At 51.1% G+C, this 72089-nt stretch overlaps 1 protein-coding gene across 1 annotated transcript; it reads left to right on the top strand.

The window, feature by feature from the left end:
* The first annotated feature begins 22056 nt into the window (after positions 1-22056).
* On the top strand, positions 22057-61673 carry PLOD1 (procollagen-lysine,2-oxoglutarate 5-dioxygenase 1). The gene is made up of 19 exons (XM_063943870.1): positions 22057-22345; positions 29732-29823; positions 30668-30780; positions 31192-31355; positions 32138-32250; positions 40532-40595; positions 40738-40835; positions 45515-45616; positions 47568-47702; positions 47847-47968; positions 48486-48590; positions 48702-48827; positions 49830-49971; positions 51262-51375; positions 51611-51676; positions 52922-53026; positions 53742-53888; positions 54351-54476; positions 55271-61673. The coding sequence occupies exons 1-19, from the start codon at positions 22279-22281 to the stop codon at positions 55424-55426; spliced, it is 2157 nt and encodes a 718-aa protein (XP_063799940.1). The 5' UTR covers positions 22057-22278; the 3' UTR covers positions 55427-61673.
* Positions 61674-72089: the final 10416 nt, after the last annotated feature.

Below are 72089 nucleotides of genomic sequence, written 5' to 3'. Positions count from 1 at the left end.
TAGGGACAACCTTAATAAGTGTGTTCCCTTTATAGCAGCTCAAATATTATAAATATCGCCAATAAGTGCCCCCCCTCTCTGTTTTTACCCTGTTTCTGTAGTGCAGTGCAGGGGAGAGTCCTGGGAGCCTTCCTCGCAGCGGAGCTGGGCAGGAAAATGGCGCTGTGTGCTGAGGAGAATAGGCCCCGCCCCCTTTTCGGCGGGCTTCTTCTCCCTTTTTTTTGGAACCTGGCAGGGGTTAAATACATCCATATAGCCCCAGGGGCTATATGTGATATATTTTAGCCAGAATAGGTATATTACATTGCTGCCCAGGGCGCCCCCCCCAGCGCCCTGCACCCTCAGTGACCGCTGGTGTGAAGTGTGCGGAGAGCAATGGCGCACAGCTGCAGTGCTGTGCGCTACCTCATGAAGACTGAGACGTCTTCTGCCGCCGGTTTCTGGACCTCTTCTCTATTCGGCATCTGCAAGGGGGTCGGCGGCGCGGCTCCGGTGACCCATCCAGGCTGTACCTGTGATCGTCCCTCTGGAGCTAGTGTCCAGTAGCCTAAGAAGCAAATCCATCCTGCACGCAGGTGAGTTCACTTCTTCTCCCCTAAGTCCCTCGTTGCAGTGAGCCTGTTGCCAGCAGGACTCACTGAAAATAAAAAACCTAACAAACTTTTTCTAAGCAGCTCTTTAGGAGAGCCACCTAGATTGCACCCTTCTCGGCCGGGCACAAAGATCTAACTGAGGCTTGGAGGAGGGTCATAGGGGGAGGAGCCAGTACACACCACCTAGTGGTCAAACTTTTAAATTTTGTGCCCTGTCTCCTGCGGAGCCGCTGTTCCCCATGGTCCTGACGGAGTCCCAGCATCCACTAGGACGTCAGAGAAAAGTGTTTAAAGTGTTAAAAATCACCAAAAAAATTTGCGTGGGGTCCCCCCTCCTAAGCATAACTAGCCTCGGGCTCTTTGAGCCGGTCCTGGTTGTAAAAATACTGGGAAAAAATTGACAGGGGTTCCCCCATATTTTAACAACCAGCACCGGGCTCACCGCCGGAGTTGGCAAACCACTTGGGTCAGGAGAATCATTGGGCACCCCCACAGGATCAAACGAGCTGGAACCGACATCCTCTGCGTTGCTAGGGGACGTAGGCATACCAGAGGCAAAAGGCATGCGGGGTCGATGTGCCGATCTAGCCGCTGTAAACTTTTCCTCTGGGCTGGTTGATGCTGTGGTTGGCTGTGCTGGCAGTTGTCTAGTAGCTGTAGTCTTTTCCTCTGGGCTGGGCTGTGCTGGAGTAGCTGATGTCAACGGTGGTTGTGGAACTTGACTCCGGGGAATGGCGCCAACAAACGTAGTGACGATCCCACCACCCAGATCATTTCCTAGGACCACATCAGTTGGGAAACCATCCATGACGGCAACTTCTCGCAACTCTGGTCCAGCTCCCCAGTCCAGGTAGACTCTTGCCATGGGAACCGCTTTCTCCATTCCATCTGCCAGGGTGACCTTGGCAGTGCGACCCTGCAATACTGCAGCAGGATCTATAAGGTGGGGGCTCACCACAGTGATTGAGGCCCCAGAGTCTCTTAGGCCTTCCCCCTGCAGGGGTCCCACGTGGACTGGCTGCAGGTGCCTCCACATGTTGTGTAGGGGCTGTTTGGCCATGCAGGTGACTCTCTCCGCAGAGTGCACCTGTCTCTCGCCACACTCCATCGGACTGACTGGAGGGGGAACAGTCTCGGTAGGCTCATCTCCTCTCGTCAAACAAGCGAGCCGGGCTCCAGCACTCGGATTTGGGGCACGAGTCTGGGGTGCTTGGGATGCAGGACAGTTCATCCTCAGATGTCCGATTTTCCCACAGCCGTAGCACTTCTTCTCCAGTCGTGGCACCGATGATCTCTGATCAGTTGCAGGGACGCTGCGGTGCGGTTGCTGGCCAAGAGCACCCGGGTTGGAAGATGCTTGTCTTTGGGGGTGATGAGCTGAAGAGGGTGGTCCCCTTGGTGGTACAGTCTGTTGGAGCTGGCTGCTGGCGGGGCGCTTCTGCCCCTGTGGCCGAATTGCCACATACTTGTCGGCTAACTGGGCAGCCATCTTTAAGCTGGGTGGCTCCCGATCTAGCACCCACTCCTTCACTTCTTGGGCGCACCTGCGGTAGAACTGCTCCCTGCAGATCAGGTCGATCAGTGCGTCCCATGTAGTGGCTTCCGAATCCTTCATCCACTTCACCACGTACAGCCGCAGCTGGGTGGCGAATTGCTCATGGGTGCTGCTAGGATTCTTGGGCAAGTCTCTGAACTTCTTCCTGTAAGACTCTGGAGTGATGAAGAATCGCTGGAGGAGGGCCTTCGCGACTTCGTCGTAGTTCCCACAGTCCTCCGTGGCCACTCCTCGATAGGCCTTCAAGGCCTCTCCATGCAGAGTGGGCACAAGGTGTCTCACCCACTCTGACTTGGGTAGATCGTGTAGTTTACAAGTCCTTTCAAAAACTTGCAAGTGTCCATCAATGTCCCCATCACTGTCTGCAAACTTGGCAAACTGAATACGTCCTGATCTGTGTACAACAGCTAAAAACGGCTCCCGGGGTACCACGGCTGGTGATGCCCGCTCATCACGCCACATCTGGATGACAAGCATGCGTTCTTGCTCCGTTGCCCTTTCCCCCAATTCCGCTAGCCGATCTGCTAGGGTATCCGGGCCACCCCCCCTGGGAAGTTGGGATCCTGGCCCTGCTAGGGATTGCTGGGAAACATTGCTGCTGTGAGAGAGGGCGGGGCTTGTGGTTCTCACCGGTTCCTTACGAAGGTCCACTGTTGGGCCGTCCTCTGCGATGCTGACGCCGTCAGTGCTTTCCACCTCCGCCCGATGGGACTCCTCCCAGCTCCTGAGCACCGCCTGCATGACGCTTCTGGAAGCGTTGAAAGGGATATCCACACCCTTCTCCTGGCACACGATCTCCAGATCATCCTTGGACATTCCGCTGAATTCCGCCATCTTGTGCGTTCTCCTGCGCTGCAGTTACTCCTCTCCTGAGTAACTCGGCTTCTCTAATCGGGTGATGAAAAGCCGCCTGGGAATATCCCACCGCTATGCCACCAATTTCTGTGACAGGACGGTCCCGTACGAAAGCACTCGCCGCTTTCGCGTCCCGTTGGCTGCGCACAGAATGGAAGGTCAAGTCACACGAGGCCTGACCACATAGGGGATTCCCGCTTACCGTCAGTAACCGCCTGTTACTGACTCCACCCACTGCGTTGTGGGCGGGTTTATGCTGCCACCACCAAACTTTTTGGATACATATAAGAAACTACTTGACGGCCGATCTGGTGAACTATTGAAGGTGGTCTCCGGAGTGGGCACTTTTCGGTATTTTACCACCGAATCAGCGCCTCTCTTTGGGCAGTAAAAAGCTGCTGCTGGCAGTTAGTATAGCGGCTAGGAAGGCCATTCTGCAGGTGTGGATAGCTAGGGATCCACCTACTCTATCATTATTACAAGCCAAACTATTCTATCTCTTTAGGGTGGAGTGGATAAGCGTCTTGCTGGAAAAAGATCTGGGGGTGCTCTGCGTCCCGGAGGTGAACCCCTATAGTGTTAGGGACCTGTCCGATGAGGTCACCGTGAAGCAGGTGGGCAGGCTCATATACTGGCCAATGTATGCCAAGAACCTCAAATATTATATTATGGTTATAATAATTTTAATGGTGTATGGTGCACCTGCACCCTTTGTTCCTATGTTGTAGTATTACAGTACTTAGTCCCAGCAAGGTAGCACATCCCATTATAATAAGCTAGGGTGTGCAGTCCAGGCCCCGTTTCCATAAGGTACAAAAATTGTCTGAAGTTTGGGAGAGCTATATAATGACCTTGTCGATAACGGTTAGGAAACAGCTCCACGACTCTTTGTCCAATACAGAATGGTTTCTAACTAGAATGGCTGCGGGAGATCCGCCGATTGTGCTTTCAAACTGATTGTGACTCGGGGTTTTGGAAGCGGATGTGTGGGGAACAGGGCCGGTTCAAGGGCGCTCTGCGCCCCGGACAGGAAAGGGGCGTGGCCTAATACAGGGGGCGTGGTCAGTTACGCCCCCTGTACATTGCTAGCGCCGCTTGAATGCTGAGCGGTGCGCGATGACGTCATCGCGCACCGCACAGCAAAGTTACTCTCCACGAAGGGAAACTAGCGTCTAGTTCCCTTCACAGGAGGCGCCGAGGACGGGGACGGCAGCGGGCAGCGGAGGCGGACGGGGGACACAGCGGGCAGCAGTGGCGGATCTTGCCACGGTGCGGCGCCCTCCGGATGGCGCCAGTGCCCTCCGGAAGGCGGCGCCCCGGGCAAAAGTCCTGCTTGCCCGTGGCAAGATCCGCTACTGGTGGGGAAATAAAGTACGGACACAGGTTTTTTTCTTTTCCTATTATGTATAAATCTGGGTCAATCGACTGAGCTGGATTTTGGATCAGTGGAGCCTGAGGTCTCCGGGGACATGCTTCATGCAGATGTGATATTGTTGCTTTCTTATAATGGATATGTCTCTTGATTAAGGACTCAACTGCATTCTCCTTTGTTTCATTTTCACATGTTACCCTGCTACCGAAGGTTTGAATTACAGTGAATGTTTATGTATGTATTGTATATATTGCTTCAATAAAAACTTATGTAAAAAAAAGAAAAGAAAAAACACCAAATCGATCAAAATCGGGAGCTTAGTAAATATACCCCTGGCTGTACACGCTGTATGGTATCGCTGTACTCTGTCTGTACACGCTGTATGGTATCGCTATACTCTGGCTGTACACGCTGTATGGTATCGCTACACTCTGGCTGTACACGCTGTATGGTATCGCTATACTCTGGCTGTACACGCTGTATGGTATCGCTATACTCTGGCTGTACACGCTGTATGGTATCGCTATACTCTGGCTGTACACGCTGTATGGTATCGCTATACTCTGGCTGTACACGCTGTATGGTATCGCTATACTCTGGCTGTACACGCTGTATGGTATCGCTATACTCTGGCTGTACACGCTGTATGGTATCGCTATACTATGGCTGTACACGCTGTATGGTATCGCTACACTCTGGCTGTACACGCTGTATGGTATCGCTATACTCTGGCTGTACACGCTGTATGGTATCGCTATACTCTGGCTGTACACGCTGTATGGTATCGCTATACTCTGGCTGTACACGCTGTATGGCATCGCTATACTCTGGCTGTACACGCTGTATGGTATCGCTATACTCTGGCTGTACACACTGTATGGTATCGCTATACTATGGCTGTACACGCTGTGTGGTATCGCTATACTCTGGCTGTACACGCTGCATGGTATCGCTATACTCTGGCTGTACACGCTGCATGGTATCGCTATACTCTGGCTGTACACGCTGTATGGTAATGCTATACTCTGGCTGTACACACTGTATGGTATCGCTATACTCTGGCTGTACACGCTGTATGGTAATGCTATACTCTGGCTGTACACACTGTATGGTAATGCTATACTCTGGCTGTACACACTGTATGGTATCGCTATACTCTGGCTGTACACGCTGTGTGGTATAGCTATACTCTTGCTTTACACTCTGTATGGTAATGCTATACTCTGGCTGTACACACTGTATGGTATCGCTATACTCTGGCTGTACACGCTGTATGGTATCGCTATACTCTGGCTGTACACGCTGTATGGTATCACTATACTCTGGCTGTACACGCTGTATGGTAATGCTATACTCTGGCTGTACACGCTGTATGGTATCGCTATACTCTGGCTGTACACACTGTATGGTATCACTATACTCTGGCCGTACACACTGTATGGTATCGCTATACTCTGGCTGTACACGCTGTATGGTATCGCTATACTCTGGCTGTACACACTGTATGGTATCACTATACTCTGGCTGTACACTCTGTATGGTAATGCTATACTCTGGCTGTACACGCTGTATGGTATCGCTATACTCTGGCTGTACACACTGTATGGTATCGCTATACACTGGCTGTACACGCTGTATGGTATCACTATACTCTGGCTGTACACGCTGCATGGTATCGCTACACTCTGGCTGTACACACTGTATGGTAATGCTATACTCTGGCTGTACACGCTGTATGGTATCGCTATACTCTGGCTGTACACGCTGTATGGTATCGCTATACTATGGCTGTACACGCTGTATGGTATCGCTATACTCTGGCTGTACACACTGTATGGTAATGCTATACTCTGGCTGTACACGCTGTATGGTATCGCTATACTCTGGCTGTACACGCTGTATGGTATTGCTATACTCTGGCTGTACACTCTGTATGGTATCGCTATACTCTGGCTGTACACGCTGTATGGTATCGCTATGCTCTGGCTGTACACTCTGTATGGTATCGCTATGCTCTGGCTGTACACTCTGTATGGTATCGCTATACTCTGGCCGTACACGCTGTATGGTATCGATATACTCTGGCTGTACACGCTGTATGGTATCGCTATGCTCTGGCTGTAACACTCTGTATGGTATCGCTATACTCTGGCCGTACACGCTGTATGGTAATGCTATACTCTGGCTGTACACGCTGTATGGTATCGCTATACTCTGGCTGTACACGCTGTATGGTATTGCTATACTCTGGCTGTACACGCTGTATGGTATCGCTATACTCTGGCTGTACACGCTGTATGGTATCACTATACTCTGGCTGTACACACTGTATGGTATCGCTATACTCTGGCCGTACACGCTGTATGGTATCGATATACTCTGTCTGTACACGCTGTGTGGTATCGCTATACTCTGGCCGTATACTCTGTATGGTATCGCTATACTCTGGCCGTACACGCTGTATGGTATCGCTGTACTCTGTCTGTACACGCTGTATGGTATCGCTATACTCTGGCTGTACACGCTGTATGGTAATGCTGTACTCTGGCTGTACACTCTGTATGGTATCGCTATACTCTGGCTGTACACGCTGTATGGTATCGCTATACTCTGGCTGTACACGCTGTATGGTATCGCTATACTCTGTCTGTACACGCTGTATGGTAATGCTGTACTCTGGCTGTACACTCTGTATGGTATCGCTATACTCTGGCTGTACACGCTGTATGGTATCGCTATACTCTGGCTGTACACGCTGTATGGTATCGCTATACTCTGTCTGTACACGCTGTACGGCAATGCTATACTCTGGCTGTACACTCTGTATAATATCGCTATACTCTGGCTGTACACGCTGTGTGGTATAGCTATACTCTGGCTGTACACGCTGTATGGTAATGCTATACTCTGGCTGTACACGCTGTGTGGTATCGCTATACTCTGGCTGTACACTCTGTATGGTATCGCTGTACTCTGGCTGTACACGCTGTATGGTATCGCTATACACTGGCTGTACACGCTGTATGGTATCGCTATACACTGGCTGTACACGCTGTATGGTATCGCTATACTCTAGCTGTACACGCTGTATGGTATCGCTATACACTGGCTGTACACGCTGTATGGTATCACTATACTCTGGCTGTACACGCTGTATGGTATCGCTATACACTGGCTGTACACGCTGTATGGTATCGCTATACTCTAGCTGTACACGCTGTATGGTATCGCTATACTCTGGCTGTACACTCTGTATGGTATCGCTGTACTCTGGCTGTACACGCTGTATGGTATCGCTATACACTGGCTGTACACGCTGTATGGTATCGCTGTACTCTGGCTGTACACGCTGTATGGTAATGCTATACTCTGGCTGTACACGCTGTATGGTATCGCTATACTCTGGCTGTACACACTGTATGGTATCGCTATACTCTGGCTGTACACGCTGTATGGTATCGCTATACTCTGGCTGTACACGCTGTGTGGTATCGCTATACTCTGGCTGTACACGCTGTATGCTATCGCTATACTCTGGCTGTACACGCTGTATACTATCGCTATACTCTGGCTGTACACACTGTATGGTATTGTGTACAATTGCCTCTAGCTGTGGTGGAACCACAAATCCCAGCAGTCCCTAGGTTCAGCTACAGCTGGAGAACACAAGTTACCTGAAAGTAACAATGTAACCAAACAAAACCGCATCTACAGAATATCCCATGTGTAATGTGCGGGGTCTACCGTCTCATTTACTTTCCCTGCATATTGTCATTGCTGTCAGTATATCTCAGCTGTACCCACCTCTGTACCCCCAGCCCCTGCCCCTGTACTGCCATTTGTCAGTATACACGTGCTGTGTATTATCTGTCTGCTCAGCTCTGTGATACATAGTAACTCCCTGGAGCAGGGGACAGAGCCGGAGTGTGAGGGGGGAGGCTCTGCACGGGTCTCACGTACTGCACGTACTGTCTGCACATCTGGCCGGGACACAGACACTCGGGGCGGGTGCAGGGAGTCAGGGGGTGGCAGTGCAGGTGGGTGCAGTGTGGCAGGAGATGACAGGGTGCAGTGAGACAGGGGGTGGGTGCAGTGTGGCAGGGGGCGGTTGCAGTGTGGGAGGGGCAGTGGTGCAAGTAGAAATACTGAGTGGCGAAAAATCAGGATTTTGGTACTTACCGATAAATCCCTTTCTCCGATTCCACAGGGGCCACTGGAGCGTAGTTACAATGGGGAAATAGTAGACAGTAACTGGGAGCTGGCACTTTTAAAATTCTCACACTGTGGCTAGCTCCTCCCCTACTATCTCCCCTCCAAGCCAGTCTACGTAAAACTGTGCCCGAGGAGAGCTGGAATAAACAAACCTTAAGGTAGAGGAGGTTAATGACACCCTGTAACCCAGGATAACACAAACCTAACCTGGAACAGAACCTGACAAACAACCGGCTAGCCCGAACTCAACAAGCAGTCATATGGTGATCTGCAAGCCATTAAGCAAAAAACAATGAGGAACAGCGCTGGGCGGCCGTCCAGTGTCCCCTGTGGAATCGGAGAAAGGGATTTATCGGTAAGTACCAAAATCCTGATTTCTCCTTCATCCACTAGGGGCCACTGGAGCGTAGTTACAATGGGGACGTCCCAGAGCTCCCAAAACGGGTGGGAGAGCGCTGAGAGTCCTGTAAAACCGCTCGGCCAAACTGTGATGCAGAGGCCGCAAAAGTGTCAAACTTATAGAATTTGACAAAACGAATGTCGGTCCGACCAAGTAGCCGCCCGACATAAAGTATTCATGGAGACCCCACGGGCAGCCGCCCACGAAGGTCCCACAACGCTCGTAAAGTGCGCTGAAATGGAAAACGGAGGCTCCCGAGCAACCGCCAAGAAGACTGTCTGATGGTCAGATTTATCCAACGGCCCAGCCTCTGCTGGGACCCCGGCTATTTAATACGGGAGCATCGTACAGAAGAAGGAAGAAAACACTTCGTCGAATAGCCTAAGATCTCTGTAGAGAGAGTCGGCGAGCCCTGACAACCTTCCAAGAGGGCCGAAAACACTAGTGTCAGATATATAGGAAAAACGGACATCCCCTCTGGAAGAAACGACCACTGAGTCTGAAGTTCAGCCGGGGGAGTTGCCAATAGAGTACTCCCTGAACGAGAGCCCAAACTTACGGCCGGCAGGCTAATCTCTTTTGGAAGAAAACCGAAAGGGCAGAGACCTAAATTTCAGGTCAATGTATGTTGAAGCGCAGCCGAGCAAAACTTCCCAGAGAAACCAAAGATGACGGCTGAATGGTAACTGAAAGGAGAAAACCCCTGTTATCCTCCTATGCCCCATAAAGTTTTCAAAGGTGGCAAAAGCGAGAAGAGGTAACAGACTTCTGAAATCGGGGCCCAGTAGGCATTACCGAACTAGGGAACTCCTCCCTTCTAAGGTCTCGTGAATAGCCACGAGGTTAAACGAAACCAGTTTAAAATTGAACAAAGAAAAGGACCCTGTTGAAGTAGACAGACCAGTCGAGGTAGGAGCCAAGGTTCCTCTACTGACAACAGGTGCAGGCTGGAAATGTAAGTCATGCGTGGCCCAACCGGAGCCACCGAGAGGACTAGCGCGCACTCTCCCCTCCTGTGTTACCGAAAGTGAGGTAGAAATAGAAAAGGAGGCAGGATAGACTAACCCGAAACTCCAAGGAGCCCTGAGGGCATCCTCGGCTACTGCCGCCAGAGCTCACGTCTTAAAGAGTCAGTCAGAACACCCTGAGGACGATCCGAAATCTCCGCCAACAGCGGACCAGCTGACAAAACTCAGGGGAATGACCCCTCATCCGGGAGTCTGACCTGGCGGCTTGACCTGGAAAGAAAATTGTTGTCCTCCGCTCAGAGGGGAATGCAGGCGACCACTCATGGCGTCGCAACTTAACTGAAGAAAGAGAGTACCAGGTGCCGAGGAAGGAAAAATCCTCTGACGGACCGTGTTGAGAAACGTTTACGAGGAGCATAATTGGATCCGTGTCGAACCAGAAGCTCCTGGATCCTCAGGATATTCAGAAGCCACCTAATCTGCAGAGTGGGATACTAGTAGTAGATTGTCCAATTAGGGAACAAACGTCACTTCCTGTCCCTGAAAAAGAGTTATTCTGTGATCTTCCTGAACCCTGTGGGAGCGGAAGAGAGACCGAATGAAAAGTATTGGCAGTGAAAATGAGTATCCTGTAATGCGAATCTGAGAAAAGTCCGATGAGGAAACCCAACGGAAATCAGTAAACAGGCATCGCTGAAGACAAGGGACACGTAAAAACCTCCTTTCTTGTTCAAAACTAGCAATCACAGACTGAAAGGATTGTAAGGCCAGAATAGGCCTGGCCGAGCCATCTAGCTTCGGCCCCTGAAAAGAAAACAAAGGCCTGAGAACTGTCCCGATTCAACTGATATGTGAAAACAGGGATCAACACCCTTTGCGGTTAGAAGCATATGGAGCGCCGCCTGCAGTATGACTGCTCTTGTCATTGTCGACTGGCCGACCCACGCCGAGGGACCCCGGAGATGGTTTTATTCCAAAATCTAGTCTGTAACCGCCCAAGCCTTCTCAGTCCTTCCAGTAGGACCACCTGCATACGCCTACCCTGGGACCCTCCAGGTGGTAGGAAGGTGTGACCTGTAGTGGGTGTGTTGGATGATCTAAAATCAGACTGGACCGAGGATGCTGAACCTCTGCTTCAGCCTGTTACCATGAGATCCCTTGGTGCCCATGTGGAGTCGAAAACCTGAAACGGCACAGAAAGATCTAAAAGGAAAGACCAGTAAAGGTCCGTCTTGGAGCTGGGGCAGCAGTAGGAGAAAGAAAAGTGGACTTACCTCCAATGGTTCAAGAAATCATGCAGAAAGTTCCTTCCCCTGAACCCTCCGCCCCGTAGGATTTCATGTTCACCAGTCACTGTCGCAGCCTCAGAGGTCGTCGGGTTGAGACAGCCCCAAGCGAAAATGCAGGTTCCGAGTCTGCAGACGTGGAGACCTCAAAAGAGCATAAAGCAGAATCGTGATTCTGATCTGTCCCAAAGTATCAGTTGATCCTGATGCAAATTATCCTGTAGACTAGAGGACAATTGTTCCACAACCTACCTGCTCAGGACAAGGTAGAACCCTGCTGCCGTATATATGTCTTCGATGGATCCCTGAGCAAGGTTGCCTCAGGGAAACGGCAGCTTGTTGGACCGGCGATACATCGAGGGGTATACCCTGGAGAGGTTCTGATACCCTTTCCTGCCGTCTGTGGGGAAAGGATAGGAAAACAAACATTGTTTGATACCTGAAATTGTGTATCCGTGCGTCTGCAGGCCGCCTACCGGAGCCTGCCGAGCTCAACCGAAACTGGACCAGTCGCTGTCATTTCGTCATCAGCGTCGAACCCTGATGGACCTGACGTGTCCGCCTTAAAAAAAATTATGGTCAACACATCGGCCACAACCTTAACATTGTCCCTGGCAGATCCTTTACCTGCAGTATCAGATGAACTGCTGTATGATATACCTGGATATTCTGAGACACTGGTTATAGACTCCACAGAAAACAGACATCATTAGTATGGTAACATGGAAGGTTAGCAAGGTTCTTTTAGAAACCTGGAGAGGTGAAATGACGTACAAGGTCTCTGTTACCAGTGACATTACCTGCATAATCTGAGCTGTTCAAACAGGAGCGTCCTGCAGGTGCGTGGAGGGCTAAGCAGATGGCTTCACCTCGTACTTCACTTAAGAGGGAATTCTTTGACTATCCCAGGTGAGACAAACGAAAGGAGAAAAGGTGGGTTAAATAGACACCGCCCTATGTAAGGTCTGCACTATAATGTGTAGTGACCGACACGATTCAAATAAACTTTCTGGAGCAGCGGAGACCTGAACCAGTAGCGCCGCGCTGTGGGACAGGAGTCTTAGCCCTAGGCTATAGGAGCTCCCCTTAAAGTTTCCTTTTTTTTTTTTTTTTTTGAGATTGAAACCCTGGTGTTCAGATACCCGCTACTAGCGTACTGAGCGGCAGCGCTATTTGTCTGATGCCACACACATTTCCCAAATTACAAATAGCATTAGTAACTAGTGACACCAAGGAATAATAAAGGGAAGGCAACACCCCGCCCTGTATGTAGTGTACCGCTAATTAAGGTGCACCAGATGTTTCTCGGAGGTTCCGCTGGCTTTTCAAAATGGTGGCCAGCCTGCGAGAAAAGATGGGGGAAAATGTTATGTGGCAAGGTGGGATCTTTTATTATTATAAAACATTGCGGAAGTGGTTTGTTTTATTCCCTATATATGGTAATGTATGTATATATATACATACATACACACATACACAGTTTACCCAACAGAGTAGATAAATACTGTCTATGTGAACTTCTAACAGGGTAGATAAAGACCAGGGTAGATAAATACCAGGGTAGATAAATACTTGCACCCTAGATTTTAATCATTAATGAGCTGAGCACCAGCTCCTGCAATAGAGCAGGTTCCTAATCTACAGCCTCTCTGAAATTACTCCCCTGCAGGGAGGAATGGCAGCCAGCATCTGCATGCACAGAAAAAGATACCTTTTTAAAATAAGATTTTACTTACCGATAAATCTATTTCTCATAGTCCGTAGTGGATGCTGGGGACTCCGTCAGGACCATGGGGAATAGCGGCTCCGCAGGAGACAGGGCACAAAAGCAAGCTTTTAGGATCACATGGTGTGTACTGGCTCCTCCCCCTATGACCCTCCTCCAAGCCTCAGTTAGGTACTGTGCCCGGACGAGCGTACACAATAAGGAAGGATCTTGAATCCCGGGTAAGACTCATACCAGCCACACCAATCACACCGTACAACTTGTGATTTGAACCCAGTTAACAGTATGATAACAATGAAGTAGCCTCTAAAAAAGATGGCTCACAACAATAATAACCCGATTTTTTGTAACAATAACTACGTACAAGTAATGCAGACAATCCGCACTTGGGATGGGCGCCCAGCATCCACTACGGACTATGAGAAATAGATTTATCGGTAAGTAAAATCTTATTTTCTCTAACGTCCTAGTGGATGCTGGGGACTCCGTCAGGACCATGGGGATTATACCAAAGCTCCCAAACGGGCGGGAGAGTGCGGATGACTCTGCAGCACCGAATGAGAGAACTTCAGGTCCTCCTCAGACAGGGTATCAAATTTGTAGAATTTAGCAAACGTGTTTGCCCCTGACCAAGTAGCTGCTCGGCAAAGTTGTAAAGCCGAGACCCCTCGGGCAGCCGCCCAAGATGAGCCCACCTTCCTTGTGGAATGGGCATTTACAGATTTTGGCTGTGGCAGGCCTGCCACAGAATGTGCAAGCTGAATTGTACTACAAATCCAACGAGCAATAGTCTGCTTAGAAGCAGGAGCACCCAGCTTTTTGGGTGCCTACAATATAAACAGCAAGTCAGACTTTCTGACTCCAGCCGTCCTGGAATTATATATATATATATATTTTCAGGGCCCTGACAACGTCTAGCAACTTGGAGTCCTCCAAGTCCCTAGTAGCCGCAGGCACCACAATAGGTTGTTTCAGGTGAAACGCTGACACCACCTTAGGAAGAAACTGGGGACGAGTCCGCAGTTCTGCCCTGTCCGAATGGAAAATTAAATATGGGCTTTTGTAAGACAAAGCCGCCAATTTTGACAATCGCCTGGCCGAGGCCAGGGCCAACAGCATGGTCACTTTCCATGTGAGATATTTCAAATCCACAGATTTGAGTGGTTCAAACCAATATGATTTGAGGAATCCCAACACTACGTTGAGATCCCACGGTGCCACTGGAGGCACACAAGGGCTGTATATGCAATACTCCCTTGACAACGTCTGGACTTCAGGAACTGAAGCCAATTCTTTCTGGAAGAAAATCTATAGGGCCGAAACTTGAACCTTAATGGACCCCAATTTGAGGCTCATAGACACTCCTGTTTGCAGGAAGTGCAGAAATCGACCTAGTTGAAATTTTTTCGTGGGGCCTTCCTGGCCTCACCCACGCAACATATTTTTACCACATGTGGTGATAACGTTGTGCGGTCACCTCCTTCCTGGCTTTGACCAGGGTAGGTATGACCTCTTCCGGAATGCCTTTTCCCTTAGGATCCGGCGTTCAAAACGCCATGCCGTCAAACGCAGTCGCGGTAAGTCTTGGAACAGACAAGGTCCCTGCTGGAGCAGGTCCTTTCTTAAAGGCCGATGCCACGGTTCCTCTTGGAACAGACATGGTACTTGCTGAAAGCAAATCCCTTCTTAGCTCCCGAGGCCCTTAGTCCTCTGTGAGCATCTCTTGAAGTTCCGGTTACCAAGTCCCTCTTGGCCAATCCGGAGCCACGAGTATAGTTCTTACTCCTCTATGTCTTATAATTCTCAATACCTTGGTTATGAGAAGCAGAGGAGGGAACACATACACCGACTGTTACACCCACGGTGTTACCAGGACGTCCACAGCTATCGCCTGAAGGTCTCGTGACCTGGCGCAATACCTGTCCCATTTTTTGTTCGGGCGGGACGCCATCATGTCCACCTTTGGTCTTTCCCAACGGTTCACAATCATGCGGAAAACTTCCCGATGAAGTTCCCACTCTCCCGGGTGGAGGTCGTGCCTGCTGAGGAAGTCTGCTTCCCAGTCGTCCACTCCCGGAATGAACACTGCTGACAGTGCTATCACATGATTTTCCGCCTAGCGAAAAATCCTTGCAGTTTTGCCACTGCCCTCCTGCTTCTTGTGCCGCCCTTTCTGTTTACGTGGGCGACTGCCGTGATGTTATCCCACTGGATCAATACCGGCTGACCTTGAAGCAGAGGTCTTGCTAAGCTTAGAGCATTATAAATTTGCTCTTAGCTCCAGTATATTTATGTGGAGAGAATTCTCCAGACTTGATCACACTCCTTGTGTGACTGCTCCCCAGCCTCTCAGGCTGGCCTCCGTGGTCACCAGCATCCAATCCTGAATGCCGAATCTGCGGCCCTCTAGAAGATGAGCACTCTGTAATCACCACAGGAGAGACACCCTTGTCCTTGGATATAGGGTTATCCGCTGATGCATCTGAAGATGCGATCCGGACCATTTTTCCAGCAGATCCCACTGAAGAGTTCTTGCGTGAAATCTGCCGAATGGAAGCGCTTCGTAATAAGCCCCCATTTTTACCAGGACTCTTGTGCAATGATGCACTGACACTTTTCCTGGTTTTAGGAGGATCCCGATTAGCTCGGATAACTCCCTGGCTTTCTCCTCTGGGAGAAACACCTTTTCCTGGACTGTGTCCAGAATCATCCCTAGGACCAGCAGACGTGTCGTCGGAACAACTGCGGTTTTGGAATATTTAGAATCCACCCGTGCTGTCGTAGAACTACTTGAGATAGTGCTACTCCGACCTCCAACTGTTCTCTGGACCTTGTTCTTATCAGGAGGTCGTCCATTTTCTTTGAAGACGAATCCTCCTTTCGGTCATTACCTTGGTAAGGACCCGGGATGCCTTGGACAATCCAACGGCATCGTCTTGAAACTGATAGTGACAGTTCTGTACCACGAACCTGAGGTACCCTTAGTGAGAAAAGGCAAATTTTGGGACATGGAGGTAAGCATCCCTGATGTCCCGGGACACCATATAGTCCCCTTCTTCCCGGTTCGCTATCACTGCTCTGAGTGACTCCATCTGGATTTGAACCCTTGTAAGTGTTCAAATTTTTCAGATTTAGAATAGGTCTCACCTAGCCTTCAGTACCACCATATAGTGTGGAGTAATACCCCTTTCCCTGTTGTAGGAGGGGTAATTTTATTATCACCTGCTGGGAATACAGCTTGTGAATTGTTTTCAATACTGCCTCCCTGTCGGAGGGAGACATTGGTACAGCAGACTACAGGAACCTGCGAGGGGGGAAACCTCTCGACATTCCAATCTGTACCCCTTGGATACTACTTGTAGGATCCAGGGGTCCTGTACGGTCCCAGCGTCATGCTGAGAACTTGGTAGAAGCGGTGGAGGGCTTCTGTTCCTGGGAATGGGCTGCCTGCTGCAGTCTTCTTCCCTTTCCTCTATCCCTGGGCAGATATGACTCTTATAGGGACGAAAGGACTGAGGCTGAAAAGACGGTGTCTTTTTCTGCAGAGATGTGACTTAGGGTAAAAAACGGTGGATTTTCCAGCAGTTGCCCTGGCCACCAGGTCCCATGGACCGACCCCAAATAACTCCTCCCCTTTATACGGCAATACACCTTTGTGCCGTTTGGAATCTGCATCACCTGACCACTGTCGTGTCCATAACATCTTCTTGCAGATATGGACATCGCATTTACTCTTGATGCCAGAGTGCAAATATCCCTCTGTGCATCTCGTATATATAGAAATGCATCCTTTAAATGCTCTATAGTCAATAAAATACTGTCCCTGTCAAAGGTATCAATATTTTTAGTCAGGGAATCCGACCAAGCCACCTCAGCTCTGCACATCCAGGCTGAGGCGATCGCTGGTCGCAGTATAACACCAGCATGTGTGTGTATACTTTTTAGGATATTTTTCAGCCTCCTATCAGCTGGCTCCTTAAGTACGGCCCTATCTGTAGATGGTACCGCCACTTGTTCTGATAAGCGTGTGAGCGCCTTATCCACCCTGAGGGGTGTTTCCCACCGCGCCTTAACTTCTGGCGGGAAAGGGTATACCGCCAATAATTTTCTATCGGGGGAAACCCACGCATCATCACACACTTCATTTAATTTATCTGATTCAGGAAAAACTACAGGTAGTTTTTTCACCTCACACATAATACCCTTTTTTGTGGTACTTGGAGTATCAGAAATATGTAACACCTCCTTCATTGCCCTTAACGTGTGGCCCTAAAAGAAAATACGTTTGTTTCTTCACCGTCGACACTGAAATCAGTGTCCGTGTCTGGGTCTGTGTCGACCGACTGAGGTAAATGGGCATTTTACAGCCCCTGACGGTGTTTGAGACGCCTGGACAGATACTAATTTGTTCGCCAGCCCTCTCATGTCGTCAACCGGCTTGCAGCGTGTTGACATTGTCACGTAATTTCCATAAATAAGCCATCCATTCCGGTGTCGACTCCCTAGAGAGTGACATCACCATTACAGGCAATTTGCTCCGCCTCCTCACCAATATTTTCCTCATACATGTCGACACACACGTACCGACATACAGCACACACATAGGGAATGCTCTGATAGAGGACAGGACCCACTAGCCCTTTGGGGAGACAGAGGGAGAGTTTGCCAGCACACACCAAAACGCTATAATTATCCAGGGACAACCTTTATATAAGTGTTCCTCCCTTATAGCATTTTAATATATATACATATCGCCAAATCAGTGCCCCCCCTCTCTGTTTTAACCCTGTTTCTGTAGTGCAGTGCAGGGGAGAGCATGGGAGCCTTCCCACCAGCCTTTCTGTGAGGGAAAATGGCGCTGTGTGCTGAGGAGAATAGGCCCCGCCCCCTTTTCGGCGGGCTTCTTCTCCGGAGTTTTAGATATCTGGCAGGGGTTAAATACATCCATATAGCCTCAAGGGCTATATGTGATGTATTTTTCGCCATACAGGTATTATACATTGCTGCCCAGGGCGCCCCCCCCCCCCAGCGCCCTGCACCCTCCGTGACCGCTGTGTGAAGTGTGCTGACAACAATGGCGCACAGCTGCAGTGCTGTGCGCTACCTGATGAAGACTGAGAGTCTTCTGCCGCCTGGTTCCGGACCTCTTCATCTTCAGCATCTGCAAGGGGGGTCGGCGGCGCGGCTCCGGGACGAACCCCAGGGCGAGCCCTGTGTTCCGACTCCCTCTGGAGCTATGTCCAGTAGCCTAAGAATCCAATCCATCCTGCACGCAGGTGAGTTGAAAATCTCTCCCCTAAGTCCCTCGATGCAGTGAGCCTGTTGCCAGCAGGACTCACTGAAAATAAAGAACCTAAAAACTTTTTCTAAGCAACTCTTTAAGAGAGCCACCTAGATTGCACCCTTCTCGGCCGGGCACAAAAACCTAACTGAGGCTTGGAGGAGGGTCATAGGGGGAGGAGCCAGTACACACCATGTGATCCTAAAAGCTTGCTTTTGTGCCCTGTCTCCTGCGGAGCCGCTATTCCCCATGGTCCTGACGGAGTCCCCAGCATCCACTAGGACGTTAGAGAAAAGTAAATATGCTCCTTGAACAGTCAGGCAGAGGAAAGGAACTTGCCGCGGTCCGGGGAGCAGAGGGCTTGTGCTGCAGCGGTCCGGGGAGCGGAGGACTTGTGCTGCGGCGGCTGGAGAGCGGAGGACTTGTGCTGCGGCGCAGTGTGGCAGGGGGTGGGTGCAGTGTGGCAGGGTAGGTACAGTGTGGCAGGGGGTAGGTGCAGTGTGGCAGGGGGTGGGTGGTGGCAGGGGGTAGGTGCAGTGTGGCAGGGGGTGGGTGGTGGCAGGGGGTAGGTGCAGTGTGGCAGGGGGTGGGTACAGTGTGGCAGGGGGTGGGTGCAGTGTGGCAGGGGGTGGGTGGGTGCAGTGTGGCAGGGGGTAGGTGCAGTGTGGCAGGGGGTGGGTGCAGTGTGACAGGGGTTGGGTGCAGTGTGACAGGGGATGGCAGGGGGTAGGTGCAGTGTGGCAGGGGGTGGGTACAGTGTGGCAGGGGGTAGGTACAGTGTAGCAGGGGGTGGGTGCAGTGTGGCAGGGGGTAGGTGCAGTGTGGCAGGGTAGGTGCAGTGTGGCAGGGGGTGGGTGCAGGGTGGCAGGGGGTGGGTGCAGTGTGGCAGGGGGTGGGTGCAGTGTGGCAGGTACAGTGTGGCAGGGGGTAGGTGCAGTGTGGCAGGGGGTGGGTGCAGTGTGGCAGGTACAGTGTGGCAGGGGGTAGGTGCAGTGTGGCAGGGGGTGGGTGCAGTGTGGCAGGGTAGGTACAGTGTGGCAGGGGGTGTGTACAGTGTGGCAGGGGGTAGGTGCAGTGTGGCAGGGGGTGGGTGGTGGCAGGGGGTAGGTGCAGTGTGGCAGGGGGTGGGTGGTGGCAGGGGGTAGGTGCAGTGTGGCAGGGGGTGGGTGCAGTGTGGCAGGGGGTGGGTACAGTGTGGCAGGGGGTAGGTGCAGTGTGGCAGGGGGTGGGTACAGTGTGGCAGGGGGTAGGTGCAGTGTGGCAGGGGGTGGGTACAGTGTGGCAGGGGGTAGGTACAGTGTGGCAGGGGGTAGGTGCAGTGTGGCAGGGGGTAGGTACAGTGTGGCAGGGTAGGTGCAGTGTGGCAGGTACAGTGTGGCAGGGGGTAGGTGCAGTGTGGCAGGGGGTGGGTGCAGTGTGGCAGGTACAGTGTGGCAGGGGGTAGATGCAGTGTGGCAGGGGGTGGGTGCAGTGTGGCAGGTACAATGTGGCAGGGGGTAGGTGCAGTGTGGCAGGGGGTAGGTACAGTGTGGCAGGGTAGGTGCAGTGTGGCAGGGGGTGGGTGCAGTGTGGCAGGTACAGTGTGGCAGGGGGTAGATGCAGTGTGGCAGGGGGTGGGTGCAGTGTGGCAGGTACAGTGTGGCAGGGGGTAGGTACAGTGTGGCAGGGTAGGTGCAGTGTGGCAGGGGGTAGGTGCAGTGTGGCAGGGGGTGGGTGCAGTGTGGCAGGTACAGTGACGGCAGGGGGTAGATGCAGGGTGGCAGGGGGTGGGTGCAGTGTGGCAGGTACAGTGTGGCAGGGGGTAGGTGCAGTGTGGCAGGGGGTAGGTACAGTGTGGCAGGGTAGGTGCAGTGTGGCAGGGGGTAGGTGCAGTGTGGCAGGGGGTGGGTGCAGTGTGGCAGGTACAGTGTGGCAGGGGGTAGATGCAGTGTGGCAGGGGGTGGGTGCAGTGTGGCAGGGGGTAGATGCAGTGTGGCAGGGGGTGGGTACAGTGTGGCAGGGGGTAGGTGCAGTGTGGCAGGGGGTAGGTACAGTGTGGCAGGGTAGGTGCAGTGTGGCAGGGGGTGGGTGCAGTGTGGCAGGTACAGTGTGGCAGGGGGTAGGTGCAGTGTGGCAAGGGGTAGGTACAGTGTGGCAGGGGGTAGGTGCAGTGTGGCAGGGGGTGGGTGCAGTGTGGCAGGGGGTGGGTGCAGTGTGGCAGGGGGTAGATGCAGTGTGGCAGGGGGTGGGTACAGTGTGGCATGGGGTAGGTGCAGTGTGGCAGGGTAGGTGCAGTGTGGCAGGGGGTGGGTGCAGTGTGGCAGGTACAGTGTGGCAGGGGGTAGGTGCAGTGTGGCAGGGGGTAGGTACAGTGTGGCAGGGGGTAGGTGCAGTGTGGCAGGGGGTAGATGCAGTGTGGCAGGGGGTGGGTACAGTGTGGCAGGGGGTAGGTGCAGTGTGGCAGGGGGTAGGTACAGTGTGGCAGGGTAGGTGCAGTGTGGCAGGGGGTGGGTGCAGTGTGGCAGGTACAGTGTGGCAGGGGGTAGGTGCAGTGTGGCAGGGGGTAGGTGCAGTGTGGCAGGGGGTGGGTACAGTGTGGCAGGGGGTAGGTGCAGTGTGGCAGGGGGTAGGTACAGTGTGGCAGGGTAGGTGCAGTGTGGCAGGGGGTGGGTGCAGTGTGGCAGGTACAGTGTGGCAGGGGGTAGGTGCAGTGTGGCAGGGGGTAGGTGCAGTGTGGCAGGGGGTGGGTACAGTGTGGAAGGGGGTGGGTGCAGTGTGGCAGGGTAGGTGCAGTGTGGCAGGGGGTGGGTGCAGTGTGGCAGGTACAGTGTGGCAGGGGGTAGGTGCAGTGTGGCAGGGGGTAGGTGCAGTGTGGCAGGGGGTGGGTACAGTGTGGCAGGGGGTAGGTGCAGTGTGGCAGGGGGTAGGTACAGTGTGGCAGGGTAGGTGCAGTGTGGCAGGGGGTGGGTGCAGTGTGGCAGGTACAGTGTGGCAGGGGGTAGGTGCAGTGTGGCAGGGGGTAGGTGCAGTGTGGCAGGGGGTGGGTACAGTGTGGAAGGGGGTGGGTGCAGTGTGGCAGGGTAGGTGCAGTGTGGCAGGGGGTGGGTGCAGTGTGGCAGGTACAGTGTGGCAGGGGGTAGGTGCAGTGTGGCAGGGGGTGGGTACAGTGTGGAAGGGGGTGGGTGCAGTGTGGCAGGGGGTGGGTACAGTGTGGCAGGGGGTAAGTGCAGTGTGGCAGGGGGTGGGTACAGTGTGGCAGGGGGTGGGTACAGTGTGGCAGGGGGTGGGTGCAGTGTGGCAGGGGGTAGGTGCAGTGTGGCAGGGGGTGGGTACAGTGTGGCAGGGGGTAGGTGCAGTGTGGCAGGGGGTAGGTACAGTGTGGCAGGGTAGGTGCAGTGTGGCAGGGGGTGGGTGCAGTGTGGCAGGTACAGTGTGGCAGGGGGTAGGTGCAGTGTGGCAGGGGGTAGGTGCAGTGTGGCAGGGGGTGGGTACAGTGTGGAAGGGGGTGGGTGCAGTGTGGCAGGGTAGGTGCAGTGTGGCAGGGGGTGGGTGCAGTGTGGCAGGTACAGTGTGGCAGGGGGTAGGTGCAGTGTGGCAGGGGGTGGGTACAGTGTGGAAGGGGGTGGGTGCAGTGTGGCAGGGGGTGGGTACAGTGTGGCAGGGGGTAAGTGCAGTGTGGCAGGGGGTGGGTACAGTGTGGCAGGGGGTGGGTACAGTGTGGCAGGGGGTGGGTGCAGTGTGGCAGGGGGTAGGTGCAGTGTGGCAGGGGGTGGGTACAGTGTGGTGTGGCAGGGTAGGTGCACCCTCTGGCCCGGTCTCCGGGAGTTGGTGTATGAGGGTGCCGCTATGAGAGTGATCATGTGACAGTGTTGCAGCATGGCCGGCACCGCGGCAGGGAAAGGGTGGTTGTGAGGTGGGCGGTTCCCTGCTCACTGCTCTGGCCACTGAGGGCCCGGTGTGGCGGTGGGGGCGTGGTCACTGCGTGGCAGAGTCCCGGGTGTTTGGGGCGGCGGGAGAGAGGCGGCTGCTGCTGACCCGGAGTGACGGCGACATGCTCCCGCTACTGCTGCTGCTGCTGCTCCTGCCCCGGGGGGCCCCGGGCCCCAGCACTGACACAGGTGACCATAGTGCCCCCGGCCGTGGCTGCTGTGTGTATATACTGTGTGTGTGTGTATACTGTGTGTGTGTATATACTGTGTGTGTGTGTATATACTGTGTGTGTGTATACTGTGTGTGTATATACTGTGTGTGTGTATACTGTGTGTGTATATACTGTGTGTGTATATACTGTGTGTGTGTATACTGTGTGTATATACTGTGTGTGTGTATATATACTGTGTGTGTGTGTATACTGTGTGTGTATACTGTGTGTGTGTGTGTGTATATATATACTGTGTGTGTGTATATACTGTGTGTGTATACTGTGCGTGTGTATACTGTGTGTGTGTATATACTGTGTGTGTGTGTATATATACTGTGTGTGTATATACTGTGTGTGTGTATATATACTGTGTGTGTGTATACTGTGTGTGTGTATACTGTGTGTGTATATACTGTGTGTGTGTATACTGTGTGTGTGTATACTGTGCGTGTGTATACTGTGTGTGTGTATATACTGTGTGTGTATATACTGTGTGTGTGTATACTGTGTGTGTGTGTGTGTGTGTGTATATACTGTGTGTGTGTGTATATATATACTGTGTGTGTGTATACTGTGTGTATATACTGTGTGTGTGTGTATATACTGTGTGTGTGTATACTGTGTGTGTGTATATATACTGTGTGTGTGTGTGTGTGTGTATATACTGTGTGTATATATAGTGTGTGTGTGTGTATATACTGTGTGTGTGTGTGTGTATATACTGTGTGTGTATATACTGTGTGTGTGTGTGTGTATATACTGTGTGTGTGTGTATATACTGTGTGTGTGTGTGTGTGTGTGTGTGTGTGTGTATATACTGTGTGTGTATATACTGTGTGTGTGTGTGTGTGTGTGTGTGTGTATATACTGTGTGTGTGTGTGTGTGTGTGTGTGTATATACTGTGTGTGTGTGTGTATATACTGTGTGTGTATATAGTGTGTGTGTGTATATACTGTGTATGTACTGTGTGTGTATATACTGTGTGTGTGTGTGTATATACTGTGTGTATATACTGTGTGTGTGCCTGTGTGTATATATACTGTGTGCGTGCATACACTCTATATGTGTGTGTGTATGTATATGTGTATATATCTATCTATATATAGACTGAGTGTGTGACATAACTGTGCAGTGGTCGCTGATGTGTATATAGTTATACTTTATATTTATGTGAGGTGCAGTGTGTGTGTGTGTGTGTGTGTGTGTGTGTATATATATATATATATATATATATATATATATATATATATATATATATATATATATATATATATATATATATATAACCAGTGTATGAGGTGTAGCGGCCAGTCTCCCCGGTATCTCTCACTACAGTATGACCAGTATATGTGACAGCCTCCCCCAGTCTCTGGACCTGGCTGCCGCTGCTGCTGCGGAACCTCATACACACACACACACACACACACACACACACGGTATCTCTGACTACAGTATGACCAGTATATGTGACAGCCTCCCCCAGTCTCTGGACCTGGCTGCCGCTGCTGCTGCGGAACCTCATACACACACACACACACACACACACACACACACACACACACGGTATCTCTGACTACAGTATGACCAGTATATGTGACAGCCTCCCCCAGTCTCTGGACCTGGCTGCTGCTGCTGCTGCGGAACCTCTGAGATGTGACTGACAGCTCTCACTTTCAGACGGTTCCACTGACCTTTTATACTGGTCAGTTGATCCTGGGAGACACTTACAGAACTCGCAGTACAGGTAGGTATATAATATTATACAGGTATAAAGTACAGGTATGGCCGCAGGGACGGGGCTGATTACTGCGTCCACTCAGTGTGATGGCATATTGCACTGCGATCCTGTGCGTTAATATCACACCCAGACACCGGTGTGTCTGTGTACCGGTATCCCAGCGGCAGCCCCCCTCCCCCCGGCCACCATGTCAGGGGGGAAATTATTATTACATTCTATTTCTAGGCTTCCACAAGTCACAGCGCCGTACACACTACAACAATACAGGGTACACACAACGTCACATTGCGGTAACCAACACTAAACGGAGCACAAGTAACAATTAGCAGCACAATTCTCATTGCACAGTACAGCTGGGTTATTAGATACTCAGTACTAGTATACACGCCAGCCACATCTGTCGTTTCCGCTATTCTCTGCAGTAATATTAGGGATGTCGCTCAGTCAGTGACACAAGGGTTAATCCTGCTTCATAATACGGTAATTTGCAGACACTATAATGAGCTGCCAGTGACTGGAGAAGGAATCCGCTATTAGTGCGCCGCATTGCCATATGCACATGATGTAAACTCCTGCATGCGCTGTCTGTGCGGTTGCATTATATATGTTGCAGGACTGCACCCGGTAAGTGCTGCAGCTGGACGCGTGGCTAGTATACGGCCGGTCTCCAGGAGGGCTCAGATAATGCGTGCAGTGTGTGCAGAATGTGGCGGATATGCTCTAGGAATGTATACACAGACAGGCGGCAGGAGAGAATAAATACCTCTATTCTTTCCCCGTGGCTGCAGGGAGCTCTGAGACTAGCGGCACACAGGTTACCCCGTACAGCCCCGTACAGTCTCCGCTCCTAGCTGTAATATTACACTAGTACAGACCATGCAGCACCTTACAGAGAGTCTCTCCTCATTCCCCAGTCCCAGCACCCCACAGTCTACAGTCCCCATCACACACACACGCTAGGGCCCACCCGCTCCCAGATTTCACGTATTTCTGGGCTTATTGACTAAATTGCTGCTATTTGAGTCTATTTATTACCGGACTCCCGACCCTGTGCTACTGTTTATCACATTTTAATATTGTAAATAATTTCAACATTTAAAGCTATTCATTAAATACTACTTCATTGTAAGGAATAACGCATTTCCTCTACCATTCTGTTACTACCGTCCTGGCGATTATAGCGCAACTATGGCGATGGTACCTCTATGTATGCGCTTTCCCGTGTTATTTCACCTTGCAGCCGGCTGGGTTGTTCCTGACATTTATGGTGATAGGGATTCATGCTCTTTGATGAATCTGCTCATTGACCTTAAATTCATAGCAACCACTATTCTATTCTATATCTAGTGCAGTTTTGAAAATAAAATCAGACAGGTGATTGGTTGCTGTAGAATACATTACCTTTCTGAACTTTGTACTGTTTTATTAAAGGTCCATCAATATATCAGGATCTTCAAATAAGTACTGTGTGCTGCTGGGGACCCTGCTCCCCCCACTATATAACTCTCAGTCTGTGGCTTCCTGCTGCCTCCATTCCCCTCCTCACATCATGTCACTGCCCCTGTCACATGCAGTCCTATCCTCACACATCCCTCATCTCCTGATATACTCTGTGCTGCTGGGGACCCTGCTCCTCCCACTATATAAGTCTCAGTCTGTGGCTTCCTGCTGCCTCCATTCCCCTCCTCACATCATGTCACTACCCCTATCACATGCTGCCCTGTCCTCACTGACACATCACTCATCTCCTGATATACTCTGTGCTGCTGGGGACCCTGCTCTTTCCACTATATAACTCCCAGTCTGTGGCTTCCTGCTGCCTCCATTCCCCTCCTCACATCATGTCACTGCCCCTGTCACATGCAGCCCTGTCCTCACTGACACATCACTCATCTCCTGATATACTCTGTGCTACTGGGGACCCTGCTCCTCCCGCTATATAACTCTCAGTCTGTGGCTTCCTGCTGCCTCCATTCCTCACCTTACATCATGTCACTGCCCCTGTCACATACAGTCCTATCCTCACACATCCCTCATCTCCTGATATACTCTGTGCTGCTGGGGACCCTGCTCCTCCCACTATATAAGTCTCAGTCTGGGGCTTCCTGCTGCCTCCATTCCCCTCCTCACATCATGTCACTACCCCTATCACATGCTGCCCTGTCCTCACTGACACAGCCCTCATCTCCTGATATACTCTGTGCTGCTGGGGACCCTGCTCTTTCCACTATATAACTCCCAGTCTGTGGCTTCCTGCTGCCTCCATTCCCCTCCTCACATCATGTCACTGCCCCTGTCACATGCAGTCCTGTCCTCACACATCACTCATCTCCTGATATACTCTGTGCTGCTGGGGACCCTGCTTCTCCCACTATATAACTCTCAGTCTGTGACTTCCTGCTGCCTCCATTCCCCTCCTCACATCATGTCACTGCCCTGGTCACATGCAGCCCTGTCCTCACTGACACATCACTCATCTCCTGATATACTCTGTGCTGCTGGGGACCCTGCTCCTCCCACTATATAACTCTCAGTCTGTGACTTCCTGCTGCCTCCATTCCCCTCCTCACATCATGTCACTGCCCCTGTCACATGCACCTCTGTCCTCACTGACACATCACTCATCTCCTGATATACTCTTGATATACTCTGTGCTGCTGGAGACCCTGATCCTCTCACTATATAACTCTCAGTCTGTTGCTTCCTGCTGCCTCCATTCCCCTCCTCACATCATGTCACTGCCCCTGTCACATGCAGCCCTGTCCTCACTGACACATCACTCATCTCCTGATATACTCTGTGCTGCTGGGGACCCTGCTCCTCCCACTATATAACTCTCAGTCTGTGGCTTCCTGCTGCCTCCATTCCCCTCCTCACATCATGTCACTGCCCCTGTCACATGCAGCCCTGTCCTCACTGACACATCACTCATCTCCTGATATACTCTGTGCTGCTGGGGACCCTGCTCCTCCCACTATATAACTCTCAGTCTGTGGCTTCCTGCTGCCTCCATTCCCCTCCTCACATCATGTCACTGCCCCTGTCACATGCAGCCCTGTCCTCACTGACACATCACTCATCTCCTGATATACTCTGTGCTGCTGGGGACCCTGCTCCTCCCACTATATAACTCTCAGTCTGTGGCTTCCTGCTGCCTCCATTCCCCTCCTCACATCATGTCACTGCCCCTGTCACATGCAGCCCTGTCCTCACTGACACATCACTCATCTCCTGATATCCTCTGTGCTGCTGGGGACCCTGCTCCTCCCACTATATAACTCTCAGTCTGTGGCTTCCTGCTGCCTCCATTCCCCTCCTCACATCATGTCACTACCCCTATCACATGCTGCCCTGTCCTCACTGACACAGCCCTCATCTCCTGATATACTCTGTGCTGCTGGGGACCCTGCTCCTCCCACTATATAACTCTCAGCCTGTGGCTTCCTGCTGCCTCCATTCCCCTCCTCACATCATGTCACTGCCCCTGTCACATGCAGCCCTGTCCTCACTGTCACATCACTCATCTCCTGATATACTCTGTGCTGCTGGGGACCCTGCTCCTCCCACTATATAACTCTCAGTCTGTGGCTTCCTGCTGCCTCCATTCCCCTCCTCACATCATGTCACTACCCCTATCACATGCAGCCCTGTCCTCACTGACACATCACTCATCTCCTGATATACTCTGTGCTGCTGGGGACCCTGCTCCTCCCACTATATAACTCTCAGTCTGTGGCTTCCTGCTGCCTCCATTCCCCTCCTCACATCATGTCACTGCCCCTGTCACATACAGCCCTGTCCTCACTGACACATCACTCATCTCCTGATATACTCTGTGCTGCTGGAGACCCTGCTCCTCCCACTATATAACTCTCAGTCTGTGGCTTCCTGCGGCCTCCATTCCCCTCCTCACATCATGTCACTGCTCCTGTCACATGCAGCCCTGTCCTCACTGACACATCACTCATCTCCTGATATACTCTGTGCTGCTGGGGACCCTGCTCCTCCCACTATATAACTCTCAGTCTGTGGCTTCCTGCTGCCTCCATTCCCCTCCTCACATCATGTCACTGCCCCTGTCACATGCAGCCCTGTCCTCACTGACACATCACTCATCTCCTGATATACTCTGTGCTGCTGGGCACCCTGCTCCTCCCACTATATAACTCTCAGTCTGTGGCTTCCTGCTGTCTCCATTCCCCTCCTCACATCATGTCACTGCCCCTGTCACATACAGCCCTGTCCTCACTGACACATCACTCATCTCCTGATATACTCTGTGCTGCTGGGGTTCCTGCTCCTCCCACTATATAACTCTCAGTCTGTAGCTTCCTGCTACCTCCATTCCCCTCCTCACATCATGTCACTGCCCCTGTCACATACAGCCCTGTCCTCACTGACACATCCCTCATCTCCTGATATACTCTGTGCTGCTGGGGGACCCTGCTCCTCCCACTATATAACTCTCAGTCTGTGGCTTCCTGCTGCCTCCATTCCCCGCCTCACATCATGTCACTGCCCCTGTCACATGCAGCCCTGTCCTCACTGACACATCCCTCATCTCCTGATATACTCTGTGCTACTGGGGACCCTGCTCCTCCCACTATATAACTCTCAGTCTGTGGCTTCCTGCTGCCTCCATTCCCCTCCTCACATCATGTCACTGCCCCTGTCACATGCAGCCCTGTCCTCACTGACACATCACTCATCTCCTGATATCCTCTGTGCTGCTGGGGACCCTGCTCCTCCCACTATATAACTCTCAGTCTGTGGCTTCCTGCTGCCTCCATTCCCCTCCTCACATCATGTCACTACCCCTATCACATGCTGCCCTGTCCTCACTGACACAGCCCTCATCTCCTGATATACTCTGTGCTGCTGGGGACCCTGCTCCTCCCACTATATAACTCTCAGTCTGTGGCTTCCTGCTGCCTCCATTCCCCTCCTCACATCATGTCACTACCCCTATCACATGCTGCCCTGTCCTCACTGACACAGCCCTCATCTCCTGATATACTCTGTGCTGCTGGGGACCCTGCTCCTCCCACTATATAACTCTCAGTCTGTGGCTTCCTGCTGCCTCCATTCCCCTCCTCACATCATGTCACTACCCCTATCACATGCAGCCCTGTCCTCACTGACACATCACTCATCTCCTGATATACTCTTGATATACTCTGTGCTGCTGGAGACCCTGATCCTCTCACTATATAACTCTCAGTCTGTGGCTTCCTGCTGCCTTCATTCCCCTCCTCACATCATGTCACTGCCTCTGTCACATGCAGCCCTGTCCTCACTGACACATCACTCATCTCCTGATATACTCTGTGCTGCTGGGGACCCTGCTCCTCCCTCTATATAACTCTCAGTCTGTGGCTTCCTGCTGCCTCCATTCCCCTCCTCACATCATGTCACTGCCCCTGTCACATGCAGCCCTGATAGATAGATAGATATATATATATATATCTATCTATGTGTGTGTGTGTGTGTGTGTGTGTGTGTGTGTTGAGCCCGCACCATGGCCGCCTGCAGTGTTTTCGCCCTCTATCGCTGCGTCACTATGACAGTACGTGCTGGATGTGTGTATGGCGCAGTAGTGATGGCGGTCTCTCTCTCTTGCTCAGACAACCTCCTAGTCCTGACTGTGGCCACGGAGGAGACAGACGGCTTCAGACGCTTTCAGAGATCACTGCAATGCTTCAACTACAAAGTGAAGGTATGTGAGACGTCGCTGACCCCGAGGCCCTGCCAGGAATTCCTGATCCCACACAGGAAATACTCCAGGTGTCACAGGCAGAAATATTCCCTAGCCCCAAGTAACCCTGAGCAACGGCAGAGCTAACTGCTCCGACCCGTAACCCTTCCCTCACACTGACCCAATACTCATACACTAACTGCTCCGACCCGTAACCCTTCCCTCACACTGACCCAATACTCATACACTAACTGCTCCGACCCGTAACCCTTCCCTCACACTGACCCAATACTCATACGCTAACTGCTCCGACCCGTAACCCTTCCCTCACACTGACCCAATACTCATACGCTAACTGCTCTGACCCGTAACCCTTCCCTCACACTGACCCAATACTCATACACTAACTGCTCCGACCCGTAACCCTTCCCTCACACTGACCCAATACTCATACACTAACTGCTCCGACCCGTAACCCTTCCCTCACACTGACCCAATACTCATACACTAACTGCTCAGACCCGTAACCCTTCCCTCACACTGACCCAATACTCATACACTAACTGCTCCGACCCGTAACCCTTCCCTCACACTGACCCAATACTCATACACTAACTGCTCCGACCCGTAACCCTTCCCTCACACTGACCCAATACTCATACGCTAACTGCTCCGACCCGTAACCCTTCCCTCACACTGACCCAATACTCATACGCTAACTGCTCTGACCCGTAACCCTTCCCTCACACTGACCCAATACTCATCGTATGTGCACTGACTAAACAGGCACGCTATGCTCCATAGTGAGCGGCACGTTCAGCTCTGCATCACTTCTTAGTGTGCGTCTTCTCTCATATAACGGCAGGTGCTGGGCCTCGGGGAAGAGTGGCGCGGAGACGGGCAGAAAGTCCAGCTCCTAAAGGCCGCCCTGGAGCAATACGCAGATAACGAAGATCTGATCATCCTCTTCACAGAAAGGTAACGCAGGGCGACGTACAGGGGGACGCAGTAATTGCTGTGTACACTGCAGCTCAGAGCGGAGCGCAGCCGGCTCCTCCGTGCTGTGACCAGTCACTGCAGACCATGCAAATGATGCTGGATCCCATAGCACCCAATCAGAGATGAGCTACTGTCTTTCTAGAGGAGTGTAGAAATGAAAGCAAACGTCTGAGTTGGTGGCTGTGAGTAAGGACTAGTGATGTAGCGTTCCATGCCTCGTGCCTCAGTATTGTCACCGGTTTGTAGGCACTGAATAATAGGCGATGGTAAATGTACTTGTCATTGGTTTGGGGGATGGCGGGAGAAGCCGCTGGCCTGGGGCGATATGTTACGTTATATGAATGCTGTTTAATACGTCTCAGTGATTGTTACTGTTTGTTTTGCTGTAAGCTATGACACTGTGATCGCCTCGGGGACGGCGGAGCTGCTCAAGAAATTCAGACAAGCCAAAAGTAAAGTGGTCTTCTCTGCGGAAGCCGTGGCCTATCCGGAGCGACGATTTGAGGCCAAGTACCCGTCCGTGAGAGAGGGCAAGCGCTTTCTGGGGTCCTCAGGTACGGTCGATCATTGTGATAAAGCAGATTATAGGCTGCAGGGGGCCCGCCATCAGGAAGCTTTGCTGTAGCACGCCAATCCTGCATTACTGCGCTGGCGGTACCCGATACGTCTCCCCGCCGTATCCAGCCGTAACCGCGTCACATGTGAATCTGGAGTCGCTGCCTCACAGGGACGCTTGGTGGTGCCAGCTCTCTGATGTGCGTTGTCACATCGCAGTGTAGCCCCCACAGTCCATACCCCGGCCCTGCCGGCAGTGTGCTCTCTGACCACTGAGGGTTATAGATTTATTGGTATAACAGATGACGGTAAGTCCCAGTACAGTCAGTGACAGTGACGCAGCGTATGTCCAGGTCACGCATTGTCCAGATATAAGCTAGCTGAGGTGACGCGCACCCACCCGGCGCACCCCAGCCCTGCCACGTGGGGCTAATGTGCCTTACTGACAGTGTGCTCCCTGCCACGTGGGGCTAATGTGCCTTACAGACAGTGTGCTCCCCGCCACGTGGGGCTAATGTGCCTTACAGACAGTGTGCTCCCCGCCACGGGGGGCTAATGTGCCTTACTGACGGTGTACTTCCAGCCTCAATGCTCACACTACAGGTGATAGTCAAAGCGGTGGTAGTAAGGGGAGAGACGGAGACGCTGCAGCTGGAGCTCATTAGGACGTGGCTGGCTGTACCCTTTGGCAGTCCCCATTTTTATTGCTTTACGACTGTTTTACTCTACAAAATTCTTCTGTGCTAAACGTTTTACAAGTTGTCCTCTTTCCCGTCTGCAGCGTTTATAGGCTACGCTTCACATCTGCACAAGCTGACGGCGGACTGGAGCGGAGCCGACGACGACAGCGACCAGCTGTTCTACACCAAGATCTTCCTGGACCCAGTAAAGAGAGTAAGTGGGGCGTCCCGGCTGATTGTCACACGCGGCGGCTTTGGGTAACAAGTCCGTTACTTTTGCCAGCGCGTGTCACAAAACTTATCTGTTCAAAACAAAACGGTACATTTATGAAGGGGAAACACACAGTATAACATCCGTATCATCTCTTGTACTGAGATACATGATAAAGTGAATATTACCCACGAGCAGCTTCCTGCAGTCACACACAGGGAGAGTAGATGCCGACACCTCTAATCCAGATCCATAGAGCACACAGACGGGAAATAACATGACACACAATACACACTTACACAATAATAACACACAGTGATACCCCAATGCAGTCACACACAGGGAGAGTAGATGCCGACACCTCTAATCCAGATCCATAGAGCACACAGACGGGAAGTAACATGACACACAATACACACTTACACAATAATAACACACAGTGATACCCCAATGCAGTCACACACAGGGAGAGTAGATGCCGACACCTCTAATCCAGATCCATAGAGCACACAGACGGGAAGTAACATGACACACAATACACACTTACACAATAATAACACACCGTGATACCCCAATGCAGTCACACACAGGGAGAGTAGATGCCAACACCTCTAATCCAGATCCATAGAGCACACACACAGGAAGTAACATGACACAATATACACTTACACAATAATAACACACAGTTATACCCCAATGCAGTCACACACAGGGAGAGTAGATGCCAACACCTCTAATCCAGATTCATAGAGCACACACACAGGAAGTAACATGACACAATATACACTTACACAATAATAACACACAGTTATACCCCAATGCAGTCACACACAGGGAGAGTAGATGCCGACACCTCTAATCCAGATCCATAGAGCACACAGACAGGAAGTAACATGACACACAAAACACACTTACACAATAATAACACACAGTGATACCACAATGCAGTCACACACAGGGAGAGTAGATGCCGACACCTCTAATCCAGATCCATAGAGCACACAGACAGGAAGTAACATGACACACAAAACACACTTACACAATAATAACACACAGTGATACCACAATGCAGTCACACACAGGGAGAGTAGATGCCGACACCTCTAATCCAGATCCATAGAGCACACAGACAGGAAGTAACATGACACACAATACACACTTACGCAATAATAACACACAGTGATACCCCAATGCAGTCACATTGAATGGAGAACATATCGGTGTATTTGCTTAGTAATAATGAATGACATGCTCAATAAATAGCAACAGCACTGTACTAGTGAGTAAGGGCGTGATACTGAGTCGGAAGCAGCGGCGTCTGTGTCTTCTGCTGGTCGCACGTCTGCGACTTCATGCAAATGCCTCTACAAGCCGCCCCTGGTGTATATCCGAGCAGCCAAATGCGCAAGGACTGTGATGCCCACGGTCAGCATTTGAAGATGCTGTAAATTGGTCACACCGGCGAAACTTACATCTGCCTTATAGCTGGCGCCCATTCCCCGCCCTGCGGCTGGCGCCCATTCCCCGCCCTGCGGCTGGCGCCCATTCCCCGCCCTGCGGCTGGCGCCCATTCCCCGCCCTGCGGCTGGCGCCCATTCCCCGCCCTGCGGCTGGCGCCCATTCCCCGCCCGGCGGCTGGCGCCCATTTCCTGTCCGGCGGCCGGTGCACATTCCTTCCCTGGTATCCCCCCAGCACACTAATAATGATCTGTAACCATACCTGAACCTATCTGGTAATAGAATTTTAGAGAAATTGGTCGCATGCGTTTGCAAAGACATGTTCAGCAGTCCTAACACTACATAATGGCAGTGCCCACATAGGGTCATGTGATTTGTCTACAGTAAGGCCTCATGATAAAGGCTCATACTAAAATGCATCCAGACAGAGAGCAAGCTTATCTGGGAGCCATCCCCAGGATCTTCCATTAGCACTACAAGGAACAGCATGCCTTCTAAATGCTGCTCCCATTCAATGCCTTCTTTGTTTCCATGTGTGAGAAGGCATTGAATGGGAGAAGCATTTTGAAGGCATTCTGTTCCTTGTAGTGCTAGCACCTGATATTTAATTTTCTCTGACGTCCTAAGTGGATGCTGGGGACTCCGTCAGGACCATGGGGAATAGCGGCTCCGCAGGAGACAGGGCACAAAAGTAAAAGCTTTAGGATCAGGTGGTGTGCACTGGCTCCTCCCCCCATGACCCTCCTCCAAGCCTCAGTTAGGTTTTTGTGCCCGGCCGAGAAGGGTGCAATCTAGGTGGCTCTCCTAAAGAGCTGCTTAGAGTAAAAGTTTTGTTAGGTTTTTTATTTTCAGTGAGTCCTGCTGGCAACAGGATCACTGCAACGAGGGACTTAGGGGAGAAGAAGTGAACTCACCTGCGTGCAGGATGGATTGGCTTCTTAGGCTACTGGACACTAGCTCCAGAGGGACGATCACAGGTACAGCCTGGATGGGTCACCGGAGCCTCGCCGCCGACCCCCTTGCAGATGCTGAAGAGAGAAGAGGTCCAGAAATCGGCGGCTGAAGACTTCTCAGTCTTCATGAGGTAGCGCACAGCACTGCAGCTGTGCGCCATTGCTCTCAGCACACTTCACACCAGCGGTCACTGAGGGTGCAGGGCGCTGGGGGGGGCGCCCTGGGCAGCAATGAAAGTACCTATGCTGGCTAAAAATACATCACATATAGCCTCTGGGGCTATATGGATGTATTTAACCCCTGCCAGGTTGTCAGAAAAACGGGAGAAGAAGCCCGCCGAAAAGGGGGCGGGGCCTATTCTCCTCAGCACACAGCGCCATTTTCCTACACAGCTCCGCTGCTAGGAAGGCTCCCAGGCTCTCCCCTGCACTGCACTACAGAAACAGGGTTAAAACAGAGAGGGGGGGCACTTATTTGGCGATATTATTATATATTAAGATGCTATAAGGGAAAACACTTATATAAGGTTGTCCCTGTATAATTATAGCGTTTTGGTGTGTGCTGGCAAACTCTCCCTCTGTCTCCCCAAAGGGCTAGTGGGGTCCTGTCCTCTATCAGAGCATTCCCTGTGTGTGTGCTGTGTGTCGGTACGTGTGTGTCGACATGTATGAGGACGATGTTGGTGAGGAGGCGGAGCAATTGCCTGTAATGGTGATGTCACTCTCTAGGGAGTCGACACCGGAATGGATGGCTTATTTAGGGAATTACGTGATAATGTCAACACGCTGCAAGGTCGGTTGACGACATGAGACGGCCGGCAAACCAATTAGTACCTGTCCAGGCATCTCAAACACCGTCAGGGGCTTTAAAACGCCCATTTACCTCAGTCGGTCGACACAGACACGGACACTGACTCCAGTGTCGACGGTGAAGAAACAAACGTATTTTCCATTAGGGCCACACGTTACATGTTAAGGGCAATGAAGGAGGTGTTACATATTTCTGATACTACAAGTACCACAAAAAAGGGTATTATGTGGGGTGTAAAAAAACTACCTGTAGTTTTTCCTGAATCAGATAAATTAAATGAAGTGTGTGATGATGCGTGGGTTTCCCCCGATAGAAAATTATTGGCGTTATACCCTTTCCCGCCAGAAGTTAGGGCGCGTTGGGAAACACCCCTTAGGGTGGATAAGGCGCTCACACGCTTATCAAAACAAGTGGCGTTCCGTCTCCAGATACGGCCGCCCTCAAGGAGCCAGCTGATAGGAGGCTGGAAAATATCCTAAAAAGTATATACACACATACTGGTGTTATACTGCGACCAGCGATCGCCTCAGCCTGGATGTGCAGCGCTGGGGTGGCTTGGTCGGATTCCCTGACTGAAAATATTGATACCCTTGACAGGGACAGTATATGCGAGATGCACAGAGGGATATTTGCACTCTGGCATCAAGAGTAAGTGCGATGTCCATATCTGCCAGAAGATGTTTATGGACACGACAGTGGTCAGGTGATGCAGATTCCAAACGGCACATGGAAGTATTGCCGTATAAAGAAAAAGACACCGTCTTTTCAGCCTCAGGTCCCCATAAGGGCAAGCGGGCAAAAGGTCAGTCATATCTGCCCAGGGATAGAGGAAAGGGAAGAAGACTGCAGCAGGCAGCCCCTTCCCAGGAACAGAAGCCCTCCACCGCTTCTGCCAAGTCCTCAGCATGACGCTGGGGCCGTACAAGCGGACTCAGGTGCGGTGGGGGGTCGTCTCAAGAGTTTCAGCGCGCAGTGGGCTCACTCGCAAGTGGACCCCTGGATCCTACAAGTAGTATCCTAGGGGTACAGATTGGAAATTCGGGACGTCTCCCCCTCGCAGGTTCCTGAAGTCTGCTTTACCAACGTCTCCCTCCGACAGGGAGGCAGTATTGGAAACAATTCACAAGCTGTATTCCCAGCAGGTGATAATCAAAGTACCCCTCCTACAACAAGGAAAGGAGTATTATTCCACACTATATTGTGGTACTGAAGCCAGACGGCTCGGTGAGACCTATTCTAAATCTGAAATCTTTGAACACTTACATACAAAGGTTCAAATCAAGATGGAGTCACTCAGAGCAGTGATAGAGAACCAGGAAGAAGGGGACTATATGGTGTCCCTGGACATCAAGGATGCTTACCTCCATGTCCCAATTTGCCCTTCTCACCAAGGGTACCTCAGGTTCGTGGTACAGAACTGTCACTATCAGTTTCAGACGCTGCCGTTTGGATTGTCCACGGCACCCCGGGTCTTTACCAAGGTAATGGCCGAAATGATGATCCTTCTTCAAAGAAAAGGCGTCTTATTTATCCCTTACTTGGACGATCTCCTGATAAGGGCAAGGTCCAGAGAACAGTTGGAGGTCGGAGTAGCACTATCTCAAGTAGTTCTACGACAGCACGGGTGGATTCTAAATATTCCAAAATCGCAGCTGTTTCCGACGACACGTCTGCTGTTCCTAGGGATGATTCTGGACACAGTCCAGAAAAAGGTGTTTCTCCCGGAGGAGAAAGCCAGGGAGTTATCCGAGCTAGTCAGAAACCTACTAAAACCAGGCCAAGTGTCAGTGCATCAATGCACAAGAGTCCTGGAAAAATGGTGGCTTCTTACGAAGCGATTCCATTCGGCAGATTTCACGCAAGAATTTTTCAGTGGGATCTGCTGGACGAATGGTCCGGATCGCATCTTCAGATGCATCAGCGGATAATCCTGTCTCCAAGGACAAGGGTGTCTCTCCTGTGGTGGTTACAGAGTGCTCATCTCCTAGAGGGCCGCAGATTCGGCATTCAGGACTGGGTTCTGGTGACCACGGATGCCAGCCTGAGAGGCTGGGGAGCAGTCACACAGGGAAGAAATTTCCAAGGAGTGTGGTCAAGTCTGGAGACTTCTCTCCACATAAATATACTGGAGCTAAGGGCAATTTACAATGCTCTGAGCCTAGGAAGACCTCTGCTTCAAAGTCAACCGGTGCTGATCCAGTCGGACAACATCACGGCAGTCGCCCACGTAAACAGACAGGGCGGCACAAGAAGCAGGAGGGCAATGGCAGCAAGGATTCTTCGCTGGGCGAAAAATCATGTGATAACACTGTCAGCGGTGTTCATTCCGGGAGTGGACAACTGGGAAGCAGACTTCCTCAGCAGGAACGACCTCCACCCGGGAGAGTGGGGACTTCATCTGGAAGTCTTCCACATGATTGTGAACCGTTGGGAAAGACCAAAGGTGGACATGATGGCGTCCCGTCTGAACAAAAAACTGGACAGGTATTGCGCCAGGTCAAGAGACCCTCAGGCAATAGCTGGGACGCTCTGGTAACACTGTGGGTGTACCAGTCGGTGTATGTGTTCCCTCCTCTGCCTCTCATACCCAAGGTACTGAGAATTATAAGACGGAGAGGAGTAAGAACTATACTCGTGGCTCCGGATTGGCCAAGAAGGACTTGGTACCCGGAACTTCAAGAGATACTAAGAAGGGACTTGCTTCAGCAAGGATCATGTCTGTTCCAAGACTTACCGCGGCTGCGTTTGACGGCATGGCGGTTGAACGCCGGATCCTAAGGGAAAAAGGCATTCCGGAAGAGGTCATCCCTACCCTGGTCAGAGCCAGGAAGGAGGTGACCGCACAACATTATCACCGCATTTGGCGAAAATATGTTGCATGGTGTGAGGCCAGGAAGGCCCCCACGGAGGAATTTCAACTCGGTCGATTCCTGCATTTCCTACAAACAGGAGTGTCTATGGGCCTCAAATTGGGGTCCATTAAGGTTCAAATTTCGGCCCTGTCGATTTTCTTCCAGAAAGAATTGGCTTCAGTTCCTGAAGTCCAGAAGTTTGTCAAGGGAGTACTGCATATACAACCCCCTTTTGTGCCTCCAGTGGCACTGAGGGATCTCAACGTAGTTCTGGGATTCCTCAAATCACATTGGTTTAAACCGCTCAAATCTGTGGATTTGAAATATCTCACATGGAAAGTGACCATGCTGTTGGCCCTGGCCTCGGCCAGGCGAGTGTCAGAATTGGCGGCTTTGTCTCACAAAAGCCCATATCTGATTGTCCATTCGGACAGGGCAGAGCTGCGGACTCGTCCCCAGTTTCTCCCTAAGGTGGTGTCAGCGTTTCACCTGAACCAGCTTATTGTGGTACCTGCGGCTACTAGGGACTTGGAGGACTCCAAGTTGCTAGATGTTGTCAGGGCCCTGAAAATATAGGTTTCCAGGACGGCTGGAGTCAGGAAAACTGACTTGCTGTTATCCTGTATGCACCCAACAAACTGGGTGCTCTTGCTTCTAAGCAGACGATTGCTAGTTGGATGTGTAGTACAATTCAGCTTGCACATTCTGTGGCAGGCCTGCCACAGCCAAAATATGTAAATGCCCATTCCACAAGGAAGGTGGGCTCATCTTGGGCGGCTGCCCGAGGGGTCTCGGCTTTACAACTCTGCCGAGCTGCTACTTGGTCAGGGGCAAACACGTTTGAAAAATTCTACAAATTTGATACCCTGGCTGAGGAGGACCTGGAGTTCTCTCATTCGGTGCTGCAGAGTCATCCGCACTCTCCCGCCCGTTTGGAAGCTTTGGTATAATCCCCATGGTCCTGACGGAGTCCCCAGCATCCACTTAGGACGTCAGAGAAAATAAGAATTTACTTACCGATAATTCTATTTCTCGTAGTCCGTAGTGGATGCTGGGCGCCCATCCCAAGTGCGGATTGTCTGCAATACTTGTACATAGTTATTGTTACAAAAATCGGGTTATTATTGTTGTGAGCCATCTTTTCAGAGGCTCCGCTGTTATCATGCTGTTAACTGGGTTCAGATCACAGGTTGTACAGTGTGATTGGTGTGGCTGGTATGAGTCTTACCCGGGATTCAAAATCCTTCCTTCTTTGTGTACGCTCGTCCGGGCACAGTATCCTAACTGAGGCTTGGAGGAGGGTCATAGGGGGAGGAGCCAGTGCACACCACCTGATCCTAAAGCTTTTACTTTTGTGCCCTGTCTCCTGCGGAGCCGCTATTCCCCATGGTCCTGACGGAGTCCCCAGCATCCACTACGGACTACGAGAAATAGAATTATCGGTAAGTAAATTCTTATTATCTCCAGGAATGATTGAGCAACTACCGTTGTTTGTTAGCTGGTGCGCATTCCCTGCCCTGCGGCCGGTGCGCATTCCCTGCCCTGCGGCCGGTGCGCATTCCCTGCCCTGCGGCCGGTGCGCATTCCCTGCCCTGCGGCCGGGGCACATTCTTACTGCTGGTGCGCATTCCCTGCCCTGTGGCTGGTGCGCATTCCCTGCCCTGTGGCTGGTGCGCATTCCCTGCCCTGTGGCTGGTGCGCATTCCCTGCCCTGCGGCTGGTGCGCATTCCCTGCCCTGCGGCTGGTGCGCATTCCCTTCCCTGCGGCTGGTGCGCATTCCCTGCGGCCGGTGCGCATTCCCTGCCCTGCGGCTGGGGCACATTCTCACTGCTGGTGCGCATTCCCTGCCCTGCGGCCGGTGCACATTCCCTGGCATGCGCAGGAGAAATAAATTGCTCCACTGTATCTAACACCAGCGTTGCGTGCAATTTAGGCCCTAAGTGCCGCCATATACCAGTACGACTTTCACCGATGACTAAATAACCCATGCAGAGCAGTTTTCTGATTACTTTATGGTGCATGGAAACACATCCTATAACTCTGCCATCTTGTATAATGAGGCCCTGACTGTGTACTTGGCGAGGATTTAATGTGCAGGAAAAGCAGGATGTTCCTGCACCGCTGGATATGATTTGGTAATTAATAAATGTCTCTTAAGTAACATCATTATGCACCGGGACACGATTGACATCTTTTCATTATTATTTAGGAGAAGATTAACATCACCTTAGACCACCGATGCCGGATCTTCCAGAACCTCCACGGCTCAGTGGGTAAGTAAATCTGGATTGCTCTTCACAGTGACGTTGACTGAGCAATAACACAGATTTCTGCAAAGTGCGTCTCTGTCCTGGCGATGCGAGACTAGCACTCGTCTCTGCAGCGCTGTCACCTTACTGTCTGTTTCCTACCCAGGGGACGTGGTATTAAAGTTTGAGAACGGGAGAGTGAGAGCCCGGAATGTGGAGTATGACACGCTTCCTGTGGTAATAAGCGGCAACGGACCAACCAAGGTAAGGATCAATATCCGCCCCGGAGTTCTGTGGAAATGCTTCTCGTACTAATATACAATGTAACAAATCTTTCTATAGATACAGCCTCTGGCAGAGTGTATCTACCACTTGTATTTCCTGCGCTTTCTCCTTCTGGTGGGTTACATTTATAGTGACATCTGTGTATACCAGGCTCCCTGCCACCCTCCCTGGGCGCGGTGTTACAGGGATTTGTAGAGAGCAGTCAGTCCCAGAATAGTTCATGTTGGCGCAGTGATGCGGTGATAGAGGCTGGCTGGGCGCGGAGAACGACTGGCTCCCTGTGGGTGAAGAGATGGCAGTACGGTGTACATATAGTAAGTGGTATACTCTGCCAGGCGGTGTATGTATAATAAGTGGTATACTCTGCCAGGCGGTGTATGTATAGTAAGTGGGGAGCTCTGCCAGGCGGTGTATGTATAGTAAGTGGTATACTCTGCCAGGCGGTGTATGTATAATAAGTGGTGCACTCTGCCAGGCGGTGTATGTATAGTAAGTGGTGCACTCTGCCAGGCGGTGTATGTATAGTAAGTGGTGCGCTCTGCCAGGCGGTGTATGTATAGTAAGTGTTGCACTCTGCCAGGCGGTGTATGTATAGTAAGTGGTATACTCTGCCAGGCGGTGTATGTATAGTAAGTGGTGCACTCTGCCAGGCGGTGTATGTATAGTAAGTGGTGCGCTCTGCCAGGTGGTGTATGTATAGTAAGTGGTGCACTCTGCCAGGTGGTGTATGTATAGTAAGTGGTGCACTCTGGCAGGTGGTGTATGTATAGTAAGTGGTGCACTCTGCCAGGCGGTGTATGTATAGTAAGTGGTATGCTCTGCCAGGTGGTGTATGTATAGTAAGTGGTGCACTCTGCCAGGTGGTGTATGTATAGTAAGTGGTGCACTCTGGCAGGTGGTGTATGTATAGTAAGTGGTGCACTCTGTCAGGCGGTGTATGTATAGTAAGTGGTGCACTCTGCCAGGCGGTGTATGTATAGTAAGTGGTGCACTCTGCCAGGCGGTGTATGTATAGTAAGTGGTGCGCTCTGTCAGGCGGTGTATGTATAGTAAGTGGTGCACTCTGCCAGGCGGTGTATGTATAGTAAGTGGTATACTCTGCCAGGCGGTGTATGTATAGTAAGTGGTATACTCTGCCAGGCGGTGTATGTATAGTAAATGGTATACTCTGGCAGGTGGTGTATGTATAGTAAGTGGTGTGCTCTGCCAGGTGGTGTATGTATAGTAAGTGGTATACTCTGCCAGGTGGTGTATGTATAGTAAGTGGTGCACTCTGGCAGGTGGTGTATGTATAGTAAGTGGGGTACTCTGCCAGGCGGTGTATGTATAGTAAGTGGTGCACTCTGCCAGGCGGTGTATGTATAGTAAGTGGTATACTCTGCCAGGCGGTGTATGTATAGTAAGTGGTGCGCTCTGCCAGGCAGTGTATGTATAGTAAGTGGTGCACTCTGCCAGGCGGTGTATGTATAGTAAGTGGTGCACTCTGCCAGGCGGTGTATGTATAGTAAGTGGTGCTCTCTGCCAGGCGGTGTATGTATAGTAAGTGGGGCACTCTGCCAGGCGGTGTATGTATAGTAAGTGGGGCTCTCTGCCAGGCGGTGTATGTATAGTAAGTGGTATACTCTGCCAGGCGGTGTATGTATAGTAAGTGGTATACTCTGCCAGGCGGTGTATGTATAGTAAGTGGTGCACTCTGCCAGGCGGTGTATGTATAGTAAGTGGTGCACTCTGCCAGGCGGTGTATGTATAGTAAGTGGTATACTCTGCCAGGCGGTGTATGTATAGTAAGTGGTGCACTCTGGCAGGCAGTGTATGTATAGTAAGTGGTATACTCTTCCAGTTGGTGTATGTATAGTAAGTGGTGCGCTCTGCCAGGCGGTGTATGTATAGTAAGTGGGGCGCTCTGCCAGGCCGTGTATGTATAGTAAGTGGTGCACTCTGCCAGGCGGTGTATGTATAGTAAGTGGTGCACTCTGCCAGGCGGTGTATGTATAGTAAGTGGTATACTCTGCCAGGCGGTGTATGTATAGTAAGTGGTGCACTCTGCCAGGCGGTGTATGTATAGTAAGTGGTATACTCTGCCAGGAGGTGTATGTATAGTAAGTGGTATACTCTGCCAGGGTGTGTGTGTATAGTAAGTGCATGTTAGTCTCTGGCGTGTTTGTGTATGTATGTTATGTATGGCAGTTGTATGTTAATCTCTTACTTGTGCATGTTAGTGCCTGGCGGGTGTAATGTTTGTGCCTGGCGGGTGTAATGTTTGTGCCTGGCGGGTGTAATGTTTGTGCCTGGCGGGTGTAATGTTAGTGCCTGGCGGGTGTACTGTATGTTAGTGCCTGGCGGGTGTACTGTAATGTTAGTGCCTGGCGGGTGTAATGTTGGTGCCTGGCGGATGTAATGTTAGTGCCTGGCGGGTGTAATGTTAGTGCCTGGCAGGTGTAATGTATGTTAGTGCCTGGCGGGTGTAATGTATGTTAGTGCCTGGCGGGTGTATTGTATGTTAGTGCCTGGCGGGTGTATTGTATGTTAGTACCTGGCGGGTGTAATGTATGTTAGTGCCTGGCGGGTGTAATGTATGTTAGTGCCTGGCGGGTGTAATGTTAGTGCCTGGCGGGTGTAATGTTAGTGCCTGGCGGGTGTAATGTTAGTTAGTGCCTGGCGGGTGTAATGTTAGTTAGTGCCTGGCGGGTGTAATGTATGTTAGTGCCTGGCGGGTGTAATGTATGTTAGTGCCTGGCGGGTGTAATGTATGTTAGTGCCTGGCGGGTGTAATGTATGTTAGTGCCTGGCGGGTGTAATGTATGTTAGTGCCTGGCGGGTGTAATGTATGTTAGTGCCTGGCGGCTGTACTGTATGTTAGTGCCTGGCGGCTGTACTGTATGTTAGTGCCTGGCGGCTGTACTGTATGTTAGTGCCTGGCGGGTGTAATGTATGTTACTGCCTGGCGGCTGTACTGTATGTCAGTGCCTGGCGGCTGTACTGTATGTCAGTGCCTGGCGGCTGTACTGTATGTCAGTGCCTGGCGGCTGTACTGTATGTCAGTGCCTGGCGGGTGTAATGTATGTCAGTGCCTGGCGGCTGTACTGTATGTCAGTGCCTGGCGGCTGTACTGTATGTCAGTGCCTGGCGGCTGTACTGTATGTCAGTGCCTGGCGGCTGTACTGTATGTCAGTGCCTGGCGGCTGTACTGTATGTCAGTGCCTGGCGGCTGTACTGTATGTCAGTGCCCGGCGGCTGTACTGTATGTCAGTGCCCGGCGGGTGTAATGTATGTTAGTGCCCGGCGGCTGTACTGTATGTTAGTGCCCGGCGGCTGTACTGTATGTTAGTGCCTGGCGGCTGTACTGTATGTCAGTGCCTGGCGGCTGTACTGTATGTTAGTGCCTGGCGGGTGTAATGTATGTTAGTGCCTGGTGGCTGTACTGTATGTTAGTGCCTGGTGGCTGTACTGTATGTTAGTGCCTGGCGGCTGTACTGTATGTCAGTGCCTGGCGGCTGTACTGTATGTCAGTGCCTGGCGGCTGTACTGTATGTCAGTGCCCGGCGGCTGTACTGTATGTCAGTGCCCGGCGGCTGTACTGTATGTCAGTGCCCGGCGGCTGTACTGTATGTCAGTGCCCGGCGGCTGTACTGTATGTCAGTGCCCGGCGGCTGTACTGTATGTCAGTGCCCGGCGGCTGTACTGTATGTCAGTGCCTGGCGGCTGTACTGTATGTCAGTGCCTGGCGGCTGTACTGTATGTCAGTGCCTGGCGGCTGTACTGTATGTTAGTATCTTCTCCCTGATCACCCATCTGCACATGAAGGCCTGACGTGGCTGAACCCCTCTTAGGTCCAGCGGCAACTAGTGCCGGTCCTAATGTAATGTAGTGTAATGTAAGGTAATGTAATGTAATGTAGTGTAAGGTAAGGTAATGTAATGTAGTGTAAGGTAAGGTAATGTAGTGTAATGTAGTGTAAGGTAATGTAGTGTAAGGTAATGTAAGGTAATGTAGTGTAAGGTAATGTAAGGTAATGTAGTGTAAGGTAAGGTAATGTAATGTAGTGTAAGGTAAGGTAATGTAGTGTAAGGTAATGTAGTGTAAGGTAAGGTAATGTAATGTAAGGTAAAGGTGAGTGGCTTCCACCGTGTTTCTGGGCTCTCATCCTGTGTGCCGGTCGGTAATATAATGTAATGTAAGGTAAGGTAATATAATGTAATATAATGTAATGTAAGGTAAGGTAATATAATGTAATGTAAGGTAAGGTAATATAAGGTAAGGTAAGGTAATATAATGTAATGTAAGGTAAAGGTGAGTGGCTTCCACCGTGTTTCTGGGCTCTCATCCTGTGTGCCGGTCGGTAAGGTAATGTAATGTAAGGTAATGTAGTGTAAGGTAAGGTAAGGTAATATAATGTAATGTAAGGTAAGGTAATGTAATGTAGTGTAAGGTAAGGTAATATAATGTAATGTAAGGTAAAGGTGAGTAGCTTCCACCGTGTTTCTGGGCTCTCATCCTGTGTGCCGGTCGGTAAGGTAATGTAATGTAAGGTAATGTAATGTAAGGTAAGGTAATGTAAGGTAAGGTAATATAATATAATGTAATGTAAGGTAAAGGTGAGTAGCTTCCACCGTGTTTCTGGGCTCTCATCCTGTGTGCTGGAATTGTTCTCTCATCAGCTTCTCATGAACTACCTGGGAAATTACATCCCCCGTGTCTGGACCTTTGAGACCGGCTGCGTCGTGTGTGAAGAAGGCCTGAGAAGCTTGGCGGGAATGAAGGTACAGCAGCTGGACTCCTACTTACCTGTCATTGCTGTCATCTTCCTGCTTACACTTCTCTGTACTTACCTGTCATTACTGTCACCTTCCTGCTTACACTTCTCTGTACTTACCTGTCACTGCTGTCACCTTCCTGCTTACACTTCTCTGTACTTACCTGTCACCTTCCTGCTTACACATCTCTGTACTTACCTGTCATTACTGTCACCTTCCTGCTTACACTTCTCTGTACTTTCCTCTTACTACAGAGGTGAACAAAGTTCTCTTTTTTTATTTATAGATAAGGTATAGATATATGGTGTGTGTATATTTTATAGATACAGTATAGTTAAATGGTGTAGATAATGTATAGATGTATGGTGTAGATACTGTATAGTTATGTTATAGATACGGTATAGTTATATGTTATAGATAAAATATAGTTAAATGGTGTAGAGGCGGTATAGTTAGATGGTGTAGAGGCGGTATAGTTAGATGGTGTAGAGGCGGTATAGTTAGATGGTGTAGAGGCGGTATAGTTAGATGGTGTAGAGGCGGTATAGTTAGATGGTGTAGAGGCGGTATAGTTAGATGGTGTAGAGGCGGTATAGTTAGATGGTGTAGAGGCGGTATAGTTAGATGGTGTAGAGGCGGTATAGTTAGATGGTGTAGAGGCGGTATAGTTAGATGGTGTAGAGGCGGTATAGTTAGATGGTATAGAGGCGGTATGTTAGATGGTGTAGAGGCGGTATAGTTAGATGGTGTAGAGGCGGTATAGTTAGATGGTGTAGAGGCGGTATAGTTAGATGGTGTAGAGGCGGTATAGTTAGATGGTATAGTTAGATGGTGTAGAGGCGGTATAGTTAGATGGTGTAGAGGCGGTATAGTTAGATGGTGTAGAGGCGGTATAGTTAGATGGTGTAGAGGCGGTATAGTTAGATGGTGTAGAGGCGGTATAGTTAGATGGCATAGATATATGGTATAGTTATATGGTGTAGATACTGTATAGTTATATGGTGTAGATACTGTGTAGATATATGGTGTAGATACTGTGTAGATATATGGTGTAGATACCGTGTAGATATATGGTGTAGAGACTGTATAGTTAGATGGTGTAGAGACTGTATAGTTAGATGGCATAGATATATGGTATAGTTATATGGTGTAGATACTGTGTAGATATATGGTGTAGATACTGTGTAGATATATGGTGTAGATACTGTATAGTTATATGGTGTAGATACTGTGTAGATATATGGTGTAGATACTGTGTAGATATATGGTGTAGAGACTGTGTAGATATATGGTGTAGAGACTGTATAGTTGTATGGCGTAGAGACTGTATAGTTGTATGGCCTAGAGACTGTATAGTTGTATGGCCTAGAGACTGTATAGTTGTATGGCCTAGAGACTGTATAGTTGTATGGCCTAGAGACTGTATAGTTGTATGGCCTAGAGACTGTATAGTTGTATGGCCTAGAGACTGTATAGTTATAGATTTTTATTAGAATATTTGCCCCACCATAGTGGAGCCGCAGTTGCCCTTTGTAGCTTTTCTTCCCCGGTCTCGTCCTCTCCATATGCTGCAGAGCTGGAGGTGGCTGTGATGTCGCCCATTAGCGGATAACATTCGCTATTGGTCAGAGAGAGCGCATAGAGATATTACTACAGGAGGCTGACTGCTGTGCACAGCACTTGTGGAGACACGCTGGACTTACACAGCAAATCCAAAGTAATATAAACAGTATACGTTATTCCTGGCTGCTGCGAGCTGAGCCTCCCTATGTGAGCGCATTCCTGCATGGTATAGGCCAGATGCCCTCTCTGGGAAAGGTGAGTGCCTAGAACGCCTTCTGTCCGCCCCTGCGCTTCAGCCTCTTGCTGTTCTCCGTACATCCTCCCCCTCTCCTAGACTATTCTTCTTTCCCAGGAACTGCGTCTCTAACAAGATTCTGTCTTTGGGTTTTGGTAGACCGATGACGCTTTCCCCCTGGTTGTAATTGGCATCTTCATTGAGCAGCCAACTCCGTTTGTTTCCGAATTCTTCAAACGCCTCCGTAACCTGCAGTATCCAAAGAGCCGGATCCAGCTTTACATCGCCAACCATGTAAGTCGGACGCGCCTTGCAGTAGAGATGACCCACCGCTCAGGTGGTGCCGGGATGGGGGGGGCGTTTGTTGCTGTGCCCGGTCTGTGCACACGGGGAGGTGAGCGGGGACAATCTATAACCCGTTGTGTCCTCTGCATCCAGGAGCCTCACCACCAGCGACACGTGGAGGGATTCCTGCAGGAGCACAGCTCGGAGTACAATGCTGTGAAGGTGCTGGGGGCAGATCTGGCCTCCAACTTTGCAGACGCCCGAAATACCGCAATGTGAGTTTGTTTATAGGAATCCCTCGCCCGCTCTGAGGGCACACGTGTGACACAGGCTGTATAACCTGCTAAATGCACAATGCCACTGCATGAAACGCACCACAGTTCTCTTACTGCAATATCCTTTTATCTTTCATCTCCTCCTGCTGCTTTTACTTTTTTTAACGAAAGGGTTCGTCTACTTCTGGTAACCCCGTTAAAGTAGCGCTCACATCCTGCACATTACTTACAAAGCAATATACAGCCCGGATACAGGGGCAGATGTTTCTGCCAGCCGATGGGGGGTAGACGGGCAGAGCGAGGGTGCCAAGTGTAGAGCAGGCGCATCCGTGGGACTAGATTGCAGAGCAACAATGAGACTTGGTCTTGTGCTGCGAGATTATGGAAATTACATAGAGTGGGGATGTGGGGGGGGGATTACTTTTGGGGGGGTTTCATACTGTGCGCACAGCCATCTGCAGCAGCTCTGTGAAGTCAAAGACCAGATCTCCATTGACCGTTACCTGTTCTCCCCCAGGGACACCTGCCGCCAGAACCCAGACTGCGAATATTACTTCAGCATCGACGTCCAGGTGGTTCTGAATAACGCCAGCGTTCTACGGACCCTCATCGAACAAAACAAGTACGTAGCCATGGGACGACTCTGCCCATATATATTGTGTATTATGTCTGACTGACGCCCTCCGTTACTGCCGAGACCGCGCTGACGCTTGTACGTATTTCCTGTTCGCAGGTCCATCATTGCCCCCATGGTGAGCCGCATTCAGGATCTATGGTCAAACTTTTGGGGTGCACTGAACACGGATGGGTATTACGCTCGCTCGGAGGATTACATAGACATCGTTCACAGACGGAGAATGTGAGTAAATAGCGCGAGGCGGCGATTTGTACTGCGCAGCGGAATGTGCTGGTGCTATAGAAATAGTCATTGTCGGTATAAAGGATGCAAGTACCAGCCATGCAAATTATATGCATTTCAACTGCAATTTCACCTGCGACGGAGGCGGCATACCAGGGCTATACCACAGCGCTATGTAGGCAACGCCCAATCCGGACGTGCGGCGTAACTACAGGCTACGGAATTGTTTAGAGACGTATGTTGCAGAAGTGTAGGCTGGTACAAGGGCGTCCTGGTGATTCTAGTAGCCAACCAAGGCCGGCTCACCACAAACGTAGCTTTCAGTACAAAAGCTGATCCCATTGTTATGTTATGTTTTATAGCACTTTACCGTGCGACGCTAAATATCATCGTTACACAAGTGTATGGCGCCATCTAGTGGCAGAATTATGAAAGAATTTAATCTTGATGTAGAAGAAAATAAAACATATGAACGATCAGTAATTCCCCTTTTATTCTAATATTACTGCCACATCAGGCATTTGTATAGCATCGTATTAAATTCTGATCCGTCATTACCGCCACGTAATTGGCGCAGGGACTCCTGACCCGCAGCTCGGGGATAATTAAGCTGATTATCTTGTTAATGAGACTAAAGGGCCCTACTCACTGGCCGACCCGCCGCCGAGCTGCCCGACGGCGGATACGGCCGACGAGCGACCCGGCGGCAGGGGGGCAGTGACGGGGGGAGTGAAGTTTCTTCACTCCCCCCGTCACGCGGCTGCATTGAAGTGCAGGCAAATATGGACGAGATCGTCCATATTGGCCTGCATGCACAGCCGACGGGGGACCAGCGATGAACGAGCGCGGGGCCGCACATCGTTCATCGCTGGAGTCTCCACACTCAAAGATATGAACGAGTTCTCGTTCATTTATGAACGAGATCGTTCATATCTTTCCGAAAATCGGCCAGTGTGTAGGGCCCTTAAGTGCAATGTGTCTGACTGATCCCAACTTTTGCAGTGGAATCTGGAATGTTCCCTATATCAGCAATGTCTACCTGGTGAAAGGCAGCGTTCTCCGCAATAAGCTCAACCAGTACGATGTGTTCCGCGGGGGGAATCTGGACCCTGATATGGCGTTTTGTTACAATGTACGCCAGCAGGTCAGTATGGAAGGATGGCGACCTGTATCTACTGTTGTCTTCTGTATCTTTACAATATATATATATGAGCTAAATACAACATTAACACATCGCCGGCAATTAAAGTATCGTAATAAGCGCCAGAAACCGCAGTCTCTCCATGGAGCGCTTATTCACAGTGGAGGAAATGTGCGCGTCAAATGCCAAATGAACCATGCACAGAATCCTATATAACAAAAGGCTAACCTCTATGGGGGGAATTCAAGTGTTTTGCATTCAGACGGCCACTAGATGGCGGCCTACGGAGCAATTCAAGTATTGCTCCTTTTAGGTGCGCACAGCCGCTGGCGCCGACATTACTGTCATGTGTTGCGTCATTCTAATGGTCTGGTAACTTCTTTACTCGTTACGCCCTCTGGTGTCATAGTGCAGCGCTCCCCCTTCACTACATACGCAGGGCGCCGGTGTAACGCTGTGTCCTGCGCAGTAATCCGGTGCCTGGTCTGAATGTGGCTGCACCTAGCGCCTGATTCAGAGTCCTACGCGTCTCAGCCATTTCTCTGCCGCCCCTAAATGGGCGTTTGTGGATGGTAACAGTTGGAACGCACGCAAGAGACACAAACTGTGCCAGAGTCGTGGGTATGCTCTGTGGACGCTTGCATACGGAAGAGTGGGGGGCTCAGTTTGGTCGCATTGATACGTAGATCTCTGTACGTGCGTATAGCCATATTGGTAGTCCGTCCGCAGTGCGCTGACATGACGCTATGTTTCTCTCCATCAGGCTTCCCCCGGCCCGCACAGCAGAAGAGTTGGGGGGTGTATTAGACCCGGCCGGGAGGGGAACGGTGCGCGCTGGGCGCTCTTCTCTCGGGGGTAGGGGAGCCTCTCACTGTGGCTGCATGTTGCAGTCCGTCCAGTCCCTCTTAGACACTATAGCGTTCTGCTGAGACATGTTGGATTGATCATAGCACCCCGCTGCGGTACAGCCCCTTATGTCCTACGTGGGGAGGGGGTGATAATATAATATCAATGTGTGATGTGTTGCCCTCCCGGCACAAGCCCTGTAGTGACCCCGCACTGTGCACGCCCCAGTATCGGGTGGAGAGGGGGCGGCCAAGATGTCCTGTATTTGCTTCTCGCACTAGCCGGAGACATTCCCTGACGTGTCCCCAGCACCTGTGTTTGCCAGGAGAAAAACGTTCTGCAGTAAGTGAGGATTTGCCGGCCATGTGTTAGTGGTGGGGACCGCGGTCTGTGCGGGGGGGAGGGCTGCGCTTGCTGGGGTCTGACCGCTGCCTTGTCTGCTTCCAGGGAATCTTCATGTTTGTGACAAACCTGCAGCCATTCGGTCACATCCTGTACCTGGAGAACTACCAGACCTCTCACTATAACAATGACCTGTGGCAGATCTCCCAAAACATCCAGGTGAGCATGAGTCCGGCCCTGTGCCAATATCGTCCAGTACTGTTACAGTGCTGTCACTCCGTCATATAATGCTGCAATACAGGCTGCTACACCTGCAGGTATGGAGGAGAGGCATTCAGGGTAGTTACACTGTAGTTTCAGAACTCAGCGGTTCCTGTAGATTAGTCCAGACGGTAAGACGCTGTATTATACAAGGCACAAATACAATGTTGTCCTTCTGTTGTTCACGTGACAGGACTGGAAAGAGAAGTACATTCATCCCAACCACACTGCGGCTCTCAGGGGGAAAGCCATCGAATCGGTAAATATGAAGAGCTGCCGTCATATGTTTCCTATAATATATTATGTCTTCCGGGCACAGTGCTATCAGCAGTCTGTTGTGTTTGTGCTCCAGAAACACCTTGCGCGACGTCCTGTAGCGGTGACGCGTGACGTCCTGTAGCGGTGATGCGTGACGTCCTGTAGCGGTGACGCGTGACGTCCCGTAGCGGTGACGCGTGACGTCCCGTAGCGGTGACGCCCGACGTCCCGTAGCGGTGACGCCCGACGTCCCGTAGCGGTGACGCCCGACGTCCCGTAGCGGTGACGCCCGACGTCCTGCAGCCATGATAACAGTCCTGCATAAGAAATTTTCTTTGTTACTTTGTTATGTGTTAGTGTCCTAAAAAACAAAAGTAACCGCAACATCTAAGAATACACTCTCGCGGCTTTTCTGCCGCCAAACGACTTTAATTTATGGGCTTGCACGCATCATTCTGCAAGGTTTATGAAGTACATTCATGTCACACTTTCATACCTCCGTCAGTAACGCACAGATGCTATTCCGGTACAGCTGTGCCATCCGTGTGTCCCAGGCCACTGAAACTAAACCGCACACCCAGATGGCATAAATATAGGGTAAATCTAGGGATAGAAATGACCTGCAGGAGGCTAAGAGATAAAGCAATGTATATAGTAGAGGCTGGAGGACGTCAGGTTACACCCACGAGAAGGTGCAGAATAATCTTCCGTTCAGCAGGGTACCCACCGGGGCTGGCACAGCTGTGTAACCGCCTGGGGAACCGCGTGCCCATTGCAGTGTAAATCACCAATTCAAACTCCGTGCGTTTATCTTGTGTCACATGGAACAGATCAGGCGGCGTTCATACGACAGAAAGTAAGTGGGTGCGAGGTCATTACAGCCAATGAGATCCATCATCCATCCTGTATCAGAGACACTCGTACAACGCGCAGAAGAGTCGCCTCAGTGGGCATGACGCACAATAGACACAGCGGATACCAGACTGACGTAATAGTGAGACCCTCCATAGAGCGCTATAGCCAGCTGTCAGGGGAAACTACCTGAATCTGCTATAAAGGAGAAAATATATTTTTTATATATATATATATATATATATATATATATATATATATATATATATATAAAAATGAATGTGCGGGTTCAGATTTACTCTGTTCTTAACGACAGAATTAATTTTGTTTCTATTCTTATCCCTTGTTGGTGTGTAACTGAGAATTAATCTGTCTTCCTGTGTGCGTAATGCAGCCGTGTCCAGACGTCTACTGGTTCCCGATATTTACCGCCACCGCGTGTGATGAGCTGGTGGAGGAAATGGAACATTACGGTCAGTGGTCATCTGGAAGTAAGTCGGTAAGTACCGGGCGCTCCTCTCAGTACTAAGCCAACGTATACATTAAAGGGGGACTCCGCACAAAGCATTTATCTTTTGGTTTCATTATTTTGTAGGCTGTCTTCTGTGTCTTTTAGCCAAGTCTTTATATTACCAGGCATAAGATGATTGTTGTCATTTCCCCCGGAATATGACACAGCTCCGTACACCATTGTATGCAAGGTCGTGTCTCAGTTCGATGATGGGTAAAACTTTCCCCTTATAAAAGCTTGGATGAAAAGCACAGACAAAATGTCAATTAGGGGTAGTGTGTGGCATAATGTATACTGGCAGCACCACAGTGTGTCATATAGTGAACTAAGGCACTATCATGGGGTATGCAACGAACCAGGGCACTACTATGGGGCATAACATTAACTAGGGCACAAATAAATGCTACAGAGAACGGTCGCTCTAGAAACTTTAGGGGGGGGGGAGGGGTGTTGCTGTGGTGCCCACAGAAGTTTTGGCGTCACTAGGAGTTGTGTAACGGTTGCATTGAAGTGATCGTCACATGAACAGCCTGTAAGTAGAGTTACTGACGGCTAGTAACTCTGTGTTCCTGGCTGTCAGTGTCTATCGTGAGACATAACAATATACACAGCGCCACCTACAGGCAGCCAGCATGCACTGCACCCTACCTTCTAGCGCTGTCAGGTCCACAGTAACGTGTCCATCCTCGTTGGTTTATTGCAGGACCAGAGACTGCAGGGGGGGTATGAAAATGTCCCGACGATCGACATTCACATGACCCAGATCAACTTTCAGAAGGAATGGCAAAAGTTCCTGCTAGACTTTGTGGCCCCCATTACAGAGAAGATGTACCCCGGCTACTACACCCAGGTAGGTCCTCTGGATCTCCGAATAACTGCGCCCGTCTCACCTGAAGGCGTTGCTCCTGGTTACGGCAGTACATGCTGGAACATAACAGTATAAAATAGGATATTCTATTGGTTTCCGTCTGTAAATGTGGGATCTCCAGGAGAAGCAGCCGGATAACTTCCAGACGCGTTCCGGGGGATAAGGAAAATATGTGCGTCGTCTGCTGTTCCTTGTCTATCGCTCAGATAGAACGAGCAATTATATAATCCCCATGAAAAGTGATGGGAAACCATAAAACGGGGGCGTGTCCTAGTAGTTACTCCAGGCCCGAGGGGTGCAGAGAAAAGAAGTAAAATCAGATCTAGACCGATCCTTCCATGGTGATAAATAATGATGACTGCATTGTGTGTTCTGCATTGTGACTGGTGTATCTGTAGAGTGCCCCCTCTAGTCGCTGACTACGTCTATGTCTTACACGTACAGGCGCAGTTTGATTTGGCCTTTGTGGTACGTTATAAACCAGACGAGCAGCCATTGCTGGAGCCTCACCACGACGCATCGACCTTCACCATTAACATAGCCCTGAACGGTGTGGGGCAGGACTACGAGGTCAGTAGTTGCTATTGGTTACAGTACAATTGTACTACTTGCACCTGATTATAAAATATGCCATGGCTTACTCTGTCCTGTCACAGAATTGTGTCATGTTGTGGGATGACAGTGCGTATAGGAACCAGTGATGTCACTGAGGCACATAGCGGAGGCAGCCATCTTGTGGGATGACGTCACTGAGGCACATAGCGGAGGCAGCCATGTTGTGGGGGATGACGTCACTGAGGCACATAGCAGAGGCAGCCATGTTGTGGGATGACGTCACTGAGGCACATAGCGGAGGCAGCCATGTTGTGGGGGATGACGTCACTGAGGCACATAGCGGAGGCAGCCGTGTTGTGGGATGACGTCACTGAGGCACATAGCGATGGCAGCCATGTTGTGGGATGATATCACTGAGGCACATAGTGGAGGCAGCCACTTTGTGGGATGACGTCACTGAGGCACCTAGCGGAGGCAGCCATGTTGTGGGATGATGTCACTGAGGCACATAGCGGAGGCAGCCATGTTGTGGGATGACATCACTGAGACACATAGCGGAGGTAGCCATGTTGTGGGATGACGTCACTGAGGCACATAGCGGAGGCAGCCATGTTGTGGGATGATGTCACTGAGGCACATAGCGGAGGCAGCCGTGTTGTGGGATGACGTCACTGAGGCACATAGCGGAGGCAGCCGTGTTGTGGGATGACATCACTGAGGCACATAGCAGAGGCAGCCATGTTGTGGGATGATGTCGCGGTGGCAGCCATCTTGTGGGATGTGTATTTATCTCTCCTTCTCTCCTGCAGGGAGGCGGCTGCAGATTCCTGCGCTACAACTGCTCAGTGACCGCCCCCAGGAAAGGCTGGGCCCTGATGCACCCGGGACGGCTGACTCACTACCACGAAGGACTCCGCACTACAAAAGGAACCCGCTACATCGCAGTCTCCTTTGTGGACCCCTAAGTGGAAGATGTCTTACAGAGACATTGGAGACGTTACGATGTAACTGATAAAGTATTATGTGGTGTCGGCAGGTTACTGACGGCGCTGCGTCTCTTTCCGGACTGCTCCCTGCTCAACCCGTGAGAATTCGATACAGAACAAACCCGACTGATTGATACATTGGCGCTGAGTGTTAGTGGTGGGCCTGACCCGCTCAGCGTCTGTGTATATAGCAGCAGCTCAAACGCCAGATCTCCATGCTTTCCCGTCATCGCAGTGCTCCTCCTCTGCACGTCTGGCCAATCATTGTCTCCGCGCTGAGCGTGTTCTGGCTGTATGGTACACACCGCTATTCTCACGCCCTCAGATATTCCTTTCAGCCGTGCCTGTATATTGCATTACTCCAGACCGGTCCTAAGAATTACTCTCATTTACTGATAGACAGATACTTGAAAACACTCACAGAGCAGAACATAGCCAGATCACCCATCAGGCACTCTAGGCTCCTGCCTAAGGCTCATTGTGCACTCCCAGCATTGCCAGATCACCCATCGGGCACTCTAGGCTCCTGCCTAAGGCTCATTGTGCACTCCCAGCATTGCCAGATCACCCATCAGACACTCTAGGCTCCTGCCTAAGGCTCATTGTACTCTCACAGCATTGCCAGATCACCCATCATACACTCTAGGCTCCCACCTAAGGCTCATTGTGCACTCCCAGCATTGCCAGATCACCCATCACACACTCTAGGCTCCCACCTAAGGCTCATTGTGCACTCCCAGCATTGCCAGATCACCCATCAGACACTCTAGGCTCCTGCCTAAGGCTCATTGTACTCTCACAGCATTGCCAGATCACCCATCAGACACTCTAGGCTCCCGCCTAAGGCTCATTGTGCACTCCCAGCATTGCCAGATCACCCATCAGACATTCTAGGCTCCTGCCTAAGGCTCATTGTGCACTCCCAGCATTGCCAGATCACACATCAGACACTCTAGGCTCCTGCCTAAGGCTCATTGTGCACTCCCAGCATTGCCAGATCACCCATCAGACACTCTAGGCTCCCGCCTAATGCTCATTGTGCACTCCCAGCATTGCCAGATCACCCATCACACACTCTAGGCTCCCGCCTAAGGCTCATTGTGCACTCACAGCATTGCCAGATCACACATCAGACACTCTAGGCTCCTGCCTAAGGCTCATTGTGCACTCCCAGCATTGCCAGATCACCCATCAGACACTCTAGGCTCCCGCCTAATGCTCATTGTGCACTCCCAGCATTGCCAGATCACCCATCAGACACTCTAGGCTCCTGCCTAAGGCTCATTGTGCACTCCCAGCATTGCCAGATCACCCATCAGACACTCTAGGCTCCTGCCTAAGGCTCATTGTACTCTCACAGCATTTCCAGATCACCCATCATACACTCTAGGCTCCCACCTAAGGCTCATTGTGCACTCCCAGCATTGCCAGATCACCCATCAGACACTCTAGGCTCCTGCCTAAGGCTCATTGTGCACTCCCAGCATTGCCAGATCACCCATCACACACTCTAGGCTCCCACCTAAGGCTCATTGTGCACTCACAGCATTGCCAGATCACCCATCACACACTCTAGGCTCCCGCCTAAGGCTCATTGTGCACTCACAGCATTGCCAGATCACACATCAGACACTCTAGGGTCCTGCCTAAGGCTCATTGTGCACTCCCAGCATTGCCAGATCACCCATCAGACACTCTAGGCTCCCGCCTAATGCTCATTGTGCACTCCCAGCATTGCCAGATCACCCATCAGACACTCTAGGCTCCTGCCTAAGGCTCATTGTGCACTCCCAGCATTGCCAGATCACCCATCAGACACTCTAGGCTCCTGCCTAAGGCTCATTGTACTCTCACAGCATTTCCAGATCACCCATCAGGCACTCTAGGCTCCTGCCTAAGGCTCATTGTGCACTCACAGCATTGCCAGATCACCCATCAGGCACTCTAGGCTCCTGCCTAAGGCTCATTGTGCACTCCCAGCATTGCCAGATAACCCATCAGACACTCTAGGCTCCTGCCTAAGGCTCATTGTGCACTCCCAGCATTGCCAGATCACCCATCAGACATTCTAGGCTCCCGCCTAAGGCTAATTGTGCACTCACAGCATTGCCAGATCACACATCAGACACTCTAGGCTCCTGCCTAAGGCTCATTGTGCACTCCCAGCATTGCCAGATCACCCATCAGACACTCTAGGCTCCCGCCTAATGCTCATTGTGCACTCCCAGCATTGCCAGATCACCCATCAGACACTCTAGGCTCCTGCCTAAGGCTCATTGTGCACTCCCAGCATTGCCAGATCACCCATCAGACACTCTAGGCTCCTGCCTAAGGCTCATTGTACTCTCACAGCATTGCCAGATCACCCATCATACACTCTAGGCTCCCACCTAAGGCTCATTGTGCACTCCCAGCATTGCCAGATCACCCATCAGACACTCTAGGCTCCCGCCTAAGGCTCATTGTGCACTTCCAGCATTGCCAGATCACCCATCAGACACTCTAGGCTCCTGCCTAAGGCTCATTGTGCACTCACAGCATTGCCAGATCACCCATCAGGCACTCTAGGCTCCTGCCTAAGGCTCATTGTGCACTCCCAGCATTGCCAGATCACCCATCACACACTCTAGGCTCCCACCTAAGGCTCATTGTGCACTCACAGCATTGCCAGATCACCCATCACACACTCTACGCTCCCACCTAAGGCTCATTGTGCACTCACAGCATTGCCAGATCACCCATCAGACATTCTAGGTACCCGCCTAAGGCTCATTGTGCACTCACAGCATTGCCAGATCACACATCAGACACTCTAGGCTCCTGCCTAAGGCTCATTGTGCACTCATAGCATTGCCAGATCACCCATCAGACACTCTAGGCTCCTGCCTAAGGCTCATTGTACTCTCACAGCATTGCCAGATCACCCATCATACACTCTAGGCTCCCACCTAAGGCTCATTGTGCACTCACAGCATTGCCAGATCACCCATCACACACTCTACGCTCCCACCTAAGGCTCATTGTGCACTCACAGCATTGCCAGATCACCCATCAGACATTCTAGGTACCCGCCTAAGGCTCATTGTGCACTCACAGCATTGCCAGATCACCCATCAAACACTCTAGGCACCCGCCTAAGGCTCATTGTGCACTCACAGCATTGCCAGATCACCCATCATACACTCTAGGCTCCCACCTAAGGCTCATTGTGCACTCACAGCATTGCCAGATCACCCATCAGACACTCTAGGCTCCCGCCTAAGGCTCATTGTGCACTCACAGCATAGCCAGATCACCCATCAGACACTCTAGGCTCCCACCTAAGGCTCATTGTGCACTCACAGCATTGCCAGATCACCCATCACACACTCTAGGCTCCCACCTATGGCTCATTGTGCACTCACAGCATAGCCAGATCACCCATCAAACACTCTAGGCACCCGCCTAAGGCTCATTGTGCACTCATAGCATTGCCAGATCACCCATCACACACTCTAGGCTCCCACCTAAGGCTCATTGTGCACTCCCAGCATTGCCAGATCACCCATCAGACACTCTAGGCTCCCACCTAAGGCTCATTGTGCACTCACAGCATTGCCAGATCACCCATCAAACACTCTAGGCACCCGCCTAAGGCTCATTGTGCACTCATAGCATTGCCAGATCACCCATCAGACATTCTAGGCACCCGCCTAAGGCTCATTGTGCACTCACAGCATTGCCAGATCACCCATCATACACTCTAGGCTCCCACCTATGGCTCATTGTGCACTCACAGCATAGCCAGATCACCCATCATACACTCTAGGCTCCCACCTATGGCTCATTGTGCACTCACAGCATTGCCAGATCACCCATCAGACACTCTAGGCTCCCACCTAAGGCTCATTGTGCACTCACAGCATAGCCAGATCACCCATCATACACTCTAGGCTCCCACCTATGGCTCATTGTGCACTCACAGCATTGCCAGATCACCCATCAGACACTCTAGGCTCCCGCCTAAGGCTCATTGTGCACTCACAGCATTGCCAGATCACCCATCAGACACTCTAGGCTCCCGCCTAAGGCTCATTGTGCACTCACAGCATTGCCAGATCACCCATCAGACACTCTAGGCTCCTGCCTAAGGCTCATTGTGCACTCCCAGCATTGCCAGATCACCCATCATACACTCTAGGCTCCCACCTAAGGCTCATTGTGCACACATAGCATAGTTAGATCACCCATCAGACACTCTAGGTACCCGCCTAAGGCTCATTGTGCACTCCCAGCATTGCCAGATCACCCATCAAACACTAGGTACCCGCCTAAGGCTCATTGTGCACTCCCAGCATTGCCAGATCACCCATCAAACACTAGGCACCCGCCTAAGGCTCATTGTGCACTCACAGCATTGCCAGATCACCCATCAAACACTAGGCACCCGCCTAAGGCTCATTGTGCACTCACAGCATAGCCAGATCACCCATCTGACACTCTAGGCTCCCACCTAAGGCTCATTGTGCACACATAGCATAGCCAGATCACCCATCAGACATTCTAGGTACCCGCCTAAGGCTCATTGTGCACTCCCAGCATTGCCAGATCACCCATCACACACTCCAGGCTCCTGCCTAAGGCTCATTGTGCACTCACAGCATTGCCAGATCACCCATCAGACACTCTAGGCTCCCGCCTAAGGCACATTGTGCACTCACAGCATTGCCAGATCACCCATCAGACACTCTAGGCTCCTGCCTAAGGCTCATTGTGCACTCACAGCATTGCCAGATCACCCATCACACACTCCAGGCTCCTGCCTAAGGCTCATTGTGCACTCACAGCATTGCCAGATCACCCATCATACACTCTAGGCTCCCGCCTAAGGCACATTGTGCACTCACAGCATTGCCAGATCACCCATCAGACACTCTAGGCTCCTGCCTAAGGCTCATTGTGCACTCACAGCATTGCTAGATCACCCATCAGACACTCTAGGCTCCCGCCTAAGGCTCATTGTGCACTCACAGCATAGCCAGATCACCCATCAGACACTCTAGGCTCCCGCCTAAGGCTCATTGTGCACTCACAGCATAGCCAGATCACCCATCACACACTCTAGGCACCCGCCTAAGGCTCATTGTGCACACATAGCATTGCCAGATCACCCATCAGACACTCTAGGCACCCGCCTAAGGCTCATTGTGTCTCTTCATGTACATTTACCAGCAGAAGAAATCGTTACTATAAATATCGAGCCATTTCTGGATATTATACAGTTTCACGTGCGGATAGAGAGCAGCTATAAATTACCGTATATCACCCACGAATACCGTGATTTGCCGTCAGTCCCGTTCCTTTCAGTAGCGCTGCATTTCCCAGTATTCAGGGGCGTTAGTTGTAATGGAAACCGGCTGTTACTCATGCTAGCTGAGCCGTACTAGTAAGGCGGGAGTAACTCTAATACCGGGGGTGACAGGGGGCTGCTGATTGTTCCAGGTAATTTATATTGCCGTGCGCTGTCAGTATACGTACAGTCACCGTGTTGGGCTCGCTGCGTGTTCTGGGGAATGTCCTGGAGTAGATCATATGGAATGTAGAGCGGATACATTTTAATCCGCTGCTGCTGTTGGGGTAGATTATTAATTACAGTAATTGGCGTTTCCACCTTCAGTTGAATCTTCTACATATTGGATTGTCTGTCACCCTGTAACTATTGCTTTCTCCTTCCTAGCTTGAGTCTGTGCTTTTCAGCCATGTGTTTATATGTATTTATATGTGTATTTATTCAGCTCATTTGACATTTGCAGTATCCCAGGACTGTAAAGTTTAACAACTGTGCTGTATTATATAAAGACTTGGCTGGAAAGCACAGGCAGGTGCTAGAGAAGGCTGCACAGAGTATGTACATGCATGTGAGTGATCCCGGAGGTGGAAACCCATATGATGATGATGATGAACCCCCCCCCCCCCCCCCCCCATGGCAGCACTGCAGTGCACGGAATTACTGACCATTGTGCCTTATTCTCATTGTGCCTTCATGGTGACTTGCAGCTCTGTGTAGTGTGCGCAGACTGTGACATTCAGAGACACTGTAAACATTCTCTCACACCGGACTCTCGCGGCTCCACAAATCGCGTTCTGTGATGTCATCACTTCCTCCGTTTCGCAACAAGAATATAAATATTTACTGTTTTGTATATTGCGAGTAGTTAGGATTTTTACATTAAAATAATGACCTGTGCGTGTCTCCGTTACTGTGTCACCGGCGCCTCTTTCCACCCCCTTCCTCTAATATCTGCTCTCATCAGTATCTTGTGATGCGCTCTCAAATGGCTGCTAGCAATGAATGGGAAACGCTGGTTCCCTGGTACAGGGGAAGAGCTTCTGCGGTGAGAGTGCGGCACGCTCTGCAGTAACAGCGGTGAATGGGAAATGCTGATTCCCTGTTACAGGGGAAGAGCTGCGGTGAGAGTGCGGCACGCTCTGCAGTAACAGCGGTGAATGGGAAACGCTGGTTCCCTGGTACAGGGGAAGAGCTTCTGCGGTGAGAGTGTGGCACGCTCTGCAGTAACAGCGGTGAATGGGAAACGCTGGTTCCCTGGTACAGGGGAAGAGCTTCTGCGGTGAGAGTGCGGCACGCTCTGCAGTGACAGCGGTGAATGGGAAACGCTGGTTCCCTGTTACAGAGGAAGAGCTTCTGCGGTGAGAGTGCGGCACGCTCTGCAGTGACAGCGGTGAATGGGAAACGCTGGTTCCCTGTTACAGGGGAATAGCTTCTGTGGTGAGAGTGCGGCACGCTCTGCAGTGACAGCGGTGAATGGGAAACGCTGGTTCCCTGTTACAGGGGAATAGCTTCTGTGGTGAGAGTGCGGCACGCTCTGCAGTAACAGCGGTGAATGGGAAATGCTGATTCCCTGTTACAGGGGAAGAGCTGCGGTGAGAGTGCGGCACGCTCTGCAGTAACAGCGGTGAATGGGAAACGCTGGTTCCCTGGTACAGGGGAATAGCTTCTGTGGTGAGAGTGCGGCACGCTCTGCAGTGACAGCGGTGAATGGGAAACGCTGGTTCCCTGTTACAGGGGAATAGCTTCTGTGGTGAGAGTGCGGCACGCTCTGCAGTAACAGCGGTGAATGGGAAATGCTGATTCCCTGTTACAGGGGAAGAGCTGCGGTGAGAGTGCGGCACGCTCTGCAGTAACAGCGGTGAATGGGAAACGCTGGTTCCCTGGTACAGGGGAATAGCTTCTGTGGTGAGAGTGCGGCACGCTCTGCAGTGACAGCGGTGAATGGGAAACGCTGGTTCCCTGGTACAGGGCGTGCTTGTGTGATAGGATAACATAAATGCACCACTGCAGGAGATTGAGAATTCTGATGTATTTTTTGTTACATTTTGTGCACCAGTGCGCTCCTCTGACACAACCGTGCTGACCAATTACCCCGGCGCAAGGTGCAGACAGTTACTCTCATCACTGAATCATGACTGGTGTGTTTTACACTTGTTCTGAAAAAAGGATACTCCACTTAGTGAAACCCCCTCCCTAACTGCCCCTTTCCCTAATCTCACTAAGTGACTCTTCCCCCGCCTCCACTCCCCACCTGCCCTTCCCCCTCCTCCTTTCCCCAGCTGTGCCTTCCCCCTCCTCTTTTTCCAAACTACCCCTCCTCCTCTTCCCCCACTGCTCCATGCCCCTCCTCCTTTCCCCACCTGTCATTTCCCCCTCCTCTTCTCCCCAACTGCCCCTTCGCCCTCCTCCTCTTCCCCAACTGCTCCATCCCCCTCCTCCTCTTGCCACATGCCCCTTCCCCCTCCTCCACTCCCCTACTTCCCCTCCTCTGTTCTCTCATAACATGGCAGATGGTGTTCTATAAGCGCACACAATAATAAGGATCCAGCTGAGCCCCCTGCACATAAATACATCCGTGTGTGCACACCCCTTACGCCCAGAGTAGTCTGCTGCAACGTGGCTGCTCCCAATTGGCAAAGCCTCTCCTGGGAAAACTGGCTGCCATCATGCTCTCTGCCATACATGTTCCTGGCCTGTCCCATTTTCTCTTACGTTCCTAGAGGATGCTGGGGTCCACATTACTATGGGGTATAGATGGGTCCAGCAGGAGCCATTGGCACTTTAAGAGTTTGAGAGTGTGGGCTGGCTCCTCCCTCTATGCCCCTCCTACCAGACTCGGTTAGAAAATGTGCCCGGAGGAGCCGGTCACAGCTAGGGGAGCTCTACAGAGCTTTCTTAGTAAAAGTTTTTCTCTATCGTCCTAGTGGATGCTGGGGTTCCTGAAAGGACCATGGGGAATAGCGGCTCCGCAGGAGACAGGGCACAAAAAGCAAAGCTTTAGGATCAGGTGGTGTGCACTGGCTCCTCCCCCCATGACCCTCCTCCAAGCCAGTTAGATTTTTGTGCCCGGCCGAGAAGGGTGCAATCTAGGTGGCTCTCCTAAAGAGCTGCTTAGGAAAGTTTAGCTTAGGTTTTTTATTTTACAGTGAGTCCTGCTGGCAACAGGATCACTGCAACGAGGGACTTAGGGGAGAAGAAGTGAACTCACCTGCGTGCAGGATGGATTGGCTTCTTGGCTACTGGACATCAGCTCCAGAGGGACGATCACAGGTACAGCCTGGATGGTCACCGGAGCCTTGCCGCCGGCCCCCTTGCAGATGCTGAAGTAAGAAGAGGTCCAGAATCGGCGGCAGAAGACTCCTCAGTCTTCTAAAGGTAGCGCACAGCACTGCAGCTGTGCGCCATTTTCCTCTCAGCACACTTCACACGGCAGTCACTGAGGGTGCAGGGCGCTGGGAGGGGGGCGCCCTGGGAGGCAAATGAATACCTATTTTGGCTAAAAATACCTCACATATAGCCTCCGGAGGCTATATGGAGATATTTAACCCCTGCCAGAATCCGTTAAGAGCGGGAGACGAGGCCGCCGAAAAAGGGGCGGGGCCTATCTCCTCAGCACACAGCGCCATTTTCCCTCACAGAAAGGCTGGAGGGAAGGCTCCCAGGCTCTCCCCTGCACTGCACTACAGAAACAGGGTTAAAACAGAGAGGGGGGGCACTAATTTGGCGATATGCTTATATATATATTAAGATGCTATAAGGGAAAACACTTATATAAGGTTGTCCCTATATAATTATAGCGTTTTTGGTGTGTGCTGGCAAACTCTCCCTCTGTCTCTCCAAAGGGCTAGTGGGTCCTGTCCTCTATCAGAGCATTCCCTGTGTGTGTGCTGTGTGTCGGTACGTGTGTGTCGACAGGTAGGAGGACGATGTTGGTGAGGAGGCGGAGCAATTGCCTGTAATGGTGATGTCACTCTCTAGGGAGTCGACACCGGAATGGATGGCTTATTTAGGAAATTACGTGATAATGTCAACACGCTGCAAGGTCGGTTGACGACATGAGACGGCCGACAAACAATTAGTACGGTCCAGACGTCTCAAAAACACCGTCAAGGGTTTTAAAACGCCCGTTTACTTTAGTCGGTCGACACAGACAGGGACACTGAATCCAGTGTCGACGGTGAATAAACAAACGTATTCCTTATTAGGGCCACACGTTAAAGGCAATGAAGGAGGTGTTACGTATTTCTGATACTACAAGTACCACAAAAGAGGGTATTATGTGGGATGTGAAAAAACTACCATAGTTTTTCCTGAATCAGATAAATTAAATAAAGTGTGTGATGATGCGTGGGTTCCCCCCGATAGAAAATTATGGGCGGTATACCCTTTCCCGCCAGAAGTTAGGGCGCGTTGGGAAACACCCTTTAAGGTGGATAAGGCGCTCACACGCTTATCAAAACAAGTGGCGGTACCGTCTATAGATAGGGCCGTCCTCAAGGACCAGCTGACAAGGCTGGAAAATATAATAAAAAGTATATACACACATACTGGTGTTATACTGCGGCCAGCGATCGCCTCAGCCTGGATGTGCAGAGCTAGGGTGGCTTGGTCGGATTCCCTGACTAAAAATATTGATACCCTTGACAGGGACAGTATTTTATTGACTATAGAGCATTTCTATATATGCGAGATGCACAGAGGGATATTTGCACTCTGGCATCATGAATAAACGCGATGTCCATAACTGCCAGAAGATGTTATGGACACGACAGTGGTCAGGTGATGCAGATTCCAAACGGCACAGTATGGCCGTATACAGGAAGAGGACTTGTTTGGGGTCGGTCCATCGGACCTGGTGGTCACGGCAACTGCTGGAAAATCCACCGTTTTTTACCCTAAGTCACATCTCTGCAGAAAAAGACACCGTCTTTTCAGCCTCAGTCCTCTCGTCCCTATAAGATCATATCTGCCCAGGGATAGAGGAAAGGGAAGAAGACTGCAGCAGGCAGCCCATTCCCAGGAACAGAAGCGTTCCACCGCGTCTGACAAGTTCTCAGCATGGCGCTGAGACCGTACAGGACCCCTGGATCCTACAAGTAGTATCCCGGGGGTACAGATGGGAATGTCGAGACGTTTCCCCTTCGCAGGCTCCTGAAGTCTGCTTTACCAAGTCTCCCTCCGACAAGGAGGTAGTATGGAAAAAAATTCACAAGCTGTATTCCCAGCAGGTGATAATTAAATTACCCCTCCTACTACAGAAAAGGGGTATTATTCCACACTATATTGTGGTACTGAAGCCAGAAGGCTAGGTGAGACTTATTCTAAAAATTTGTTTTTGAACACTTACAAAGGTTCAAATTAAGATGAAGTCACTCAGAGCAGTGATAACGAACCAGGAATAAGGGGACTATATAGTGTCCCGGGACATCAGGGATGCTTACCTCTATGTCCCAAATTTGCCCTTCTCACTAAGGGTACCTCAGGTTCGTGGTGCAGAACTGTCACTATCAGTTTCAGACGCTGCCGTTTGGATTGTCCACGGCACCCTGGGGTCTTTACCAAGGTAATGGCCGAATTGATGATTCTTCTTCGAAGAAAAGGCGTCTTAATTATCCCTTACTTGGACGATCTCCTGATAGGGGCATAGTCCAGGGAACAGTTGGAGGTCGGAGTAGCACTATCTCGGATACTGCTACAATCAGCACGGGTGGATTCTAAATATTCCAAAATCGCAGCTGATCCCGACGACACGTCTGCTGTGCCTAGGGATGATTCTGGACACAGTCCAGAAAAAGGTGTTTCTCCCGGAAGAGAAAGCCAGGGAGTTATCCGAGCAAGTCAGGAACCTCCTAAAAACAGTGCATCATTGCACAAGGGTCCTGGTAAAAATGGTGGCTTCCTACGAAGCAATTCCATTCGGCAGATTTCACGTAAGAACTTTTCAGTGGGATCTGCTGGACAAATGGTCCGGATCGCATCTTCAGATGCATCAGCGGATAACCCAATATCCAAGGACAAGGGTGTCTCTCCTGTGGTGGTTATAGAGTGCTCATCTTCTAGAGGGCAGCAGATTCGGCATTCAGGATTGGATGCTGGTAACCACGGAGCCCAGCCTGAGAGGCTGGGGAGCAGTCACACAAGGAAAAAATTTCCAGGGAGTGTGATCAAGTATGGAGACTTTTCTCCACATAAATATACTGGAGCTAAGGGTAAATTTATAATGCTCTAAGCTTAGCAAGACCTCTGCTTCAAGGTCAGCCGGTATTGATCCAGTGGGAAAAACATCACGGCAGTCGCCCACGTAAACAGACAGGGCGACACAAGAAGCAGGAGGGCAATGGCAGAAACTGCAAGGACTTTTCGCTGGGCGGAAAATCATGTGATAACACTGTCAGCAGTTTTTCATCCCGGGAATGGAAACTGGGAAGCAGACTTCCTCAGCACGACCTCCACCCGGGAGAGTGGAAACTTCATTGAGAAGTTTTTTCCACATGATTGTAAACCGTTGGGAAATACCAAAGGTGGACATGATGGCGTCCCGTCTGAACAAAAAACGGGACAGGTATTGCGCCAGGTCAAGAGACCCTCAGGCAATAGATGTGGACGTTCTGGTAACACCGTGGGTGTACCAGTCGGTGTATGTGTTCCCTCCTCTGCTTCTCATACCTAAGGTGCTGAGAATTATAAGACGTAGAGGAGTAAGAACTATACTCATGGCTCCGGATTGGCCAAGAAGGACTTGGTACCCGGAACTTCAAGAGATGCTTACAGAGGTCTTATGGCCTCTGCCGCTAAGAAGGGACTTGCTTCAGCAAGTACCATGTCTGTTCCAAGACTTACCGCAGCTGCGTTTGTCGGCATGGCGATGGAAAGCCGGATCCTAAGGGAAAAAAGGCATTCCGGAAGAGGTCATTCCTACCCTGGTCAAAGCCAGAAAGGAGGTGACCGCACAACATTATCACCACGTGTGGCGAAAATATGTTGCGTGGTGTGAGGCCAGGAAGGCCCCACAAAGAAATTTCAACTCGGTCGTTTCCTGCATTTCCTGCAAACAGGAGTGTCTATGGGCCTCAAATTGGGGTCCATTAAGGTTCAAATTCGGCCCTGTAAATTTTCTTCCAGAAAGAATTGGCTTCAGTTCCTGAAGTCCAGAAGTTTGTCAAGGGAGTATTGCATATACAAACCCCTTTTTTGTGCCTCCAGTGGCACTGTGGGATCTCAACGTAGTTCTGGGATTCCTCAAATCACATTGGTTTAAAACCAGTCAAATATGTGGATTTGAAGCATCTCACATAAAAAGTGACCATGCTCTTGGCCCTGGCCTGGACCAGGCGAGTGTCAAATTGGTGGTTTTTTCTCAAAAAAGCCCATATCTGTTTGTCCATTCGGACAGGGCAGAGCTGCGGACTCGTCCCCAGTTCTCTCCCTAAGGTGGTGTCAGTGTTTCACCTGAACCAGCTTATTGTGGTGCCTTGCACCTACTAGGGACTTGGAGGACTCCAAGTTGCTAGGAGTTGTCAGGGCCCTGAAAATATGTTCCAGGACAGCTGGAGTCAGAAAATCTGACTCGCTGTTTATACTGTATGCACCCAACAAGTTGGGTGCGCCTGCTTCTAAGCAGGCGATTGCTCGTTGGATTTGTAACACAATTCAACTTGCACATTCTGAGGCAGGCCTGCCACAGTCTAAATCGGTTAAGGCCCATTCCACAAGGAAGGTGGGCTCATCTTGGGCGGCTGCCCGAGAGGTCTCGGCATTACAACTCTGCCGAGCAGCTACGTGGTCAGGGGAGAACACGTTTGTAAAATTCTACAAATTTGATATCCTGGCAAAAGAGGACCTGGAGTTCTCTCATTCGGTGCTGCAGAGTCATCCGCACTCTCCCGCCCGTTTGGGAGCTTTGGTATAATCCCCATGGTCCTTTCAGGAACCCCAGCATCCACTAGGACGATAGAGAAAATAAGAATTTACTTACCGATAATTCTATTTCTCGGAGTCCGTAGTGGATGCTGGGCGCCCATCCCAAGTGCGGATTATCTGCAATACTTGTACATAGTTACAAAAATCGGGTTATTATTGTTGTGAGCCATCTTTTCAGAGGCTCCGCTGTTATCATACTGTTAACTGGGTTTAGATCACAAGTTGTACGGTGTGATTGGTGTGGCTGGTATGAGTCTTACCCGGGATTCATAATTCCTCCCTTATTGTGTACGCTCGTCCGGGCACAGTACCTAACTGGCTTGGAGGAGGGTCATGGGGGGAGGAGCCAGTGCACACCACCTGATCCTAAAGCTTTGCTTTTTGTGCCCTGTCTCCTGCGGAGCCGCTATTCCCCATGGTCCTTTCAGGAACCCCAGCATCCACTACGGACTCCGAGAAATAGAATTATCGGTAAGTAAATTCTTATTATTTTAGAGTTTATTATTTTACAGGGAGGCTGCTGGTAACAGCCTCCCTGCAGCGAGGGACTAAGGGGGGGAGCAGTGTCCGCCATGCGGGGTCTGAGCCACTATCTCCGCTGACAGTACACTGAGCTCCTGAGGGGATCAAAACGTTCCCCACCACAGGGGATTGCTCACCCCGGCAGCAAGCCAGAAGATCAGAAGATGGCGAGATATGGCGGCACAAGGGTAGGAGCGCAGCTCTGAGTGGCAGCGCTCCGGGAAGGCTCAGCGGCACACAGTGTTGGCGCTATGAGGGGCGTCCTGAGCCAGCGTCTTAATACCCTACACTGGTTACAGACACTAACTGGAGACTGAATCCCCAGGCTAGCGTCAGAATCCGCGGTACACAGACGCTAACCGGAGCCCCGGCTAGCGACGGAATCCTCAGGCCAGTATAAAGAATTTGTGCAGGAAGACGCGCCATCTTCAGGAGGCGGAGCTTCTCAGAGTGGACCCAGCAGTGTTCAGCGCCATTTCCCTGCCTGCAGTTCCGGTCCACTGGGAGCTGTCCCTCCAAGCAACTCCAGCTATCCTGAGTGGTACCTGGGGGTTGTAATTGGGGGGGGGGGGGGGGGGGGGGGGGTTTAAGCTGTGTAAAATCTGTAGTCTATTAAGGTACACAGGCAGCGCTGGTAGTTTTATTTGTTCTACCTCAGTAAGCGCTGTGTGTGGGTTGGCTCCAATCTCTGTGTCTCTGCCATACTTGGGGGAGGGGGGAAAGCTGTGTCTGACATTCCGTGTGTGTGTGTGTTTTTACACCTTCCATAGCCATGTCTAGGGACTCTGTGTCATATGCTGCTGAAGTGGTTTCCTCTCAGGAGGAATCCATTTCATGTAATCTCTGTGCTGAGCCAGCGTCTAAATACCCTAAACTGGTCACAGACGCTATAACCGGACACTGAATCCCCAGACTAGCGACAGAATCCTCAGTACACAGACGCTAACCGGAGACTGTATCCCCAGGCTAGCGACAGAATCCTCAGTACACAGACGCTGACCGGAGACTGTATCCCCAGGCTAGCGACAGAATCCTCAGTACACAGACGCTAACCGGAGACTGAATCCCCAGACTAGCGACAGAATCCTCAGTACACAGACGCTAACCGGACACTGAATCCCCAGGCTAGCGACAGAATCCGCAGTACACAGACGCTAACCGGAGACTGAATCCCCAGACTAGCGACAGAATCCTCAGTACACAGACGCTAACCGGAGACTGTATCCCCAGGCTAGCGACAGAATCCTCAGTACACAGACGCTATAACCGGAGACTGAATCCCCAGACTAGCGACAGAATCCTCAGTACACAGACGCTAACCGGAGACTGTATCCCCAGGCTAGCGACAGAATCCGCAGTACACAGACGCTAACCGGAGACTGTATCCCCAGGCTAGCGACAGAATCCTCAGTACACAGACGCTAACCGGAGACTGTATCCCCAGGCTAGCGACAGAATCCTCAGTACACAGACGCTATAACCGGAGACTGAATCCCCAGACTAGCGACAGAATCCTCAGTACACAGACGCTAACCGGAGACTGTATCCCCAGGCTAGCGACAGAATCCGCAGTACACAGACGCTAACCGGAGACTGTATCCCCAGGCTAGCGACAGAATCCTCAGTACACAGACGCTAACCGGAGACTGTATCCCCAGGCTAGCGACAGAATCCTCAGTACACAGACGCTAACCGGAGACTGTATCCCCAGGCTAGCGACAGAATCCTCAGTACACAGACGCTAACCGGAGACTGTATCCCCAGGTTAGCGACAGAATCCTCAGTACACAGACGCTAACCGGAGACTGAATCCCCAGGCTAGCGACAGAATCCTCAGTACACAGACGCTAACCGGAGACTGTAACCCCAGGCTAGCGACTGAATCCTCAGTACACAGACGCTAACCGGAGACTGTATCCCCAGACTAGCGACAGAATCCTCAGTACACAGACGCTAACCGGAGACTGTATCCCCAGGCTAGCGACAGAATCCTCAGTACACAGACGCTAACCGGAGACTGTATCCACAGACTAGCGACAGAATCCTCAGTACACAGACGCTAACCGGAGACTGTATCCCCAGGCTAGCGACAGAATCCTCAGTACACAGACGCTAACCGGAGACTGTATCCCCAGGCTAGCGACAGAATCCTCAGTACACAGACGCTATAACCGGAGACTGTATCCCCAGGCTAGCGAAAAAATCCTCAGTACACAGACGCTAACCGGAGACTGTATCCCCAGGCTAGCGACAGAATCCTCAGTACACAGACGCTATAACCGGAGACTGTATCCCCAGACTAGCGACAGAATCCTCAGTACACAGTCGCTAACCGGAGACTGTATCCCCAGGCTAGCGACAGAATCCTCAGTACACGGACGCTAACCGGAGACTGTATCCCCAGGCTAGCGACAGAATCCTCAGTACACAGACGCTAACCGGAGACTGTATCCCCAGGCTAGCGAAAAAATCCTCAGTACACAGACGCTAACCGGAGACTGTATCCCCAGGCTAGCGACAGAATCCTCAGTACACAGACGCTATCCGGAGACTGTATCCCCAGACTAGCGACAGAATCCTCAGTACACAGACGCTATAACCGGAGACTGTATCCCCAGACTAGCGACAGAATCCTCAGTACACATTCGCTAACCGGAGACTGTATCCCCAGGCTAGCGACAGAATCCTCAGTACACGGACGCTAACCGGAGACTGTATCCCCAGGCTAGCGACAGAATCCTCAGTACACAGACGCTAACCGGAGACTGTATCCCCAGGCTAGCGACTGAATCCTAAGTACACAGACGCTAACCGGAGACTATCCCCAGGCTAGCGACAGAATCCTCAGTACACAGACGCTAACCGGAGACT

Source organism: Pseudophryne corroboree, chromosome 10 (genome assembly GCF_028390025.1).
Source record: "Pseudophryne corroboree isolate aPseCor3 chromosome 10, aPseCor3.hap2, whole genome shotgun sequence".
Taxonomy (NCBI): Eukaryota; Metazoa; Chordata; class Amphibia; order Anura; family Myobatrachidae; genus Pseudophryne; species Pseudophryne corroboree.
The sequence above is the reverse complement of the archived record's forward strand: the minus strand, read 5'-3'. Positions and strand labels throughout refer to the sequence as shown.

Bases quoted from the DNA above. Each gene is read 5' to 3' on its own strand.
- PLOD1 (XM_063943870.1), top strand. From the start codon at position 22,279: ATGCTCCCGCTACTGCTGCTGCTGCTGCTCCTGCCCCGGGGGGCCCCG. The intron at 31,356-32,137 runs GTACGGTCGATC...TCCCGTCTGCAG, and splicing joins GCGCTTTCTGGGGTCCTCAG to CGTTTATAGGCTACGCTTCA. The intron at 47,703-47,846 runs GTAAGTCGGACG...CTCTGCATCCAG, and splicing joins AGCTTTACATCGCCAACCAT to GAGCCTCACCACCAGCGACA.